Source organism: Festucalex cinctus, chromosome 13, assembly GCF_051991245.1.
Source record: "Festucalex cinctus isolate MCC-2025b chromosome 13, RoL_Fcin_1.0, whole genome shotgun sequence".
NCBI classification, from domain to species: domain Eukaryota; kingdom Metazoa; phylum Chordata; class Actinopteri; order Syngnathiformes; family Syngnathidae; genus Festucalex; species Festucalex cinctus.
In genome coordinates, this window is record NC_135423.1 from 15297064 (window position 1) to 15369152 (window position 72089).

Sequence of the window (72089 nt, forward strand, 5' to 3'; positions counted from 1 at the left end):
CGGCTGATTTATTTGTCCGACATTACAATTTCTTTTTTTAACTTTACAAAATCGTCTCGCGGGCTGGATTAAACCCCTTTGCGGGCCTGATCCAGCTCGCGGGCCGTATGTTTGATATCACTGAGTTACAGCCATACTATCCTGGCGTCCACTATAACAAATAAAAACATGAGATAACCCCAACATTTTTTCCCGTGTTGTTCTTTTGCGGGAAGAACAAAAAAATGCCCATGAGCAAAAAAAATGCAGGTCTGAAGGGGTTAAGCATTAATGGCAGTGTGTTGACCAATTTTGAGGATACAGTAAATTGTAATTGTAAACAGTATACACAATGACATTAATTCAATTTGTCCCATCTTTTTTTTCTTTTTTTTTAAATAAATCAAGAACTGACAAGAATGTGTTTTGGGCCCAAAGTGAGAAACAACAGGTAGTTAAGCCCGTTTATGCCTAATTCTTGCATTAAAAGCATACTGATAATTCAACAGTTTAACTTGAAGAATCAATTTTAGTTCCTGAGCTATAGATTCACTTCAATTTAGAATTCCACCTTTGATATACTGTTGTGCTTGGAAAGTGTGACATTGCGTGTCCGAAATCAAATCACGTGCACAAATTGACACTTGTCATAAGTCCCATAATCCTCTGGGGGAACCAGACATGATGTCATTGTCTATTATTCCCAATAGGAGGTCAGAGGTGTGAGTATGTGTGTTTGTTTGTGCATGTGGGAGAGAGAGAGAGAGAGAGAGAGAGAGAGAGAGAGAGAGAGAGAGAGAGAGAGAGAGAGAGAGAGAGAGAGAGAGAGAGAGAGAGAGAGAGAGAGAGAGAGAGAGAACAAACAGAGCAGAGTGGAGGCTTCCCCCATGATATTTTGTGGTTCACTTCATTACAAAAACATTGCCCCCAGACAGTGTGCGCAAATCTGCAGAACATGCTGTTGGCTGCGTGTGTGCTTGCGTGTGTATGAGTGTTATCATAGTGTGTAGAAAGAGGCGGAAAAAGAGGAGAAATGTAAAAAAGGAAGAAAACAGGCGTAGATAAAAGGAATAATGTGGATTGAGGGTGTGAATAAGTGTAAATAATAACACCTTCAAGAATTCCAGATGGGGCATCTGAAAATGTGAGTAAAAAAAAAACGCTGGAGGAGATCGAGAGTAAGTGAATGAGAGGGAATGCTGGGACACAAAAGGGGGATGATGGAGGAGGAAGTGGGGGAGAGAAGGATGGAGAGCGATAGAAAGAAGCAAACAAAACAGAGAGAGGGGCGAGAACGAAAAAGAGAGGGAGGGAGAGAGGGTGGAAAAACTGTCCCAGATTCCCAGACCGTTTAATAGGGAGCAAAACCAAAGTGTGCTTCTAATGCAGACTGGCTGTGCAGGGGGCAAAGTGATAGTGTGTGTGTGCGTGTTGGGCGTGAAAGAGAGCAGAGAGATAGAGTGCATGTATGTGTTGCTCTCTTCATCTGCATGTGCACACTCAACATATGTGACAGCCCTCTTGCAGGAGCACATGTGACTTCATTATGGACTTTTTCCACATTTTTCGGCGTCTCTTCTTTTGATTTACGAGGATATATCTATGGTGGGAATTCATCCCGAGACACATCACTCACTTTGCTTTGAGCTTTCCTCACATGCCCACCCACCGCTGTGTGGGCGACGGGCCTTACCTGGATTATCCCGAGCGCGCGTTTGTTAGGCAGCAAACTTGGCTGAAGGAGTGGATCAAGTGAGAAGATGTACCTGTACAAAGCCACATGCCCGGATATCCCCAACCCCAAGCAGAAAGCGTCCAGGAGGCAGAGCGCGGTCCAGGCCCAGAGCCTGGCTCAGGGGAGGCTGCTGGGTCAGACGTGCGCCGGGTCGGGCCCCCGAGCGTGCGTGCCTCTCATGCTGTGGGGCGCCAACAGAGCGCACCATGCGAGGGAGCTCAAACAGCTGGAGGAGTTTCTTAACTTCCACACGCTGTCGCTGCACGACTCCATCAAGAGCCAGACTGGGATGGCGTACAGGTAACGTATGATTGCTATTTGAAATACATCCCAGTTGCAACAGATGGTTGTTGGCGCATCCGCCTCACAGAAGTTTGGGGTTGGAATTTAGGCTCTGGCCTTTTTGCGTGTTTTGACTGTGCACCATTGGTGTGAATAGTCAGCAGGGGCCCACCAAGCGCTGTAGAAAATTCATTGATAATTGATCCTTGCACCTCTTTGATTATGCAATGACCACAGCACTCCAGCACTATTGATTGATTCTCATGTAAAACCCAGATTGGTCAATACAAAAGCCTGTCGAAGTTGCACAAGTTCTTTGTTGTGGAATATGTGTGCTTCATTCTTTGGAAGGAAGTTGGAGCTTGTTTTTGACATGGGACTTGTTCTTAATATTTCAGATTTATTTAAGTTGATTTCACTCATACTGCATCATCGTAATGACTCCATGCAAATGAGCCAGTTTATGGCCATGGCCTGGGAATGAAACATCAGGACATGTGAAGGGGGAGCAGAGGAGCCACAGGTGCCTTTGCAGCTTGCATTGTACTTAAAAAAACCAAACAAAAAACAAAACAAAAAAACTAGCAGTCTTTGAAGTTAATTGACTTCAATTAGTGCAGGTGCAGGAGGAATGTGAGGGAGTCATTGAGCGAGGCATGAGTGCCTTAGCTTACATTGTACTTGCCGGTAGTTAAAAAACAAAGTGTACGTGTGAATTCTGTTCTAAAAATAGCTCACCAGGGATTGGATACAGTGTCTTGCTAAGAAAAATTAAAACAGAGGAAGAATATCAACATTTACTTATAAACTTAACATGGTACATGTTTCTCAATTTTCCTACATTATTTTTAAAAAACAAAATAGAATGTGTTACATGAAAAAAAATGCTTTTATTTCCCCAAATATTTCAAATAAGCAAATTTTATAGCTGTAATTTTAATACTTTGATATTTTTGCTCATATCAGCACATGCCTAAGTTTCAGAGTGTGTCTGTGAAAGCTGCTCCTTGCTCTGCAGTGCTTGCATATGTAGACCAGGCATGACGCTTGGTGGTAAACCAGAAGAGCTGCTGACAAAAACATTTTTGCCGTCCAGCATAATGAACATATTTTTTTAGGTGTGCATATGACTGTTATAATAAAATGCAAGTAAATTCATGTAAAATATCGGGACGTATTGCCTTGAAGATCATGTAATGGGATGCATATGTATTGTGATACGTATCGTACCGTACCGTACCGTACCGTACCGTATCGTATCGTATCGTATCGTATCGTGCAATACCCAGCCAATATATACACAATTTCAGAACGTCTAAAATGAAGCCCACTGAAACCATTTTTTTATTCAATGTAATCCAACCTATGAAGCAAACAATCCACACGAGGCTTAGCCTTTTTCACAAGCATCACGTTCGCCCTTTCAATTGTTGCTCGGTATTTTCTTCAAACATATTTGACCAACTATCAATGAGGGCAAAAATAACATGACCTTAACAGAGGCCATTGTTGTGTTGGTGCAGAAGAAATGAGAATATGAGACCGGAAAGCCCTCCATCACAGAGGGGGCGGGCTGTGCTGGCAAACTGGATCCCTTTTGGGTCGACCTGGCTTGAAGAGATCATATGGCAGCGCGCTGTTCGCACTTCGCCCTGGGATCTTGGCATATGTGTGTTCAAGAGTGAGTGAGTGTGTGCGTGTGTTTGTGTGTGCTGGAAAGCTTGTGTTCACTTCCTTGGTAGCAATGTAGGTACAGCATATAGCAAAGCAGCTGGATGCCCCAAATGCTTGTTTGTTATTTAATGCACAGAAACTTTACGGAACTACAGAAGATGTTTGTCGACTTGTTCTTTTCATGTCGTTATGGCAAATCTGGGTATGACTAGAAGAACATTTATTCCTTCTGTTATCCACAATGCTTAGTAAATATCGTATGCTGATCATTGTGAAGGAACTGATTGTTTTACTTATGTGTTTCCACCATGGTTTTCTTGTAATTTCATTTTTATTATCATAATTTTAGTTCAAGTACCACTCAGCATTCAGGCTTACTTTGTGTCACTGTAGTTGTATTGACCAAAAAGGGATGTGAATTAATTAAACAGCCGCACAAAAATAGTACATCCGCTTTTGACCAAAATGCTAATAGATGCTCAAATGAATGCCTGCGGCTTAACTTTAATCACACATACCAAATTAAAGTGGACACCAATTCAATCCAGTCGCTGACATGGCTTGATCACACGCACATGATATTATTGGAAAAAGGAGCTTCATGTTAGTAAAGGCAGTGACATTGAGGGGATATTCAGACCTCCAGGGTGCACTGGGTGACATTATCAAGCATATGTCATGTGTACACGTGCGTGTGCGTGTGTGTAGTGGCAGTCTGGATGTTTGTCAATCCATCAGATTAAATTAACTGTGCTGACAGACCAGAGTGTGAAGGTGACAGTATTAGTGCCACTGCAGTTGATCTGTCTGTTACTTTCATTTCTGTTAACTATCATCTTCACATTCATAGCTCAATTCATAAGTTAGACAAATGAACCCACGAGATCTGGGCTGTAGAGAAACAACTCAATTCATAAAATGAACAAATTAATAAAATTTACAAAACACAAATTAACACTGTTTTGCAGATAGCATGCATAGTTTCCAACTGTATGACCACAATAACTTGGTGTGGTGTTGCCTCTATTCCAAACATCCCATAGCTAAAGTATCATAAATAAAATATGAGTGTCTGATGGTTGATCCAACAAGATCCTCTGAAATATTTGGCTCTCAAGCAGCGTCGTGACAAATTACTTTGACAGCAAGAACGAGAGCACCTGATGGGGAAATCTCCTTCGAGTTTTATGGCATGCTCTGATTAATTACTTTCCCTAATCTCCTCTTTGGCGAGTCCAAGAGGGGCCAGCGCTAATACAACACCTCACTCAAATTTCGAATGGGGAAGTCAAAGCTACTCACGTTATTCAGACTCACTTTAATGATGACTAATTAAAGAACCTGTTGTTGCCTCATTAGCGTTGTTTCTAAGTGGGTTTAACTTTGTGTACAGTATAGCCACACCCACATTCCAACACAGTGCATATAATCCAAAATCCTGTTAATTAAGCACTATATGACCGTCTTGCTCTGTCAGTATCTTTTTGTTATGGTTGGGCTGTTTACTCACTTTCCTTCAGTTGTCGCTGCCAGTTTTATGCTAATGCAGATCCAAGCTAAATTGTTAGCATGGCTGCCGAATGTGAGGAAGTTAATGGATTTGTTTGGTTCAGTTTAATAGTATTCGGGTCATTCCAGAATTGGAGGATGTTTGGGCTTCAAAGTTCTTGAAAAATAATTTGCTTCGTGATTTTCTGCTACATATAATAGATAATAAACTATCAAAACAAATTATTCTAAAAATATGAAAAATAGAAGGGACGGCATAGCTTTGCTCTACCCATTCTTTTTGAAAACTGTTTGATAATGTCAAGTCTAGCGTATCACGTGACTCACTGCTTTCTTCTTATACACGTTCCATGAATAATCATTATTATTTGAAATATTATTTTTTTATTAAAACAAAAATTTCCACAGTTGCAATAGACAGCAATGAAACAAATACAACCCCCCAAAACATTTCAACCGTTTTATTTGAGATTCAATTAGTAGTAGTGATTATTAGTAATCAGTTAGTAGGGGTGTGGAACAAGACAAAAATGGTATTATTTTATTTTTTATTTTATTTTAGATTTGTTCTCAGGACAAGTAAATTTACCCACACAATGCTTCAAACCTTCTTCAAACAAGCCATTTTTTGGAAGAACTACATAAAAAATTGCTGGTACACCTCAGGTAATGAAAGACAAATAATAATAATAATAATAATAATAATAATAATAATAATAATAATAATAATAATAATAATAATTGTAATGATACATTTAAAAAAATAATGGCTGGCTGGCTGGCTGGCTGGCTGGCTGGCTGGCTGGCTGGCTGGATGGATGGATGGCTGGATGGATGGATGGATGGATGGATGGCTGGATGGATGGATGGATAGTTGCAGGTTGTGGGTTTAAAAGCATTATATTTTGATATAGCGACATAGAGCAACTATATGTCTGTGGCAAGTTATATCATAAAAATTGGATGAATGGATCAAATTAAGCTATCACTTTATCAGCCCTCATCTCATTGTTCATATCTATAAAAGAAAACTCATCATATATATTACTGAAGGAGCAGAATCCCTCAGTGGTTGCCTGAGGATAACATCTCACTCCCTTACACCGCCTTGAGCAAAAAGGAAGGCATTGTGCCGAAGTAAAACTTGCGCACACTTTCTTTAATTGAAATCTTTCAGCTCATGTTCAAGGTGACACTGTATCAAGCAGGATTTGGCAAATAACGCCTGCGGCTCTCTGCCAATAAGTGCGCATAAGATCAATATGATAAGGGCAGATGTCTCATTTTGAGTGATAAAGCAGAACACAAGTGGTGCCATTAAGAGTCTCATAAAGGGCAAATGGAAGAGATGTGTTCAGTGGGCTGATGTCCACATTACATGGAAAACATGAATGAATATCTTTAATCAGTCAAAGCTGCAGACTCAAATGGCTGCCTGTTGCGAGATTTGCCATTAGGGGGAGCCGTGGTCTTGCGGCAGACTCGTTTTCATGCCTGAGTGTGTGTGCATGAGCAGATGAGTGTGTGCTGTCAAGAGATTGAACCGCACTTCTGGACACTTTCACTATATGATTCATTTTAAAGGTGGATCTAAAATTAACACTGCGACAAATACAAGCTCTGATGTCCACAGATCCTCTCTTTATTCTCATAGACTTTATACAGGATTGTAGATTTCCAAGCACTGCTTTGTCAGTACTCCTATTGATTGCCAGTCATCAAATGTCAACTCATGATGATGCATTGCATCGGTCCTCCGGCATGTGTTTGCTGAGAGGAGGAATTGTTTGAAAGTGAAATATTTAAAGGGTGCCGGTGTGCTCCGCTGGAGTGTGACCCACTTCGGATTGAAGGAAACTCATTGAGGTCATGGTTCAAGAAAAGAAATTGCAATATCCAGCCAGACTCCTACGTGGAATAAAAAAACAAAAAACGGCTACATCCTTTTTATTCTCGACTACTGAACACATTTTGTGCTCCCTGTAGCTACAGTGTGGCTATTTATTTTCCACTAGCAAAGTTTTGCTTTTGAGTCATCTTCTCATTTTGCTGTGCTTGTTTCCTCCCTGTTTCTGTCTTCTTCCCCTTTGGACTTTCCACTAGTTATATGGTCATACATTACGTTGAATGGGTCACTGTGTGGACTTACACGACTGCAAAGTTTAGACTTACTTGTATCAGCACTTTTCTTCTGTGTATTTCCAGACTGCAGTAAAAATAGAATATGCCTGTATGTGTGCGTCAGTGTTTGTGTTTGATTGGATTGTTCTGGGTTATGGTCTTATAACTTGTAAGCAAACGCTCCATTGTTTTCCCTTCAGGCCTATTTGGAGAAGAGAGGGACAGTGTGGCATGTCACCTCCACAAACCTCCTGTATAGCAGCTACACATATATTGTATCCATTATATAGCAGCAGTCTCTCCCTGCACTTGCACTGCAGTGCAGTGCCGATGCAGCAGTTCGGGGCTCCTCACTCCAGTCTTTAAAAAGCAAAGTAAAATGTCAGAAAACTATAGATAACTTGAAACTGCTTTCCAAGATGATCACTGAATAGTTTAGAATCGTGTTCAAATGAGCCGGCGGGGCAGATCCTTTAGATATTTACTAATTTTCTCAAATTCTGCATTTGTAAATGTGTACAACTTTCTAACTACTTTGTGTTATAAAGTGGTAAAATAACATTTTAAACATTTGTGGTGACATGTTTTCTGTGGTAGGCTGTCAACCTGACATTTTTAAGCAATGAGGCACTAAAGAGAGAGTGTGTAGAATTATTTGATTTTTCAATTTTCATTCATTTAAAAAAAAAAATCACTATTAATTTCAATCATATGCAGAAAGATATGTTCTATCAATTACATCAATGCACTTAATATATATATATATATATAATCACAAGTCTAATAATCGTAATTATATTACATGTGTTGCACCTCACCTTACAAGAAGCCTGACATGTTTCTCCGCCATATTTCTTTTTCAGATAGCCAAAGGAGAAGAATTTAGCGACCGTAGTAAGTGGTGGTAGGCTTTTGAAGTGTGGTCTCTCTGAGGCACCGCCGTGTGCAAAAATGCACGAGCTTTGGACTTTGGTGGCTGCATTCTATTAGCTCCCCACTAGATAGCAATAAACTCTACGCGCTGTTACTTTAAGGTTAGCAAATTTGAAGGTCATTCCCCACTCAGTGTGATGTTTATATTGGGGAATATGTTCCACATCATTCTGCTAGAGCCCTCCTGGTTCGATTTCAGTTTTGTGTGATAGAACATCTCAATATGGAAGAAACACATTTTTATCCGAGAGGAGATGGAAAATTGACCTATGCAGTAAATGTTGAGCATTTCTGGGTCTAATTATACATGTGATGATGTACCTTTATGGTTTATTTGCTTTCTGCTTGCAAGTTTACTGAGTACTGATGCATACACACAAACACATATGGACAATGCAATTCAGTCAGCTGAAGATTCCTTTGTTGTGTGGAGCCATGGCACAAATCACCATGCACTTCCTAGTGTTTAAAATCAGATGCATCCAAGTGCCATCGTCTTCATTTCCAAGCACACACTTCTTCCCCCTTCCCTTGTTGATAATTAACAGAGCTAATGTCAAGCACCTGTAAGTGACGTCAGAGCTCTCCTTCAAACTCACTCGTCAGCCTGCCATTAGCTTGGCGTGGGTTTTATTTTCTACTCTCTCATGATTGAAATCCCAATGCATTCAGCTTCGAGTTCATTTCAACTACTGTGTATTTCATCAAATAATTTCAAATGTCTTTTTAACATACAATATTTATTTTCTTTGAAAAACTAAATGAATGGAAAGGTAATTTTGATTAAATTCACGCTTAAATTGTAGGTCGTGTTAAACGAACATATTACCCCTTTTGAAAAATGTGGAATATTATTGAAGTCACACGGCCCACTGAAATTTGTGTCAATCCAAACGGCCAAAAGTCAGTTCACTCGTTTATATTTCTGTAGTTTTAATGATTTTTCAATTATGACTCGCCACACGGCTATTACCTAAACGACCTATTTTTAAAATATAAAATTTATTTCACTCATTCACTGCAATTAATATGTTTACTGTCAACAAATAATTAGCATGAAAGACTTGTGGCTATATTTCATCGATTTGCTAATTCTATGCTAAAATACTATGACTACTACTACTACTACTACTACTACTACTACTACTACTACTACTAATAATAATAATAATAATAATCATAATAATAAATCCCGGGTTTCAGTAAAATAAATCTATGACATAAAAAAATTATATAGGGCGGCACGGTAGTCGAGTGGTTAGCACGTCCGCTTCCCAGTTCTGAGGCCTCCGGTTCGAGTCCAGGCTCGGACCTTCCTGGGTGGAGTTTGCATGTTCTCCCCGTGCCTGCGTGGGTCTTCTCCGGGTACTCCGGTCTCCTCCCACATTCCAAAGACATGCATGACAGGTTAATTGGGTGCTCCGAATTGTCCCTAGGTGTGCGTGTGAGTGTGGATGGTTGTTTGTCTCTGTGTGCCCTGCGATTGGCTGGCAACCAGTCCAGGGTGTCCCCCGCCTACTGCCCAGAGCCAGCTGAGATAGGCGCCAGCAGCCCCCGCGACCCTTGTGAGGAATAAGCGGTCAAGAAAATGGATGGATGGATGGAAAAAAATTATATTGCCTGAGATCGGCCAATACACATTAAGTTAAAAAAAAACATTAAAAAATAATTGTGTATGCTGTAAATTCCTATATAAAAAAACAATCGCTTCTATAACATAGTGAGGCCATAACAATGAGCCAATATAGTGTAGAAAAACAGTAAATGTTGATCCAGTCTTTTGTTAAGTGTATTTTTGAGATCAAATACAGATCAGGCAGATTTCAAATAATATAAGCTAGGTTGTACTTTGTTGGATACTCACACATAATAGTGCTGTTCGGTTGTCAGATGCAGTGGCATTCAATATTTTACCTTAGACTTGCAGTTAAGGCATGTCTATGCGTGTGTGTCATATGCAGCAGTGTATGGCAATAATAAAAGTAGTTGAGCGGAAAAGTGTTGGAAAGATTTAAAGTATGATATAAAAAAAACGATTAAAGCCAAGTGGGGTTTCTGCCAGCGAGTACAAATGCATTTGCCAGTATGTGATTTTATTTGCTATGAATCTTCTGCTCTGTTAAAAAGAACTGCAACTGTGTATACACACATACACATACACGCACACACTTCCATACTGTTTCCATAGCAATGCTATTACCGATTTGATGGCTTTCTGTGGTTGTTGCCACTCTTCAGTGTCAAGTGTCCATATCTGAAGACTCTTAAGCTGTAGCGTGGGAGTACATTCTCATTAGGTCCAAGTTGGATAAGAATTATTATGTCAGACATTTAGTCCCAAAGTTTCGTTTTAGAGAAATTGTACTATGCAAATGTTGATTTGTTAAAATCCACAACACAAGGTCATTTAGTCATTTTTGTATAGTGCGTAGCTTGTAGCAGGTATGAGAGATCACCGATTGAGTTTGCAGAAAAAATAAAACAATAACTGATTCAATCAGAAAGTGGAGCAATTGATCAAAAAACTTTTATATATACTATACAGCCGACAGCCGCCATTCCCAGGGGATAGGGACTGCCCGGCCTGTGAAAAGCCACCTGTAAATGTTGACGCCAGTAAAAATGCATGGGGAAAAAAAATCTTCAAAAAATGCTGATAGACATTAAATATAACATGTAATGTCTTATTTCTTTATCAATGATATCTTGAATTATTCATTGATATATGAATAAACTGTAATGACAGTATGTCGTCTCCCCCCCAGGATATTAGAGCACATTGCATTTAGGGCACAAGTTTAATGATACTTTTTGGGGGAATTTTTCTTACTGTAACACGGGCCACCGGTCAACCACTGAAGATTAAAAACTTCAATTTCATGCTGAGGTGTACATTTTTCCCCTTGCTTTCTTTCCACTCAAGAGAGTAGCCTACAGTACCTACAATTTATTTTAAAAGCTTTGCTTTCTCCAACTAGTATGTATTAACTTCTCAATTTGCTGCCTCTATATGAAACGAGCCACAATTACAGTCTATTAAACCCAATTATGCAGCTCAGTGAATGGTCACTTTACAATTTACAATCATTCGTAGGCTCGCAGCGCTCTGCCTGACGAACATACTGAGTTGGTAGATGGAGCAGGAAATGACTGATGCTCACTACAGACGCATGGTGGGATCGTGGCAGTTTAGCTTCCCGAGACCCATTACTGTAATATGCTTTTGGCTTTGGCATCTTGCCACATGGTGTCGCGGCATTCGGTAATACGGCATTCAAATATGAGTAACCTTAGGAAGCAGTCCCTGAATAGTTTTATATTACAATAAATAATTTTCCCTTGAAACACTACATCAGTGTCCACTCTGAATGCCAAACATCCCCCCCTCACTCATACAACTGCTTCTGTCCATAGCAGTGTGACAACAGTTCAGCCCTTTGGGCAGTTTGCCGTCACATGACAGACGGCTGACGGTATGATGTTGCCCTGTCTGCTTGTGTCATAAATGTTAGAGAAGAGCCTGAGACAAAGGCACAAGCATTAAAGGCAATGTATAGGCTCATAAATGTTTGCATGTCAGGGGGACCCTGATCCGACAGTTAACTGGTTGTCAGGAGAAAAACTAATTTATTGAATTTTAAATATATTCTTCCCATGTTGTTCAAAATAATACAGTATTTCAAAAGTAGTAGTTAGTAGTAGTACATCATTGCCACTTTAGTGGGCAATGCTGTAATGTTGTGATGGATGGATAGATAGATAGATAGATAGATAGATAGATAGATAGATAGATAGATAGATAGATAGATGGATAGATAGATAGATAGATAGATAGATAGATAGATAGATAGATAGATAGATAGATAGATAGATAGATAGATAGATAGATAGATAGATAGATAGATAGATAGATAGATAGATAGATAGATAGATAGTGAAGGAATAAGGTGTGCAGACAACAAGTAGTAATAAATAAAAATAATTGTCACACAATAGAACACGGACACTCATCAAAGACAAACATTCTCAAACGTTAAAAAAAAAAAACATTATGAAGTAGTACTCTTACGAGTTAGTTTGTTAGCATGCTGCTTCCTGGTTCATTGATGGCAAAGTCATTCAAACCTTTGTCATTTTTTGAGTTATTATTTGACCAATGAGACAGCGCTCCACAAAGTTTTACAAAGTCACAGTTCTATGTGCGACAGCATGTATGACTGGTAGCGGTGAAGTGGAACAGCATAGATGAATAAATGACATACAAACTGTATTTAGATGAGCTGGTTCATTGGCTATAATGTAGCGAATTACTTCTGCAGATAAAAATGAGGTTTTGAGGGTAATGAGTACACGACTGTGGAATAATTCCCACTAACTCATGTCATCGGACAGTGGAATTATGCTGTAGTGTGTGTCGGGTGTGCCAGATTTGCAGTGTTATAAACCAGCCTGACCTCAATGTGTTGCTGTTTTGCTTTGTTAGCTCTGTGTACACATATTCCACACACTCCAGTGCTGTAAGTCGGTCCACGTACCACTCAGCACTTTTCTGCTTCCTATTTGGCGGGAGAGGAAAGCATAACCAAAGCGGCCTATGTTGGTGTTCCGTGCAATGAATGTGGGTTGTAGAGAATCCATATTAAATAGAAGGGATTTGATCTCAGAAGTTTTAGTTCCAAAGAACCAACACTGTGTGCAGCAAAAAAAAAAATAAAATAAAAAATCTCTTTTCCAGCTCACTCATCACCAAAATGTGACAAGGGGGGGGGGACATCCTTGACTAGTTGCCAGTCAGTCGCCGCTGGTGGTTGTGAATGAGACGTTCAATGGGAATTGAGTGCATGCCGGCAACACTACCAATGGCCCATTTCTATCAGATGAAATTTGTTGCTTTTAGACCTGACGCGACTTGTCATTCCTTTACATCATGTCAACACCCGAAAGTCAACACTGTGTATTGACTATATTTGCAGATTTGAATCCTCACAAACACACACAGACCATACATTTTAAAAAAGAAAAAAAAAGCCCTCAACACTGCTGTACATGCTACAAGGCATGCATAGATAGCTGCGATTGGCTTCAGCCTGATTTTGTAGGTGTTTTAAGTCATTTTCAATGTTCACATACTGAAAACTCGACACCTCCCCCATTTCAAACATCCAACTCTCGCCAGTTCACTTTGATTTTTGGCCGCCTGTGGGAGTTGATGTGGAGTGAGTGAATCGGGAGTGAAAATGAACAAACATATTTGCTCTTGCGCACATTGTGGCTTTTCCAGTCAAATCCTGGCTTGTGCATTATTTGAGCTTTTTTTTTTTTTTTTAATAAAGGATGATGCAGTCCATTTCTGCTCCACTCCAAAGGAAAGTGCCCACATTGCTCTTTGTACTTTAAAAACATTCAAAAAGAGGAGATGCTAAGTGTTGCTTAGAGCGATTATTAGACTCCATCAATGAGAAAACAAGATATAAAAATGGACAAACAAAAACACAAATACGATAAAAAGAATGTGAGTGGTTGTTGAAAAGCTGTAGGACAGCTGAGCAACGTTTCCCAGCCTCGCGAGCGAGACAGGTGCAGTGGGAGCTGAGAGAGAGGAGTGGGAGGTGCTCTCTGTAACACAAACCTCTCGTGTGCTGCCGATGGAGCTGCTGTGGGAAAACAAGAAGCAGAGGACCAGCTGGAAGTGCAACATCCGACTCAGGTGCATGTTGTAGGGACAATGGGAAGTGATTTGAAGATCCCGAATCGGTAACCAGAAGAAGTCGAAGTGAGTCGGGAAAAGTGCTGACGACACCTATGTAACTGTGCACCCTGGCAGGACCTCGGCGTGACTCCCCCACCCCCATCTTGTTTCCTCCTCCACTCTCACACAAACCGCTCACCAGCGCAGCATCTCTCCCTCTCTCTCCCTCTCTTCTGCTTCCATCGCTCCCTCCAGCTCCTCTGATTGTCATTCTGCAGCTGGAAGCAGCATTAGAGACATCACATTGGCGACGAGAAAGTCCGGCAGGGAATAACTTGCAGATTGCTCACTAAGCAACTAAGAAATGCCAACTCTTCAAGACTTTTGATGGCTGACCTTTTCTTTCCTGTTCCTCTTATAAGAAAGACTTGATAAGAGAGCATCAAGAAAAGTGATGCACATGGAGACAAAGCAACCAAAGTCTCCAGCTGCCATCTGCAAAACTTAAGCTTGAACATAGACTTTCTCCAAAACAAGACGGGATTGAAGCGACTGGTCTCAACTTTCGGTACTTGACCCCCAGCTGAGTCATGCAGGTGTCCATCGCCTGCACGGACCACAACCTGAAGAGGGGCAATGGGGACCACAGCAAGCAGAGCGCCACCAGCCCCAGCGTGGTCAACCAAGCCAGGGCCAAGTTCCGCACGGTGGCCATCATCGCTCGCAGTTTTGGCTCCTTCACTCCGCGCCACATCTCACTCAAGGAGTCCACCGGGAAACACACAGGGATGAAGTACAGGTGTGTATGTGGACATGTTTGCTTTTACCTACCTACAAATACTTTGACATGCTCCTTTGTTGTTTATTTGTGATTTCACAAGGAATAAACTTTCACAGAGAGTTGGAACCATTTTTGTCATTAATTTTCATAGCTCTTAAAACTCATTCACTGCCTTTGACAAGTATACTTGTCAATTGTATTTTTTAGAGCGGTGCTAAATGGGGGCGAATCTGAGCATGCTCCACTGTAAATATCAAACTTGGAAACAACTTTACTGATGCCCAACCACCGGTAGATGACATCATAGCCCCATTTTATAGGAAATAAACACAGTTTCAGAGTCCATGGGAGAAATGGCTGTATTTTGGCAAACCTACATTTTTCTACTGTCAATTATAAAAGAACGGGACGGGACAAAAAGTAGGGAGTCTATTCTGTTATTTGGTAGATTCGGTTTATATATAATTATTGAATGTAATATCACGTGAGTATTGGAAATGTAAAAATTTTCTATAATGACTGGCAGTGAATGAGTTAAAGTGCTCAGCGTATGAGTACACCACCTTTGACAAATTTAAAGATTTTATTCAATATCTCATAACAATTTCAAAAATTTTGACAAAATGTTTTCTGTAAAGTATGTGCTTAACTCACAACATGAAAGCAGGGTTAATAATTGAATGCATAAATTACAAAATCCTTTGTAAAATTAAATTAACTAATGAGAAAAATGAATGCATTCCACAACAAAAACGACTAGATCGACTATTTTCTATGACCTCCATTACTTTTATGGTTGCAGAACAACCCTACTTATTTGTGCAAAATTTTCTTGAATAAATTTGTTAAGAAAACTATTTTTTTTGTGTGTGTACTAATTAATTCATCTTGTTTGCAATAAATGGCCCACATTTACGCGAGTATTTTGCAGTATAGTATTCCATCTTCATTCTGAAAGGTGTTCTTACAACCACATTGGGGTGTAATCATTTTTGCTGAGCACTGTAAATGGATAACAGAAATGATCTTCAACAGTTTAGTACTGACTGTTGTGCTAGTTTGAGCTACTGCCACACTTAGAGTATTTATTTATTTTTCCTTAATATGTTAAGTGTTAGGAATCACATTTATCCTTACTAAGAGAAAGCAAAGCAGTAGAGATAAGTATACACTTATTTGGCAAGCACAAGGTCACACAAGTTGTTTATCCAACAACTTTATTGACACAAAACAAAAAGTTGGGAACTTTGTGTTGTGTTTCATTGTAGTGAAAATCTGGTGTACAGTCTTCCCTCGCTATAACGCGGTTCACTTTTCGCGGTCTCGCTGTATCGCAGATTTTTTTTTAAGTGCAATTTTGCATTTTTTTTTTACAGTAATATACCCATTTTATAAAATTTATGAAGGTTTGAACATTATCAATGTTTGAACAAGAGAGAAATGTGAGAACATGTAAATGCCTCAATGAGAAAAGTGGATAAATTGTGTGGTCGGGGATTTTAGAGCCTTAAAACATTTATAAGAGTTGTAAAACATAAAGCTAACTACTTCGCGGATTTCATGTATTGCGGGTATTTTTTGGAACCTAACCCCAGCGGAAAACGAGGGAACACTGTATTTACTTTCTAAATGATCCCTTATTTGTAAAAACAATACGAGTTGAGTGTGTGAAGTGCCCATATTATGTTCCAATGCTACGCTATGCTATGCTAATGATGTTGCTATTAACTCTCGTTTGGTGTTCTTTGGTGGATGTGATAAACAAGAAGAAGAAACAATGGGATTATTTTCTGTATTCTTTTAAGACCAGGAGCCTCCGTAGTAGCTTATATGGACGAGCTACACAAAGTGACTGGTGGGCTCGCATTCCACTGGTCAAGCTGTTGGTCACTCTTGTACAAACACTACAACCAAGCTGAAGGATTCAGTTGGTTAGCGTGTAGTGTGATAAACACCGCTCTGTAAGGGCGAACAAATGCAAATAATATCTTTTAAAAACATTAACAGGATAGGCGTTCGGTATAAAATTAGCAAGCATTGTCACACCTTAAGACAAACACAATTTTTGACATACATGACATTTTCCGATGTAAAATTGGTTTCAACAACAAACGGAGGAGACTTCACTAGGAAGTTACTTTTTCCTCTTTCCTTCTGCATGTCACCATCTTTCCTCGCCAAACACTCTAATGTTCCACCTGTTTTCAAGGGCCATGAATGGAATACAGCTTATATGCTTCTGCTTCTCTCCCACGCGTCAAAAACACACCTCCGTGCCTTTTGCTGAGGTTTGATGACACAGATCTGCAGTGTGGGCAGAACGTCTGAATCCAATTTGACCTCTGCCAACTTGTGTGTTTAACTCGCTTGGTCTCAAACTAAGAATGCTGCGTAGAATGCCGCTATCGTCTTTTTAAGCTCTACACAGTGTATGTGTGTGGGTGTATAACAGATCGCAGGTGGAAAAAAGGTGCTATTAAGTGCTTGTATGCTTGATGGTGGCCTTCAATGTAACTCTGCAAGGCATGGAAGGTAAAGTTCCATTTTCTGTACAGCTTGTCCTTATCATTAGGTTGACGGGTAACCTATCCAAACGGACTTTTTACAAGACTTTGGCCACTTATACCCATGCTCCACTGGACATTACCTTCTTGGTTGGACATAGCTCTATTCACTATTAACACTTTTTGATGGGCAAAATCAGGGTCTATGTTTTTTTGTTTTTTACGCATTGACATGAGATTGACTAGTGACAAGTCAACTCTCATCGAACGTTAGCTGCTATAGATTTGCCCATGACTCTGAGCATGATAAATGGTTTACATGCGTTTTTTTTTTTTTTTCTATCACCAAGCGAGAGCCTGATGACTATTATGCAACATTCAAGCTCGGTAAGTGATAGTTTTGGAATGCGGGTCATTTTGAGAACCAGTATTACACTGTTCACTCCTTTTGGAAGCCTACTCAAGTTACTCACTGTGTGGACAATATGTAATCCAAGTGGGCTGTGGTGCAGCTGGACTAGTAATGAGAGCGTTGAGACAGGTGCCCAGTCTATGAGTTTGATACCACACTTCCTTGTATGATAATACAAGGAAGTACAATAATGGTACAGTGAAGAAAACACGCAGGAATCGAGACAATAAATTGTTTCATGGTAGATTAGACATGCAAAGACATTAATGGAATGGTCAATCTGTATATTTAAAAAAAATAGTGGCTCACTCTGGATATGGATGTGAGTGACAGATGGGTGAGTGTAACTGAGAAATTACATGACATTTCCTGACAGAGTGTGACTAAAGGGTGTATTGACCAGTCAGCCTTGACAGCAAATATGATTGACATCTATTTATATGGCTGCTGGTGTTCAACCTGTCTCAGATCTCAATCACATTTGTTTTCTTATATATGAAATTATGAATTTGCAAAAATGTACACAAATGTGGCTGTGTACCGTCCTGCTAACTGAGTTTACCATATCATACCGTACCATACCATATCATACCATACTATACTATACTATACTATACTATACTATACTATACTATACTATACTATACTATACTATACTATACTATACTATACTATACCATACTGTACCATACGTTGTCCTGTGTTGTTTTGTGCAGGTAGTGATACTGCAGCATCTAAATCTGCCTTCATCTCCATCAGTAAGTGAAGTAGGGCTTGTGCACACCACCTGCTTCCAGAGGTCGAGATACAAATGTGCACATGCCGTTTTGTACAAATAACAGTGGTGCTTGAAATAGTTCATGCTGAACTAAAGCACAAGTGAAATTTTGCACATTTTAATAGAGTTGTAAAATACCATATATGTTGACTGTACGCCTATTCCTAAGGTAGATTCACATACTGCCCATTTCCAATCTGGGAAACAACATTGATGCTGTTGCTCAGATAAACAGGAAAGGGGAAGTAGATTTACTCGGCTTTTAATCTTTGGGTTTATCTATTGGCTGTATCTAAAATGAGTGGGATGGACAGTGTTGTCGTAATGCTAACTTTACGGTAAGCATATTTAATTCTCAGGAAGAGAGAACATGGTACGTGAAGTAAAAAAAGGTTGAGGATTAGAATAAGTAAAAACATAGTTCATGGAGGTAAACTCTAAATTATTCCTGTAGTGTCTCCCTCTGTTGGTCAATGCTGTTTATTTATTTATTTGTCAGTGAACATCAAAGAATGTTTGACATTATAAACAGTAGCACTTGCAAAGGAGGCCGCCGTCAGACTTTGGATGACATCCGTTTGGTTGTTTGTCGGGTTGATTTTGTGCGACTTACCTGTGGGCCTTGTAGGCGGAGTTGTCCGAACAGTTCCTTTGCTATTTTAATGCTATTTCAAGGATTTCTGTTCAATAATATATCACATTCCGAGTCGTTTCCCCCTTTCTGCTATGACCAAAAGCCTGTTAGAAGGGTCAGTCAGCTGACAAGACTTCACTTGGAATAAGTGCCCCTTTCCTCTCAGTCCAGTGAGTAGACAGTGTAGCAGCTTGATGCTATTTAACAAGTTGCACTACAAGTTTATGGGATTGAGGGCTGCACAATCCATCTCAATACAATCAGACAAAGCCTCGAGGTGCTAAACTGCTAATCTGGTAAGTATTGACTGCTGTGTATTCTTGTAACTCCATGTTCCCAATGAACATCCATAAAAGGTGGGTATCATGGAATAACAATAGGCTACAACATTATCACAAAGTTTTGCTAATGCCAATGGTTGTAATAATGTAGTCAGTGTGAATGGAGCAGCACTGTCCATTGAATTGTATTTAAAAAAAAAAAAAAAAAAAAAACTGTGCCCAAAACTGTTCAATTTCTTTGCATTCCATTTAATTAATTCATTACTTTGTGCTTTTATGGAAGAAAAAAATAAATAAATACAGAGTGCTATTTTTACTATTAAAATAATGACAAACAAACGTTTTTGTTGTTTTTTGGACGGGGAGGCTGTAACGGATTAAAGGCGTTTCCGTTCATTTCGAAGGGCAAATGGTGATTTGTTGTGACCACGATCATTGAACAAATTTATAAATAAATGAATATAATAAATAATTGAATAATAATAATTTAAAAAAAAATTCTCATTACACCATAAAATATTGTCAGTAATAAGTCCCTCTTTTGTAACTGGTATTTTCATAGATGCATGGCGCTAGTGTCAATGGTTCATTGCTAGGTATTCATCAACAATCAATATAATGCCTAACTACTCCTCAGAGGAAAGTCAACAAATGAATCAAGGTTTAAATACTCTAATATTCACATTACATTTATTTTCATTGCTATCACTTTCCACAATAGATAGAAAAGTAGACGAAACATGAAACATGGAATCAGAAATTCCATACAACTAAAATTTGCATGCATTTACATACATTTCAATGAGTAGTCACTTATTTTTCCCACCATCAGTACATGATCGACTCAGCGTCTTCACATACAGCTCATTTTGCAAAAGAGGCTTGGTGACACGTCCGCTGCTGAGATATTTGCACTGCATAGTAATGCGAGAGGCCACATTACTGATGCATGTAAACGAGTTTATGCTTGATATCATTAGCAAAGCAATTAAGCAGCAGTAAAAAAAAAGTTATCCATAATGGAACCTCCTGAACCTTTTCGACACTGATGTAGCAAATACTGTAATATTGAAGTAGTCAAATGTGGGGGACGCAATTCTTCATGCGTGCTGGTCATGTTTCAAATTACCGCAGGACTAACCAACGCTCTGTTCTTGTTGCCATGGAAATCATATCCTTGACTCTTTTAGTTCCACGATTTACCTCAGAACACGTGAACATGACCTCAAAAGTCACATACTGTAAGTATTACTTGAAAATGGTTTGAATACTTAAATGATGCAGAGAATACAAAAATGAGAGCGACTAATAGTAATTTAAAAAGACACCGTACTGATGGAATAGAAGTGTGTCTACGAAACATGTACAAATTGAAATAAATATTTTAACATATGCTCATAAATGAATGTAACTCAAGTTGGGCAAATCTCGTGTGGTGGATGGAGTCTTTGTTGGAGTTAACGTGCTGATCAAAACTGTAGAAGTGAAAGATCACAAAGCAGGCAGACAGTCAGTCACAATGTGATTTTTTAAATATACTGAAGGAATTTTTCCATTCTAAACTCTTAATTAAACATACAGGATGCTGAAATCTCACGCGACATATTTTGCTTTTACAACATCTGGGGCATTTGGAGGTTTCCTCTGTACTGGCACATCTGACATTTAAACAGTATTATACTGCTATATCTTCTATTTGTCATTTGTCCTCTGCGGATTTGTTCTCGATATTAACGTTAAGACTTCATTACCAGTGTCGGGTTTATCTTATTTTCTGGGCTTGAACTGCTGTCATCATTTCATTCTTTTATTGGCACTATGTATTATTAAAAAACAAAGACCTTAGTCAGAGTTTGTGTGAGGGAGAACTGAGCGCCAAACCGGTATCATGTAGTTTTTACAAATCGTTTGGCACGGGTCACAAGTGACCCTTAAATTAGGAAGAATACGATTGGCTGGCAACCAGTTCAGAGTGTACCCCGCCTATTGTCCGAAGACAGCTGGGATAGGCTCCAGCACGCCCGCTGAGGATAAGCGGTTCAGATAATTGATGGATGAATTGAAAGAAATAATAGCTTGGACAATTCTATGCTTGTAGGGACAGTCTTTTTATTCCAACATGATGGATTCATAATATTGTGAACTCAATCCACTTAAACCTCTGGATGAATTGCAGAATGAGAGACATCAACGATTCTTAGAACCGTGGCATCTTTGTGGGGGTTTGATGTAACGCAACGTGAGTCGACTTTGATCTTCTGGCAAATATAATCCTGAAGGGAGGAGACAATGTGCATGCCAACCTTGTATCTATTTCCGTCCACCTTTTGCTGCTTGTCTTCATTATTTTCCAGGGTTGTCATTCTACAGATGATGTGATGCACAATTACAGGAAATTAAGTGTTTGTGATGAAGCGATCCAAACCTGGGAGTTTTAGTGCTGCTGCATGCATGTGTGCACGTGCAAGTCAGTGAAATGAAAAAAAAATCACTGTTGACAAAAAGCTCTTATAGATAGCCTATAATTGAAGACAAATTACCCATGTGAATCGTTCTTCAATGCTGACATCTCGTTCTTTTCCTTCCTTCCTTCCTTCCTTCCTTCCTTCCTTCCTTCCTTCCTTCCTTCCTTCCTTCCTTCCTTCCTTCCACTTTCACTTCCACTTTCCTTCCTTTCCACTTCCTTCAACTTTCTTCTTCTTCTTTGCCAAAAGCTATTGTTTTGATCATGGCTTGTTACATTAATTAGCAGGATAGTGCAAAAAAAATGATTTCCATAAAACAGTAAGAGTAGTGGCACTTTCTAGGGAAGATTATGGTTTAAGTCTAGATTAAAAAAAAAAAAAAAAAAAAAAAAAAAAACCTTCATATTATTTTAATCATGATGGAATTTTAATTAAATGCAAATGGTCCTGGGCATCAAAATCAAACTTTCAAATTTGAGGCTAACAAAATGACTGACAAAAGCACAAATAATAATATGCTATGATTTGTAATTTTCTTTTCTTTTAGAACATTGACACACTCATTAACATATGTGACATCCACCCATATTCTGCTTTAGTTCACTTTTTCATGTTCTCACTACAAATGGTGGTGATATGATGAGTTATAGGCACAGTTGTGTATGTCTTCCTTTGTGCTGTGATTGTGAAAATCACTTAACCAAGCCTTTGAGGCTCTCTGTTGACAATTGTGTCAACAGGGAATGATTTATTCTTAATTTATACATGCGGTAAAGGACAAATGTTTTGTTTTTGAAATCCACAGTTCTGGTCAAAATTGTCACAGAATGACATGCACATTGTAGGCCCAATTTTTTTTTATCCCCAGTCCAAGTCTAGTGCAAAAGTGCAGTGCAATTGTGCACAATGGGTGGAGTTTTCTTTTTGTATTTTGCTTGACCAAATTGAATGTGGTGTTGTGGGATGTAACACAGTTAACTCCCAGCCAATCAAAGAGGCTCCTCAAATTCCTATTATAATGATAGGGCGATTTCCTTCTTATACTGACATGAGCATTATCTATGGATAGTATAGAAGCAAACAGGATCACTTATTTATTGCTAAAACCAAACTTTGAACTACAGCGTCCATAAAGGGTTAAAAAAAAAAAAAAAAAAAGGCTCAACACTGGACCTTCGGAACTATTTCACTGACTTGCACGTGCACACATATTTGATTCAATAGTTAATTTAGGCACAATGACCTCTTTCCCTCCAACACGGAAACCACATCAGGGTTTAGAATTCGGTTAAAGTACCATTGCGGACTGGACCGTGTCATGTGAAACGTGACTCGAGATAATTGAGCAACTCTATTTTCCTGCTATTCCACATTGCAATCCATCTTTCTATCCATTTTCTTTACCAGTTACCCTCATTCCGTCACAGCTGAGCTGGAGTCCAGCTCAACTGACTTTGGGTCACCATGGACTGGTTGCCAGCCAGTCACAGTGTACAGGGAAGGCGTGGCTCAGTGGTGGAGTGGTCATCTCCCATCTGTGAGGTTTGGGTTTCCATCCTCAACCCTTGTGAGTTGTGACCATGTCAAAGTGTCTTTGAGCAAGACACTGGATCCTGATTTGCTCCCAGCAGTGACAGCAGCAGTGAATGGGTGAATGTGAGGATTTGTAAAGCGCTTTGGGTAACATATGGTGTAGATAAAGCACAGCACTATATAAAAAGGAGTTTGACAATTTTATCACTTATGACAAGTATGAATTTTCCATTTATTGATGTCCTTGTGAGCAGCTCGACATTATCTTCACACGAGGAGTCGCAAATTGATGCGATGGGGTATGAGATATAAAATGATTCATAAGTTGCATATTGCAAGCTCCACATGAAGAAGTCAGTAAACTAAAAAAAAAAAAAAAAAAGAATCCTTTTAAAATATGCATGTAGATGATGTGTTTGTGTATCGTTTCCCAGGCTACATTACAGGAAAAGAGGCTGGGTGGGTTTTTTGTATCTATATGAAGGCCGTTTAATTGACTTTCTGTCTCCATGGAGATGCAAATGACAGAAAAAGCTGCGAGCGAGCGAGGAGGCTCTCTGTTGTGTGGGTTTTCTCAAATGTGTGTTTGTGTGTCTTAGTCGAGGTTTTGCGGTGGTGTTTTTATACATTGCATATTTGAGCTTCAGTCTTTACAAAAGTGGTGCTGAAAAAAAAAAAAAAAACGGGTGAGAATGTTATTTTGTTTTCAGACTGGCGAGGTGATCATGCCATCTTTTAGAAGCTGCTTTTGTGTCTGAACATCCACACACAAACACACATAAATCCCACATCTGAAATTAAAAGGACATTGAAAAGTGTGTGATTGTACAGTATGTGTGGCATTAGAGTCAGTGAGTGAAACAAGATGAGAGGACGTGATTGAGAGCTGGGATGAGATCTACGGACAGCTATTCAATCAAACCGTGTGCCAGGGACCCGCTCAGCTAATTGTCAAATTCCACCAAGATTGATTCGCTCTGCCTCCTCTCCACTTTCTTCCCATCCGGTTACGTTCCAGCTCCAAAGTAAATCTTTCTAAGGAGAGCTTTGACCTCTGCGTGAATTCAGCTGCGCCTTTATGAATAGACTTCCAAAGGTAATAATACACATCTCATGCTTTGGTGTGGTTCTTTGAGGAGAACCTGGGATCGCTGTTTGGTGTGCATGTTAATATTAATAAAAGGTTTAACACTGCTCGAGAGTCAACAAAATACTACAGTGTCAATTTTAACTTTTAACTCATTTACTCCCCAAAACATATAAATACGTTCTATTTTAAATATTGCCATATTCCCAAAGATGTAATTATATGTTTTGGCTTTGATGCAACCTCTGAACTGAAGAGAATGCTTGACGCAATGGTAGTTATTACAAAAACGGCCAGCAGATGGCAGCAGAGTATAAGAGATCAAAAATCTCTTTTCCCCACTATTTTAAACAGATTTGTGAATAATGATGAAACTTAGCCATGTTCTAATGCTAATTGATGCAAAATGGAAACAGCTAGAAATACACTTTTTTTTCCTGATGAAAGAAGAGACTTTAATCTTTCTTTTGGTAGGTTCCATGTTTTTATAGCAATAGGACACAATATGCTATGGGCCTTGCAAAATCAGTCAAAATCCAGTAAAACAACGAATATGTCCTGGGAGTGAATGAGTTAATTGTTTCCCATATGTCCATATAGAGATGTCAGCCTGACCCACGGAAGTCAGGTGAATGAACCATTTGATCGTCAGTGACCAAAGTATCATCATCAGTATAGAATGAATGAAGAATTCATTTTGAAGAATGAAATGATTGCTCTCTAGGCAACAATCACCTCAACTTTGGTCAGTGTAGACCTTAATTGGGCAGATCCCTCAATCGCAGCACAACAATGTTGCCTCTTTTTACGTGGAATTAATCCGGAGGGATACTTGACTCACTAAGCCATTTTCAGCAGTAAAAGGTTACTATTTTGTCCAGAATTAATATGGTAATGAAATTAATATTGGTGATGCGCGATAATATCAGTGGCCGATAATTATCAGCACTTATCGACCAGTTTGACGTCAAACAGATAAAACAGATAATAAAGAAATCCAGCAATAATTATAGACATGCCACGTTGGTCCATCTGTTGTGGTTGTGGCTCATATCAATAAAATTCAGCCTCATGGTGCTTTACATACATTGAAACATTGTGCAAAGTTTAGACAATGTTTCAATGTATTTGTTAGACATATAGTAGTTAATTTTGCAAACAATTATCGGCTTACTTATCGGTTATCGACATCGGCACTTCTAAATTATTGGTTTATCGGTATCGGTTGAAAATAGCATTATCATGCATCCCTAATTAAAATGCCACTTGATGTCGGTTGAAGATGGCATCACCAGGAAATTCTGGGTTTGGTCAGCAAACTGAGCCATGATTGGTCATCACATGTAGGTGATGTCATCTTCAGTCAAAATCAAGTGACAGATTTAGTTTTTTAAGGCTTTAATTCATGAAAAATAATAGTTATCATATTAATTACTGTTGAAAATGGCTCAATGAGTCAAGTGTCTCTTTAAGCAACTCAATTGCCATTCACCGGTAATTACTAGATGTTAACCTGCATTCTTTTTCTTTGCCATCTACCATGTCACAAATGGTGACACTAATACTGAATATCGTGCAGGGTATGGTTATTTGTATAACGCTGTGATATTGGGCTATTAAATGAAAAGAAAAGCTGTAAAAGACTGTAGACATCACAAGGAATTCTACATCAGTTTTGTTTGAAATTAAACCCTCCACATTTGATCTTTCTACTTGTGCCTGTCCCACTATTTTTCTCTTTCTTTCCCTGAGGACAAAACATGTGATTAAGGCCGTATACATCTGCATGACAACATAGTTCTCACGTTACTAATTGTAGCTTTATTGAACAACCCCCTTCCTATTTCCAGCCCCTTTACTTGGCCTATAATTACAGCTCTTTTCCTTGCTTCACGCCTTTTCCTGCCTTGATCTTCGGCCCCACAACAATGAGACGATGTCGGTTGACAGACTTTTGGGATAAAAGAGCAAGAAAGGTGCGGAAAGACAAAGGAGATAAAGAGGTCACTGGAGATCGCGCTTATTTACTTGAAAACTGGGCTTCATTAAGTTGTCAGCACATTATTAAAGTGTATTATAAGACAATCTAATGAGCACATTAGGCCAACACCTGTAAATCGCATAAGAGCGGAATTAAGTCTTTTTACCATGCTCACTTTTTTACTGTTTTTAACATAAGCATACTGAAGTTCTTATTACATTTAAAGTATGGTTTCTTTTCTGCAATGCATTTCTCAGCTAGTTTTATTCTAACACAGGTGTAACTAATGCTGTGGCTGACGAGCGTACATAAGTTCAAATGGTCAAATCTAAAAGGCTGCAGTTGTTCTATGCTATAATAATGGCTGCTGCAGTGAGTTCACGGCTGAGTGATCTGGAAAGCGATGCAGTGAATAATGCAGTGGTGAAGCTTCGCGTGGTCCGAGTCTATATGAACTCATTAGCGGTTTGCGTTCATTGCATGGTGGAATCTTTAAAGGGATCATGGTGAGAGGTCAAGATTGACACAAGTTTTTTTTTAGATGGGCCAAAGTATTATAAGTTTGGGATAGCATGTGTGCTGGTAAGAGTATGTAAGTATAATTTTCCAAAATGGCCCATTTCAGAATTACGTCGCAGGGTCCACTCTAGGATTTAGCTTTAACCCCCAGGGACGGTTTTTGATTAACTCATTTGCTCCCAATAACGTGTAAATCCGTTTTCTTTTTAATGTCCTAAGTGTCCCAAAGACGTATTTATACATTTTTTTTTTTTTAATGCTAGAGCATACAGAAGGCTTTGATTCAGCTTCTCAACTGCAAAGAACGGTTGCAGAAATGGTAGTTATTACACAAAAGGCCAGCAGGTGGCAGCAGAGCAAAGGAGATCAACCAGGGCCATGTAGAAAAAAAGCTCAATTACTTACAATTTTAAATAGATTTGTGAAAACTGATGAAACTTAGCTCTCTTCTAATGCTAATTGCTGCAAAACGGAAACAGATAGAAACATACTTTTTTTTCCTGATGAAAGAAGAGACTTTAATCTTTCTTTTGATAGGTTCCATGCTTTTATAGCCATAAAACACAATATTCTGTGGGCGTTGCAAAATCAGTCAAAATCCAGTAAAACAGCCGGGAGCGAACGGGATTGCTTCTGTGAAAATGGTTGGGAGTGAATGAGTTAATTGATAATAGGATGTATGTCCCATATTTTTTCATTAAAGTGCATTATTTTCTCCTCCGACCAAATGAAACCCATGCAGACGGATATAAAAAATAAAAGGTCAACTCTTCCCATTTTTCGCTTTAAAAAGTACATCTTTTTAATACAGATGTGTTTATCCCTAAGGGGTCTTTTGTTGCCAGCAAGATTATATTTGGTTTTGTTGTGATTACTGTGGAGTGTACACAAAATGTCAAATGCTTGCCACATTATTGTGAATTCCAATGTTTTAGTAGAAGGTCGCTAGCTGTTACAAAAGCCAAAAAATACATATATAGAATAAAGTGGCTTGCTTCATGCGTGATATACATTTTAATATGCATTATGCAATCAGAAAATGAGGCCAAACACTTGTGGGGAAATATGGGAGATGACAAGAGTATGTTTACTTTTTGCACATGATTGTCATGTATAGTCAGAAAAAAAATGATCTAATTGTTTCCCTGTAGAATACTGCTTGTTTCATCACTGTGTATTCATCTACTCTAAAAAAAAAAAAATCATTTCAATGGCACTAATGACTTTACAGATTAATAGTTTATTCATGCTGTGAGAGAAACAATATACGTGAGACACTCTTGTAGCGATATCCACTTTTTTCTCTCATAGACAACTGTTTGTGTGTGAAATTGTGCAGTATATAAATGATATAAGGAGTAAAGTAATGAAAATCCATGAGCAATTCTGCTGTGCTGCTTTGTGGGACTTATTGATTGTATCCTCATCATCCACACTAATGGCCACAAAATGTGCTGGCTCTGACTTTTCTCCGATTCCCATGTGAGTAAATGTTGTCTTCTACATCAATGCCCATGTGAGAGAAGGAACGTGTTCTTGTGAATGCATTTCTCTTGCTAGATTCAACACGGTTTATTAATCTGTCTTTATTTGAAAACCATAACGTGAATTTTCATTTGGCTTGGGACAAAATATCAATACCACCATGTATAGCATTGGCATTAGATATCAATCTTAGAGTTTGTTATGTTATGTCACCTTTACAGAGGTGCTCCGTAGGATGTTGTTTTCCTTTGTATCCCTTTTGTCTTTAATATAACTGAATGTTAATTGTGTCATATTTTTCTTTTCTATTATTTATTGAGCAAATAATGGCCTGCACAGTTTGAAATGTAATCTGTCATTCAGGACCCAAAAGATGAAAGAAATGCTCAACAGTTTGAATAATTGATCAGAAGACAGGTGTCACTTTTTGAGAGGAACTTGAATCAAAATTGGTTCTCCACCTACTATAAAAACTGAATTAATTAATCTACGTGAATGGTGGATGATGTCAGGTGCTTTTCACATAACTGTTTCTCTCAAATTCACTGAGTAAAATGCAAATGAATTCCTATGTATTGGCACAATTTACTGTAAATGTTGGATTGTGTAGAAGGGCATGATCAACATAATTCCACAAGAATGTAGTAAATTAATTATAGAAGAATAAGAAGTCATAAATAATTACATTCAAACTGAGCAGAATTTTGTAGTGTCACAACCGTGGAAATGTTGCATTATTTTGCCAGAGGTTTCTTGTAGTTGGAAATGTAATGTTTTTCAAGTGACCTCGTCGGCTTTCAAAGATGTCAAGTGGAGTGCAAGGAGGCTTGCTTTCTTCAAATGAATGTGAAGAATGAAGAATGTGTGAATGCTGCAATAGAGGATTCATGGTAAACCATTGTGAGGTGGTTATAATGTTTAAATGCAAAATCCAGAAGAGCCAGATGATGTGATTAGACTTATTTGGATCTGACTTTGGAAGTAATATTACATGATATTTTATGTCATCCAGCAGATTATCACATAAGTGCAATCACAAACCTGATTGAGTTTTGCAAAATGAGGACTAGTGGATGGTGGGTGAGAAAGTAAAGACAACAATGCAGAAACAACAATTGTTAATCTTGCTAGACTTGCTTTCTTAAGAAAAAAAAAAATCATGTGTATATATGTATATTCAAGCATCTACGGTAATAATAAGTTCTACAGGGTTGACTAATAGTTTTTTTTTCTTTTGTGATGCTGGTGTTGATGACCATAGAACCCCAAAATGGAACTTAGTATAACATTAAAGAATGCTTCTATGTTTTTTTGTTTGTTTGTTTTTTTACTAGCCCAGAGGAAAAAGTGAGCATTAATTTGAAACCCAATTGTGTTTTCACTTGTGGAATCATCACCTCATCACTGAGTTAACCAATTTCATTTGTTTGTTCATGTGGAGGATCTGAACCTGTGGTGCATGTAGTGGATACAGCAGACAATCATACAAGTATTTTTTTCCATAGTATCACTCCTTATTTTGAGCCTTATTTAATTTTACTGTTTAGCTACTTGGCAGCACAAAGATATTGACTTTGCAATATTTCCTATGGGGACATTTGTTTTGAAATGGCAACAACTTGGAAGTCCATCAGCAAGTGTACTCGACTCATAGATTTCACTGTAAAATGGAAAAATCAGTTGCCAAAATTTTTCTATTATGCCTACTTGCGGAAGACATCTTTTGGCCAAAAATTACAATAAAAACTTATATTCATTTCATTGGTTAGCTGACATGTCTATTGTTTCCATCAGGACACTACTGAGTGGAATTTGATTTGAACTGAACTTCAAAACTTTAAAATTTATACACTTATGTGACAGTCAGAAATGACATCGGAGATGATGGATATGATTCATATGAAAATTAATTGAGAAAAAAAGTGAATCTGTCAGGGAGCTAATGTGCAATCAAATGTCGGAGCATTATTTTTCTTGGCTGGCATTTGTTGTTTTTTAAAGTGCAAAATTTCTATAACATTTTGGCCTAGGTTGACCTCACAATAGCTCAGTAAATATGCCTTGAAAATGTCACTTGTGAGAATATAAATTATATGGTAATTTGGAATACATAGTGTGTGTATATATTTCATATGCCGCCACTTTGTTCTGACACATTGAAAGTTACAAGCATTATTACTGGTGGTGGTGCAGTTTTTCAACTGTGGAATTTTAAATAATGTGAGAGTGATTTATTACATTCTTACAGCTTTATAGCCATTGTCTCTGTTCTGCATCCCTTAGTTCCTACTCATATTACTCTCACTTTGCATTTCCAGTTGAGGCACTCAACACACAGTCAAAAACCAAACAAACAAACAAAAAAACCCCAATAAATTCTATTTTTCTTATGTAAATATCCACAGGTTACTAAGAAAGCTCATTTGGCTATTAATAATAAGAAAAGTGTTGAAATGAGATTGGGTGAGGATCACTATTTTTTTTTTCAGCGATCACACACTAACCCACATCTGATTTTTATCATTAACCGTCAACTGAGCATTAACTCAGATCAATCACTCATGTAATTTATGTTCTGTACATGTGTAAACATTTAGCCTTTTTATCACAAGTGTCAAAATATCCAAATCGAGGTTGAAGATTGGTAAATTCCTTTTTTGGCTGAGAAGGAAAATGGAACAAAAATAGAAAGGAAACCAATAACAGCTCTTAAAATTATCTAGGTGGGAAAAGGGCAGTAAATTCATGAGGTTTCCTAGAAAGAAAAAAGTAATGGCTGGTACGTGCTGGATTTATTCCAAATCCAAAGACAGACCGAAAAGTAATATGTTAAGCAGATTAGTGAACTCTGGTGTGGATCACTGAGAGGTATGCATCCTGGCGTGTTGTAAAAAGGATATTTTATTTAAGCCTTGGTGACGGCAAGGCTGTGCTGAGCTCGAGGGAAGCAGCAGTCGAGCTGAGCAAACTCGATAATGAAACCATAGGGAGACACCGAGCCGAAAGGAAATCCAGAGCTGTGGAGAGATGAGGGCAAGGACACGTTCAGGTGTTAAGTAAGGAAAGAAAAGTTTACAAGGCCAGTTCAATGACCCTGAAGGGAGGAAGTGGAAGGTTATTTGAAGGGTTTTAATAATTGGATAATATGCAGCTGGTGGGGACCTGCTCTGCGTTCAAGCGCTATAGCACATAATACTCATCACAAGCAACCCCCTCTAATTCTGCAGGCGGATTTTCCATCCAGCACAAGTTACATAAGCAAGAAACTGTGTAAATGGGTGAATGAGAGACATTAACTTAACTGTCAAGCTAACCTAGCTAGCTAGCTTAGCTTCACAGCTCACACAGCTAGCTTATGCGTCTGATGAATGTAAACGTAGCAGATGTTGTCTGTTAGTCCTAGTATGTTGTCTTTCATCAAATGAAACGATAATGCTTGAATCCATGCCATGGTTGCTATATTGATGGCACACACAGCACAAAAAACAAAAAAACAAACAAAAAACAAACAAACAAAAAAAGCAAAAAGGTGCACTGTATTAAAAAAATACAAATATAGCAATATAAACGTAAACAGTTACTTAACAAGTCACGGAGTTCAAGTCAAAGTCAAGTCCAGTCTTTCGTAAGTCATAAATTAGTGACTCAAGTCCAAGTCATGAGACTCAAGTCCCCCAACTCTGGCAACTGGAACAGGTAGTGAGTAGTTAGTAGTGTGCTGTCCATCTCCTGTTTCACCTGCACTTAAAAACACTACTGATTGTAGTGCGGATCCAGTGTGTGTAGAGGGCTCAACAAACAAACAAACAAACAAACAAACAAACAAACAAACAAACAAACAAACAAACAAACAAACAAACAAACAAACAAACAAATTGTGGTTTATTGTGGTTCATTCATCAATAAATGATGAACACGGTGTGTTGTAAATGACCGCTTGTAAAATGTTGCCTCAGAAGTACAAGTTTGTGATTATTCAAGACAGTAAATTGTTGAGTATGGATTCTTGTATTCTATTCAAGGTTTTAATAGCACTTTCGGGCACCACAGTATTTTTCGGTTGTGCAATATGATGTGAGGTCATTCATCCTAAGCATAGAACTATAGTTTGGGAGTCAAATAAATTAATCGTGAAAATGGTTTTCCAATTAATGGTTATCTTGCTGGTGTGGCCTCACTATTTGAGTTCAAGGTAATCATGACAGTGTTCAGAATTGCTCTGTTTCAAAAGACACACAAAATGCTCAAATATAAATGACGGTGCTTCAGCAGCACAGGCAGCACCCTCATCCAATAGTTGCCAAACTTGCCACATCTGCATCACAGTTCCAAAGTTCAGGGTTCAAAACGAGATTCTGGAGTGTGCAAGTTCTTGCCATCCATTTTCTTTAGGTATTCCGACTACATCCTACATGTTCATAAAATTAATGAGTTTGTTAATTAAAATCTCTCAATTGTGCATAACTGTGAATGTGAGGGTTAATGGCTTTTTTCCAGTCGGTGCCCTGTGATTTGCTGGCCACCAGTCCCAGGTGTACCGTGCCTTCCGCCCAAAGTCAGATGGGATGTGCTCCAGCTCGCTCACGACCCTAATTGAGGACAAGAAACATAAAAAATGGATGGATAGATGGATGTCTCAGGAGCAGAATACAAGTATACATTCATGTATAGTTGGGACTTTAAATATTTTGGCATTTACTATGTCTTTGTTGGGATTGGTTTGCTTCCACAAATATTTGTTAATAATGAACCAATGAGACCTTTTTATGAGCCTCAAAATACAATTTGTTCAGTATGAATGGTACATTATGACTTAACTGCATCTGTGGCTCACAGCTCTGTAATGCCACTGAGACTTACTGAACAACTGGGTCACAAAACAGCTGAACACAGTCATTTTCACAAAGTGTTTATTTATTGGGGACTAATCCCAGGATGCATATGGAGCTGACTCAACATGGATTTGAATGAGGGCCAATTCATTGTTTGGCTGAAGTATGTTGCCTACTTTGATTTTTGGTCAGTTCAATGGAAGTAGTGGACTGTTGACAAAGTCTTTTCAGCGTCTTTTCATATCTGGTCTGTCAACTTCTTGAGTTGTTATAGTATGATTAATGGTTCCTTTCTTTTCTGTCACAGGAAAAAAGCAACCAATTTACCGCTGCATCACTGCTTCTTTTAATTTCTGAATGATGCCTGTTGTCAGACTCTTGCATGCTTTATTTCATCTGTGGCTAGTGTAGTTTATCATTGTCACAAACACTTTTCCTTTTGTCACCCGTGTATTTCCTTCTATATCTAATTGCAAGTTACATCAAGCTTGTGCAATACAGGCTGTATGGCAGAAAGGACTTTGCCAAAGTTAGATGTTTAAATGTCTCTGAAATGCACTTAATATAAATGAATGATAGTTGATTTTGTTTTTAGCAACTATTACGCAGTCAGTATGAAAAATAGCGCAATGACATTCCTAATCAGTATAGTATTGCAATTTACCATAGATGTCTCTTTGTCAGTGTCATGTTCTGAGGTTGGATCCCAAAACGCAGACACAAATAAGAGTTTTAACACTTTATTCGTTAGACCTCAAAAGGCGTGGAACTAACTTGACTTGACCAGAAACAACAAGAAGGCATCGAGGAAGAGAGAAGCAGGTGGCCAGCTGGACAGAGGAATAATTCGACAAAAAACACATTTCTCAGACAGCTTATATAGACAGTGAATCGATCTGATTGGTTGTGGCTAGACATGTAGGGTATTACCAGTTGAAACTAGATGCCGATTGCTTTGAACTGATGTAATCGGCATCTAGTTTCAACTAGTAATACCCTAAATTTATCTGTAAGCTAATGATTCACAAAAAAATACCCAATATTATATAATAATAACCACGGTGACTGTTTCATCAGAAAGAAAAAGGGAGAGAATTTTATTTATTTTACTTATATGAAGGAAGTCATTACTGTCCGTCATGTGGCAAATGAAGACGTCTTTAGGTAAAGATGAATCGCTTCATTGACAGGGAAAGCTTGTTATGCTAGATCTATTTGGAAAAGCGATTACAGGGGCTTTAAATTTCAATAAATATTTGATGTGCCAGGACGGCTGCATACTGTGAGTTGAAGTGGTGATGCTGTGTGCCAATGAGGGAGCTGATGACTTTCTCAATGTATCCACATAGGGGAAAATATTATTTATCTTCCTCTGTCTTATAGTGTCCCCTTTTGCTCCTCCAATCATCGCTACAATTTTCCAGTTATAAGCTCTTTTTTTTTTTTTTTTTAGCAGCACCTCTTGTCATACTTTTAAAATTTTGAGGTTGCTTTATGGTTCATGAAATAAAAGCAGGAACTATAGACATAAATGGTGTAATGGAGGACGGCTTCTGTTCATCTCAGCTCAGTCACAATCATTCAACTATTATGGGAGTCAAACAACCAATAAATACGAAAAATATTTGGCAACCACTGGAGTCTATACGAAGTGTCATCATGTTGTTCTTAACCACAAGAGATGTGTTGAGCTGTCATGATGCAAATCCACCCGTATGCGTGTCAGGATATGATGGGATTAACTTCGCAAACAGTTTTGCTGCTGGTGTGTCTTGTGGGAATTAAAAAAATTGATGACCTTTGGGTGCTTTATTTTGGATGTCCAATTAACCATCCAGATATGGAAAGACACTGAAGTCAAGTCAGCAATAAATCACGTCAGTGATTTGGACAGGCGGGTGAAACGGGGAGATTGGCGACAATTACAATTACTATGCCGTCAAGTAAATATTCGCACATTGGAGATGTGATGTTGTCTGACGGCGTGAGCTTAATGGAAATCTCTGAACATTGTATTGACAGGCAATAAACTGCATTATTTTATTGTGATGCAGTTTATATGCAAAAAAAAGTTAGTGCATATGTGTTTTGATGAATTATCGATGTAAGTAGTTTTCCTCTGTTTCTACAGGAACCTTGGAAAATCAGGACTACGAGTGTCTTGCCTAGGACTTGGTAAGTACATTTCACTTTTTCTTGTCTCAGTGAGTGACAACATTTTTACTGTTAACAAAAAAGCAAATCCCTTGGCCATTATAAGTGTGCTAGCTGTCTTGCTGTTGGCTTTTGTGCTTCACATTAGTCTAAGTGGTCTCCTTTAATTTGACGGCGCTGTGCAGTTCAGAAAAGGTCAGCCGAATGAATGCCAGTTATCTGCCACACTTTGTGCCTACGGTGGAAACAATACTGACAAAGCGAGTGCGGCTAAGGAGAAAAACTGAAGAGATGTTGCCAAGATCAATCCGATTTTTTTGGGTGTGTGTACTTTTAGCATAAAAATAGAAATTGAGACTTGTCGCTAGCAGGATAGCCGATCCGTTTTCTGGCTACTGTCAGGTTGCCCTTGTACAAGGCACTAAACAACCCCAAAATGCTTCGGGGGCCAACACAGTTGAACTACCCCTCATTCTGACATCTCTCCCTTGAGTGAATGCCTGCTGGATGTGTTTGTGCATACTCCATGAATTGGATCTTATGTCATGTTTTCAACAACAACAACAACAACAAAATATTAATAAATCCTCCACGTTTGCTCTCGCGTCGATGAGCGCCGTCGATCACATGATCTACGGCGCTCATGAATTTTAAGTGCCGCGTCGCTCGTGGCCGGCTGCGGTGCACACGTCGCCAATCCTTGAACGCCGTAGATGGCGGGGCGTCGCTCACTTCTGATTGGTCAGTTTAGTCACATGCTGTGACGGCATTTCCCCCGGAGTTTCCGCAAGACCGCCATTTTTAAAACAGAAAACATGGATGCGGTCGAAGAGAGTCTTTGTGAAGAGGTGCGCAAATACATACATTTGCACGACTTTCATTTAGTGGCCGTACACACCACCTACGCCGCTGCCTTCCTGATAGAATTAAACGAATGATCTGCTCATCAAGTTCTAGAAGTTGTAGCAAACCATGCTCCACGCTCGCCATGTTTTCGCTTCTGTTCTGGAAACGAAAGACGACTTCCGGAATTTGGAATCTCTACTCTTTGGCGTCCTAGCCAGTACCAGCCGTAGCGACACCCCCGACTTGGAGTGAAACTACAGCCCATTGTCAAAACAATGTGATGTGTATTGTGCACAAGTCGGAAGGCAAACGCACGAGCGGAGCAACGCCGTAACCCCCCCGTGCGAGCCCGTCGCAGAAGCATACTGAGGCCTTAAGAGATTGCAGGGATAAAACAGTTTTACACCTTACTGTGAAAGGGGCTAAGAAAGAAAGAAAGAAAGAAAGAAAGAAAGAAAGAAAGAAAGAAAGAAAGAAAAGAAAGAAAAACGAGGGAAAGAAATTTCTCTCTCTCTCTCTATACATATATATATATATATATATATATATATATATACTGCCCAGAGCCAGCTGAGATAGGCGCCAGCATCCGCCGCGACCCTTGTGAGGATTAAGCGGTCAAGTCCCGTTGTCATTCTGTCACTTTAATTTCCCCTCATTACGTTTTAATCTGTTGTTTATTGTGCATAATGTGAGCCATTGACAGCCATTAAAAGTTTCCTGGACAATGAAAGAAAATGATTGCACATCCAGCTGAGCAGAATTTATGAATTCATTTGTCAAATATTTTGAAGCAACTTCTCTAGTCTAAATTAGGTCTCTCCCAATTTAGTTGAAATTGAAGTTATTATTTTCAATATACGATTCAGCTTGGACAGTCAGATGGTGTTGTTAACATAATGAGGTGATTTGTGTGATCAATCCGAACTTTCTGTGCACCCCTTCATCCCACTGCAAATTAGAATGGCCACCAGCTTTATTGCTGCACAGTGCTAATTGGTTGGGGGGAGGGGGTGGGGTGGGGGGCTGTGCGGCCACACACATACTTACAAGTTTATAATCAGCATTATCAGGACCCATCAGTGCTTGTACACCAGCTCATTATTTTTGTCCAATAATTATATCTACAGTATTTTCTGCACTATAAGGCGCACATAAAAGCCTTTAATCTTCTCAAAAACCAACAGTGCGCCTTATAATCAGGTGCGCCTTATAAGTGGCTCAATATTGGTTAAGTACGGCTACCATAGTCAGGGGGTGTCAACGAAGTAACAGCAGTTAGAACGGTAGTACCACACCTGAACAAGGCTGGGAAATATTGTAGATATGGATAGTAACATTAGGACAATATTGAGTTATTGTTATATTGTTAATACGGAACCATATTGTGACTGCACAACCGGTAACTTGTTTTGGGAGTGACTAAAGTTGTCAGAATGCCGGTTTGTATTCAATTACCGATCATAAATATTGACTGACTCACTTCAGATTCCCTTTAGCACAGCTCCATCTATTTTACGCTTAATGCAACCCCAGCCACTGCAGTAGCTTCTACTCTTTGCGCCTTATAATGCGGTGCGCCTTATATATGGGAAAAGTTTTAAAATGTGTCATTCATTGAAGGTGCGCCTTCTGATGCGGTGCGCCTTATAGTGCGGAAAATACGGTACTTGTCACAGATTGTGCAAGGCTTTGATTCATGTGTGCCATCGATTGACACATTTTTATAATATTTTTTCCCTGGATGCAAACTCCTGCAGTGCAAAAAAAGCAGTGAGAAGATGGACCTGTGCTGTGGAGGGCGAGTTACTGCAGTGTCTTTGCATCTAATGGACCCTCTCAATCACTGGACTTGTCAATTGTTCACCTCCACAAATTCTTTCCTCCTTTCACACTATTTTTTCTTCTACAAAATCGAATGAGATTTCCCTGTCGCAAAACCTTTATTAACTGTACGAGCAATAGCTTAAGGAAACATCCCTAATATATACAACTTTAATTCAAATTACCCACAGTATAGTACAACAAAAGAAAAGCTACCCTTTGAAGACATCTGACAGACGCATAATGGTATTGGACTTTCAGGTCCTTTGAATGTATAACAAGCAAAAAGGCCACAATGAATTCCTATGTATGCAAATAATCTCTAATTTATGGTGTCAGTGAGGGCAGGTGAGGTGAATCATAAAGTTGCATTGTCAGCGTATGGAGGGGTTGGGGGTGCGAGGTAGTCTAACGTTATTTTTAACCTGTGTTGTACTGTTTATGTTGCTCTCTCCGCCTACTGAAGCAGCAGTGGAAAGTAGACAAAACAGAAATAGAAATCACAGTAGTCAAAGGTGATTCAAGTGTTGTTCTGAAAAAGTCAATAATATAAAAAATTGAGGAGGCAGTGCAGTAGACAGGCCATGCAACACACCCGAAAATAGATCCAAAGGTTGTTGTGTGTTTGTGGTAGACAGAGTGCTGATGACTTTGCAATATTAGCTACCATTAACCAGGGTGACTATATTTTCATTTCCAAAAACAGAAGTCAATCGGGATATTTCAATGATATTCAAAGTTTACTCAAAAAATGCTACAAATTATACATATTTTAGCGTATGCCTCCTCTGTATGGATAGAACATAAAACAAAAACAAACAAACAAACAGGAATTTAGTCTTATTTCACAAAATAACTAAATTAAAATTTTGCTCCTGCGGTCAACCCCTTTTTTTTTTTTTTTTTTTTAAATGTCATTTTATTTTATTTTATTTGGTAGTTCAGGCAGTTTTTTTTTTTTTAAGAGTATAGCACATTAAGAATACATTGAAAACCGGACATTTTCATACATTTATTAACAGACATCAATTAATTGAACACATTTATTATATGTTTTTAAAATCCCCAACGTTGGGTGACACGGGCACGAAGAATCAGTTTGGAAGGCGGTCTCCACGTGCCCACTTCACAGTGGTGATCTGTGATCTGGACAATTTTATGCCATCTGCCCATGATGTACTTTGTGTGCTCAGATCTCCTGTGAGTCAGTCCCTGCTTTTTCCTTGTCATGGACCATGTGTGCTTCTCTTTCCTCGGGAGACTTGTGAGTGGGCTACCCTATAGTTTGAAAGCAGCCTTTGCTCTCCTTTCCAGAGACCCTCAAATAAATCCTTCCATCGTTTATTATTTCTCCCATTGAGATCTGAGGCTTCCATCCGCTCTGTAAAACAGTACGGACAGGGAACCGCTTCCCCTTCCTGAGTTGTGAAGACAGCTTGCTAAAACCGGACATCAAATTTGAGCCTGACGTTTGACTTTAAATGCCTCTCAGCTTCAGGAACAAGCCTCACAAAGTTATCACATTTATAACTGTTGCATAGCAACCTTCCGTACATCCACCTGCACTTTCCACTTGCAGTTGCCAGAGAAAAAGAAATGTTTGACGTTCACGGGGATTCAATTTCCATCAAAGAGCAAAAACTCTGTTGATCCCACATGTGCTGTGGCCTTGACACTCGAGCTCTGCTGGGTTTTCATCCCAAACTGAGCCTCCCACTCAGACACAAAGCTGCTACTGGACATCCGCAGCAGTGATTACAATTTTGCCGCACTGGAAACGGCTTAATGGGTTGACAGAACACACATATTCGCACGTGCCTGCAGAGAGAGCACACATTTAAAAGGTATTGTAAAATGTAGATAAGAAATATACAGCATATAATGGAAAAACACACTCTACTGAAAATCACATAATGGCTGTGGACTTAGCTGAGACTTATGAAGTTGCCATGGTTACTGATTTCAAAAAAATTCTCAAATCAATCCCCATTGCCTGTGATGATAGGGATGCAAATGTGATGCAGCTGGACTCATTTGCTTCGTACTACCACAACATATCCAAGGGCATCATCTGTAAGTTACACTCAAGCGGACCTCCGAGGAGCTGTTACAACTGACGTGTGGACTAATGGCTTATGTTGTCATAAAGCTGAGCATGTGGTTAATTGCCTTTTTATTACGCCTTGTCATCCCTCGATGACAATGGAGCAACACAAGTCAACAGTGGACATATAAGAATTATTATGTGTGGGAGTGGAAAAGGAAACATGGTGAGATTGTGTTGCTACTGTATTTTCTATCGCGTTTGTCCTCATTAGGGTCACAGGTGGGCTGGAAACTTTTCCAGCTGACTTTGGGTGAGAAGTGGGTCAGATGGCGGGACATGTTTTTTGCCATTAGTCATGATTGAGCCTAATGGATTCTGCTATAGAAACAAGTGCCAGGACCAGGAGGAATATAAAATGAAAACAGTTTGCTAAAATGTAGCACTGCTAATGTGGATTAGCTAAAAGCGTAGCACTGCTAATGTGGATTAAACATGATATTTCACCGGCAAATACATATATTTCCAAATATTTTTAAAATGAGCATATTTGCCAGCCAAAAATGTTTACTCCACATTCTCAGTTCTACTCTTAACATCATTCTATAATGAATCACAATCTATGTGGTTTGCATGTAAATCAATAAAACATAAAAGGTTCAAAGAAAGAAGAACCAGAGGTTGGTGCACCTTTTTTTCTGAAAGTAAACATAAAGGGAGAAAAGTGGTGGCAGGTCACCTCTCCAAGAAATAGCAGGCTTGCGTCCTCATCTCTTGTCAAGCAGCCCTGACAATCCCCCGAGTAACACTAAAGCCGTGCAGCATTTTAAGGTTGGAAGCAAACAGATTTGGTGTTCCTGTCACAGACCTTTTTTGTGGCACTGTAAATTCCTAGATTACTTCAACGGTTATGAATGGGAAGTGTTTTCTCTTCTCAACAGAGCTATATTAATAATTCAATGATGGTATTTGCGGAGGAATTTGTCTCTTTGCTTGTGGTGGCTTCAACTTTTGCATTCCTGTAGCATTGCTTACCTGCTAATCAGCAGCATCATTATGCACACTCGGGACACTCGGTCACACACTCAACATTTTCCATCCATCCATCCATCCATTTTCTTTGACTGCTTATTCCTCACAAGGGTTGTGGGGGGTGCTGGAGCCTATCTCACCAGGCTATGGGCAGTAGGCAGGGTACACCCTGAACTGGTTGCCAGCACACAGAGACAAACAACCATCCACTCAACATTTTATGCTATCACTATTTTTATACAGCATTAACAGGCATTCTCACATAATAATCATTCATCAGAGGGTAATTTGTTTCTGTTGGAAACACGACAGCCTCTTTAGGTTAATCCCATATGTCAGTGTTTTTTAAAGTCGAAATGAAATGGTCACTTTCTGTTTTCTCTGCAGGTACATGGGTGACGTTTGGGGGTCAGATAACAGATGAGGTATGATTCATTTTCTTTTTTGTGTGTTTTTATTTATTTATTTAAGAAAAATGTTTGACAGACACTTTGCATTTCTCATGATTGATAAAATTACAGAAACACATTTTTGGAAATGCTTGTACAGTGCAGCACAATTCTTAATGGCTAAAAATGACTCTTATTTGATGGTAATATTAATGTCAACGTGGCATTCAAAACTGAATATTGTTATTGTTATAAAGATTTTTTTATACAGGTCTTGTATTGTGATCTCGTTGATGTTAAATTAAAATAATGTTAAAATTGATTATTAATTTATGAATTAATTAATGCATATGAGGGGAGATTCCCAAATCCTGTCGTGTCTTAGCGGTGTCTAATGGGATTTCCACTTCTGTCGTTGATACGGACCAATAATAGCCGTCTCTTGGGGCCCCCTACAAGCCACCAGCCACCTAGTAAGGGGCCCTACGTGGGGTATACTTCACACGTTGCAGTTGCAGTGTCTTAAATATCATTTTGTCATTTGTTATGGGGTCAATGTCATCAGTCTCTTAGTGCAGCCGTCAGCTGGGGACCTTAGGCCACTGCCTCGATTGCATCGCCTTGTTGCGTTATCTCTTTTCGCACGCAAGCACACAACACAGAATGCACAATCCAAGGGACACACAGACAGTAAGCTTATGTAACTGTATTATTTGTCTTACCCTAAAGACTTTCTGCTATGGAGCAACACGACATTATTCTGCAGTTCAATGTCACTGGTGACATCCTGTCCCTTTCACAGTTTTAGTTCTGACCAGGAGATACGGTTGAAAGCCCTTGAAAATTTGCCTTGATTACCATTATGTGTGTCCCCAGCTCATCAACATCAACCGATCGACAAAATGCCTCAAGTCTGATTAGGATTAAGGAGGGACATAGCTTTATTAGACAATACCTGCTGGCGATGAGACACTTTTTTATTGTGATAGATGATCATTGGCTCAACATGGTGGACTTTACTCTTGCCCTTTAATTAAAGATTTGTTTCTCTGTTTACATCAGAGCACTTGGTCAGCAGGTACACGAACAGGATTGAGCCCTTCAGTAATCCATCAAGGGGCATATCTGCAAGCCGAAGGCTTGTCTAACACATGCCTTACTGAAACAGCATTGAAACATTTCAAATTGCCATGGGTGTGTTCCTACTCTTAATAATACTAAGAAGAGTGATGAGTTGGAATTTGTTAACACTGACACAGACAGAGACGAGTGCGTGTGTGGATGCTGCATGTGGTAGCCATGAAGCCAGCGTTGTGTGGGTTGCATGTGGGAGGTTTGATAGCCTTGTTTCTTGAGTTAACCAAGAAAATATATTCGGTTTTTCCTCACTGGATGATACGTGTGTCCGCATAAAATGGTCCCACACCACCAAAGAAAAACAGAAGCAACAACCTAAACACAAAGCTTTTCTGCAAGTATCTCTGCAAACTCACAATGACGTCATAGTTCTCTAGTGTTGAGGTGTCATAAAAGTTTCAAGATTGGTGTCACAGAAGATATATTTCAAAACCAAACTAGAGACTACAAGTTCTTCTTTTTTTGAATAACCCCCCTCCAGCTCCATCTTAATGTCATCTATAAGTCTTCAGACTGGGTGCCCGCATTGTCATGATGAAGCAGTCGCAATTTTCACCTCTTCTCACGCACTAAACAAATTGACTATTATAGGATGTGCGGGTTTATCGGCTTTATGGGAATTAAAACGAATTAATTGGAATTTGGGCGAAATGATTTGATGACTTCCAACATTAGATTGGTTATGAGGAAGTTCGATTTATTCTATGGATGGTTGGCTTTCGTTTTTTTCTTATTGCAATTGTGCATTTGTTTTGAAATTGTCTGCAAGTTGGCCAATGGGAAGCTTCACCTAGCTTGTGTCCATTTATTAAAAAAAAAAAGAAAAAAAAAAAAGTGCAACTTATCAGGTCTTCTGAGTCTTAATAACAGTTCAGAACATTAACAATTCTTCAGAACATGAACAACATTGGTGACCTGGTCGTCTCTCTAATCTCCCTCGTACTCCGTATTCTTGTCAACATGTCTACTTGAGTAATGGTGTCTGATTTCTTGAACACCACAACTTTATCTGTGCATTCATGATATGTCGGGTACTTGACAAAAAAACATGCTGTCCCCTGTTTTTCTTGAAATTGGCCGTTCGTATGGCCAACCCTTTTCTGCATGTTTTTGAGGAAGACATGACTGCGACTGGGTGACAGAATATCTTTTTCTTAAACTCGTGTCATGAAAATTGCATTTCACACAAAGCTGTCATGAGCCTAATCTATGGTTATCAATGTGTTTATTAAAAAAATAACACACACAAAATGTGCAGGGCTATGGAGAAGCAGATGCCGCGCTATTACGTTACTATATACATTACTTTGATGCAAATGGTTTGAGACCACTGACTTAGCGTCTCCAGTAATCCTAACAATACAATATAAAAGCTGATCTTACTGATATTTTGTAGGACCACAACGGTTTGTTACTAAATTTAGCCTTTGCTTAACTTCTGGACAAGTTATGTTGGTGCATTACTAAAACTCAGATGTTTTTTATTTTTTATTTTTTTTATTGATTTGGTCTGAAAAGAAAAGAGACATCAGCTCTAACACCGCTCACCAACCCAGATTCCCCCCAAGAAGGAGATGTACTCTTTCAACATCTGTGTATTGTTGCTCCCTGCTTACTGGGCGTCTTTGAGGGTTTTGAAGAGAAGATAAAAGTGAGGACCGGAGTTGAGGTGGAGGCTGCAAGATTTATCATTTGCTCACTAAAATTGATTTTTCAAGCTGAGCTTGTGCAGCTCCAACATCACACAGGAGCGGTTTGGCTGTGATAATAACTTTATAAAATCACTTTTTAGTACCCATTTTTATGAACTTGTCATGTTTTCATCTTTCACCGTGACCACATTTAATGGGAAGCTGTTGAATTTTAGGGCTGAGCCATCTGACTTGAGGTAAAAACACACTGCACATATAAATACACACAAAAGAACATAAATCTTTAGAGGAAGCCTTTATATTACGTGTTGTGATCATAATATTGGACTTATCAAATAAAATAGTGTTTGCTGCATTTGGAAATATTTTACTCATTACTGTAGAATACTTGAGACACTTATTATATGGAAATGCATCAAAATTGGCACTAAACATGGACATATTTATGAACTAATTGTGGAGTAAAAAGTGGAAGTTGTGCTTGCTTTATTGTTTGTTTAATTAGATCACTGGTTCATAATACCAAACATGCTGTATTTTGATACACTCATATTTGGGGTCATATTGGGTCATGCCAAGGAGGCATGACTCAGTAGTAGAGTGGTCGCCTCCCATTCATGAGGTTGTGGGTTTGATTCTCACCCCTGGTGACCATGTCAAAGTCTCCTTGAGCAAGATGCTGAACCCCGATTTGCTACCAGTGGACCTGCTGCATGGCAGCAGTTGACCACTGCTGTGTGAATGGGTGAATGTGAGGCATTGTAAAGTGCTTTGGGCACCATATAGTGAAGTAAAACATGCTATATAAAAAGCAGTCCCTTTACCAAAATAACAACAGCAAAATCCCTGGACATTCAAGCATGTTGTTTAGCTTTCAGTCCTCATGGTTGTATGTATGTTGGCAGGTTGCAGAGCAGCTGATGACCATTGCCTACGAGAGCGGGGTCAACCTGTTTGACACAGCTGAAGTTTATGCGGGTGGCAGGTTAGTCTTGTTCGAGCTTCTCAGGTTTTCCACACTTTCGCTCCAACTCACAGCAACATGCATTATATTTGGATATTCTCAACTGAAATTGAGGTTTTCTCCAGACTGTGTGCTGCAATCACATACCCATGATTATATGTGTGGACAACCAAAACCAAATTAATGTTTCTTTTATTGTGTGTTGCCCATTAAAGTACATTTATTGCATCAAAATGTGATTGTAGTCATTTTCATTCTGCCTTGCAGGGCCGAAGTGATTCTTGGAAGCATTATCAAGAAGAAGTGCTGGAGGTAATAACAGTAATACTGTATAAGCTCAATCCATCTTGTCGCCATAAAAGAGACTCAAAGAGAAACAAATCAACATCAAACAGCCTGTGATTGAAATAGTGATGACATGAAAGCCAAAGAAACTGAACTTAAATAGTTACTGTAGACAGCAAAAGTCTGATTTGAAGACTACAATAATAAATAAGACAAACAGATGCTGTATTGACCCTGAAGGTAATTCACTACTGACTCTGAGCATATAATCAATACAGCAACCATTTTTCAAGGCTCCTTTCATTCTCTCTTTTGCTTTTTTGTAGGAGATCCAGCTTGGTCATCACAACCAAACTTTACTGGGGAGGAAAGTAAGTGACAAGTTCTACAGTCCAACAAGTGTTTTTATTTGTATATATTTTTTCCAATATAACTTATGCTGGTTCCTTACACTGTTATATCTGCACTGACAACCTGACAAAGAAAAAAAAATGCACGTAATTTATTTTTGTGCCATCAGAGCAGAGACCGAGAGAGGCCTGTCTAGAAAGCACATTATTGAAGGTATGGCTAAAACGCTACAGCTTGTTGGACTCGTAAGTTAATGGATTAAGTACGAAGGTTTTGTCCATCTAAATGTGTGCCCCTCAGGGTTGAAAGGCTCTCTACAGAGAATGCAGTTGGAGTACGTCGATGTGGTTTTTGCCAACCGCCCGGACAGCAACACTCCAATGGAAGGTGAGGCGTGTCCACAACTCCACAATAATACTTAGGCCTATTCATCTTGTCCATATAATTTACCTTACCCTTTCGTTTACACTCAAAACTGCACCAGAAACGTTCCAAAAGTTTGTTTGTTTGTTTGGAGTAAGTAATGTTCCAGTTGGCTGGACCATTTAAGTTTAACTGCCTGGTTGTGGTGGAACAAAGATGTCTGAGTCAAATGACAGATGGATTCAGGCAGCTGGTGGCAGATTGTAATTAATATTTATTTGGTGCATTTGCATGCCGCTGGTCAACCTTCTCACATTATATTGTGATTATGTCTCAACTGCTTAGCGAGGTTTGTGGTGTCACCAGAGTGCCTTGCACACCTCCCACACACCACTCACAATGTTGTCGCTTTCCCAGCAACTGGAGGGTATGAGGACCACGATTGCAGTTAGTTATACTAACTGGGTATCATTTTATAACCCCCCTTTGTGGTTTATGTCATGAATTCACAGGTTACTGGAAGTTCATCAACTGTTTTTATTAACCGATTAAGTGACCAAAGGCTGCCGTAAAACGTGGCCACTGGCTACTACCAACAAGGCTACTAGCACCTCCTAGTGGAGATCGTTAGAATAGTCATTTTTAAATCACCCCATTTTTAGATTTTGGGTTCTGTATGGTGCGGCAGTAGCTCATTTGTAAGTTCTAGAGCTTAACCTCCAGTCAATTTACTATCGTTCTCCATGTTTTACTCTGTCTTTTTGCTTCCGTCCTACCCTGTTCTTAACCTTCGCACTACATCGCTTCACCTGAAGCAGGAAAATAAAGTGTCACGCTATTACGGAGGGAGATTGTAGTGTAATTAGAGTTCTGGGCCAGGGTGATGACGAATGGCCCTAATGACAGTCCCAAGTCTGAGTTTTTGTTGGCTCCTGCTGTCAGCACTGTTTGAGGCTAATTGCATCATTAGAGCTGTGGTAGGATAGAACATAAGCTTCACTATGTGAGATTGTTAGGTTGGTGGATTGGGATCAGTAATGAGTTGTCAGATTACTGCATTCAAAAAATGTAGCTGTGTGCTATCCTTCTGTATTCATTTGTTGTTTATTTGACATTTTTGGATAGAAGGTCAATTTGTGGACAATTTACTCAGTCCCAGTCTCAACTACTTCTGGGAGGCCAAGATTAGACTGGAGCATAAATTATGGCATACATAAAACACATACAGCATAAAAAAAAATACACTAAAAACATCAGAGCAAAAAACAAAACAAAACAAAACACGTTGGGTATATTTTAAAACACATCAGTGATTATATATATATATATATATATATATATATATATATGTATCCATCCATCCATTTTCTTGGTCATTTTTCTTGGTCGCGGGGGGTGCTGGCGCCTATCTCAGCAGGCTCTGGGCAGTAGGCGGGGGACACCCTGGACTGGTTGCCACAGAGACGAACAACCATCCACACTATATAAACTGACCCAATTTTGGGGGTCAATTTTCCGTTGGGTCAAATTGACCCAAGTGGTGGATTGGTCCAATATTGATAAATTTTTATTTTATTTGATTTTTTTACCCAACTGTTTTTAGAGTAGATCACTCCCCCCTCACAATTTAACAAAAGCTATCAACTTCTTTTTTTTTTTTAACAAGGTAATAAAAGAATAATAATCTTGCTATGGCAGTGTTCCTTTTTTCTTGAGTGTGTTTAAAAGCGTGATAAATACAGCTACAATATTTACATTTAAAATACATGCACACCCCAAAAAATAAATAAATAAATAAATCAAACATCAAAATATTATTCCAACCACCTCAACTAACTGGTTTGTGTTTATCTGACAGAGATCGTCCGGGCCATGACCTATGTGATCAACCAAGGCATGGCAATGTACTGGGGAACGTCTCGGTGGACGGCCATGGAGATCATGGTAAGCATAATAATAAATAAATAAATAATGATAATTTTGGAACTCAATGGAATATTGATTTGCTGACCTTAATTAACTGAGTGCTTGATTGCCACCATTTGATTAAATCTCTCTCATCTAAATCTCATCTTTTTAAGTTTGTCCCATCAGTGTCTGCCCTCCTTCAGTTCTTTTCCCTTTTCCTATTTTTTGTAGTGACAAAGAAGCAGACTAATGAATCCATCTGGCCAATTCTTGGTCCGTCTTTGTTCTCGCAGGAGGCGTACTCAGTGGCAAGACAGTTTAATCTGATCCCTCCGGTGTGTGAGCAGGCGGAGTACCATCTCTTCCAGAGGGAGAAAGTGGAAGTGCAACTGCCTGAACTTTATCACAAGATAGGCAAGGAGTCTTTGCTGTCATATCTTCGACTTTGCACAGTTTTTTTTTCTGTTGACGCGTGTCGCCCGGTTGCAGGAGTTGGAGCGATGACGTGGTCACCGCTGGCATGCGGCATCATCACAGGGAAATATGAGAATGGCATTCCTGAATCTTCCAGGGCTTCCATGAAGGTATGCGCACTATTTGGATTTTTGAAGGGGTTTTCTCAAGGGCTTCCTCTCACATTCCAAAATATTAACTTAACTCATTCACTCCCAGCAATTTTTCAAGTGTTTTCCTGGATTTTGACTGATTTTGCAAGGCCCACAGAATATTGTGTTCTATTGCTCTAAAAACATCAAACCTCCCAAAAGAAAGATTAGAGTCTCTTCTTTCATCAGGAAAAAAAAAAAGTATATTTCTACCTGTTTCCGTTTTGCAGCAATTAGCATTAGAATATATCTAAGTTTAATCATTATTCACAAATCTGCTTAGAGCTGTGAGGAAATCAGCTTGTTTTAACGTGGCCCTGGTTGATCTCTTATACTCTGCTGCCACCTGATGGCCGTTTTTGTAGTTAATACAATTGCTTCAACCGTTCTCTGCAGTAGAGAGGCTGCATCAAAGCCTTCTCTATGCACTTGCATTAAAAAAAAAAAACAAAAAAAAACGTATAAATACATCTTTGGGACACTTAAAACATTTACAGTAGAACATATTACGTCTTTGGGAGCTAATGAGTTAATTGAAGACTTTAAATTAGTCGTCTGGTGTACTTGTGGTATGCTGCATACTCCAATAAATTTAACATACCCAATAATGAGTTCACATTTAAAACCCGTCTTTTCACTTTCACGCTTTCTCATTGTTGTAGTCGTATCAGTGGCTTAAAGAAAAAATAGTGAGCGAAGACGGACGAAAGCAGCAAGCTAAGCTGAAAGAGCTCAACCACATTGCAGAGAAGCTGGGCTGCACGTTACCTCAACTGGCTGTGGGTAAGACAAGACTTCAAGCCTGTTGGCTGCACTCATGCTTGCCAACTTGACTGTACTAAAGGCTCCAAGCAGAACCAGAACAGCACATGCAAATATACTCCTGTGGATACAGTCAAAAAGATCAAGTGTTACCTTGAATTGCAAACTAACTACCTGACTTTTTTTTATTATTATTATTTTTTTTTTATTTTTTTTTTAAGAGATGAGCTGTCTGTCATTTGGACTCCCCCCTTTTACTTCTGAGCGAATATTTGAGATTCGAACACTAGATGATGGTAGTGAACTCAAACACACTTCACTACACTTCTGGGCAACTTCACTTATTTAGCCCATTATAGCAATAAAAAGTTAATATTTTGTCTATAATTAATTTGATACTTTCATTATTTTTCACGTACAATTAGTAGCTTTAAAAACACATTTGGCAACTTGCTGTCGACTGAAAATGACATCACAAGGGCTCAGTTAACCAATCACAACTCACCTGTTTTCTAGGTTTGGACATGTGACATTCACAAGCTGAGCTGTGATTGGTTACCTGAGCCCTTGTGATGTCATTTTCAGTCGACAGCAAGTTGCAAAAAGTGTTTCTAAAGGTACTAATTGTACATTAAAAATAATGAAAATATAAAATTTATTATAGGCAAAATATTCATGTTTGACTGCCAAAAATGGCTAAATAAGTAAAGTATCCCTTTAAGCAGTAGTTTGGCATATATTAAACGATTATCCAAAAAAAAAAAAAAGAGGTCAAGTGATTACCACTCACAGTTGAAGTTTATTGTCAAAATAAACATAAAGCAAAGAGAATTACACATTGTATATTTACTTTGTAAACAAGCCACATAGCTTTGCCTGATACGTTAGCTTATACAAAATCCTAAGCACCAGACACGTAATTAGCCTCTGTAGTGCATTGCTATACATCTCTAACAAAGGCTATTTATACAAACTGTGCAGCAACACATGGAGATCGATCATATAAAAATAGCCACGGTCATATATTCTTTATCCTCTGTGGAAAAATGACAAATATCTCCTTCATTTGTACTCAAAATGTGTAAATTATACTGCTTCATGGCGGTCAAGGCGCACACACCAGACGGAGCTGCATGATGAAGTGATGCAAAAATTATACAATTATTTTTTTCCCATTTATTTCTACTATATATTTTCATAAAGTACATTACAATACTGTAAGGATTTTTTTTTTTTATTGGCATTGTATTGGGGGGCTGGAACAGCTTTATAGTGTTACCATTCACTGAGATGCAAGTGCTTTCTTTGACTTATGACTGTGGTCATGGAACAAATTAAACTCGTAAGTCAAGGCACCACAGGCAGGCCATCCTCAAGATACTAATATGTCACCTAAAAAAAAAAAATCAATAACTTCCTTACTTTAGAAAAAAATCTCAAACAAGTACTGTAATTGCATACAAATAGTTAAAAACAAAACAACAACATATACTGTAGTTAAATCAAAAGGCAATCTGTCCAGTTCAAGACAGTTAAAAGTAAATGGGCGCCACCTAGTGGTAAGCAAACACTGTTTCTGCAGCAGCTCACGCTTCCACCTCGTCCTCCTGTGTCTGCAGCATGGTGTTTAAGGAATGAAGGTGTGAGTTCAGTCCTGTTGGGAACATCCAATCCCGAGCAGCTCACAGAGAACCTTGGGGCCATACAGGTGAGAACACGGACACATACATGTTCAAGTTGCATTTACTCGCCTGATTTAAAAAATAAATAAATAAAATAAAATACATGAAAATTGTTCTTTTCAGTTTTTGGACTCGGATGACGACATGGTCAAAATCAAACATTTGAATCAAACTTTATTTCTGTATATTTCTGACATCCTCCCTCCCGGTTTCAATGATCGTACCATCCAGGTCCTTCCCAAGATGACGTCTCACGTGGTGTCTGAAATCGACCACATTCTGGGCAACAGGCCGTACAGTAAGAAGGACTACCGCTCCTAGACCTTGCTTGTCGGACCACCAAGACAGACTAACTTGTCATACCGCCACCACGGACCTGCTGTGGCCTGCCTCAGACTGGAACTGGAACAGTCCCCGCATTGCATGACCTGGTCTGTGTGAGCCGACCTGGAACAGGGGAACTCGATAAGCCTCTCTTTGACGCTTCTAGTTTTGCTTAGTCAGCGTAGCCTGTTAATTTCTAGAGCAGAGGTGGGCAAAACTTTGTGTGCAAGGAATAGGCCTACATTCTTTCTTTCTTTTTTTTTTTAAGCCCGACGTACACAAAGCGACTTTGCCAATCGCGACAGAATTGGACAATCGCACACCAACTCGCTGAAATGGAGAAATTGCGACACCTGGGGGTCTTATCGGAAATGATTATTTTAGGCTCCACCGGTATGCAGTATTGAACTACAAGCAATGACGCTCCATAATTTGCTTTTTAGCCATAAGTACATATGAAATTGAATAGTTTGAGAACCCAACACAGCTGCAGTTGCATTCATCTGTGTCTCAGGTGGACAAATGGGTCTCGTCATTAGTAGATGGTGAAGATACAATGTGAATGTAAAATTGTGTAAAATAAAAGTTTATTTTAATAATAATAATAATAATAATAATAATAATAATAACAATAATACTCAACCACTGCCAGTCCCAAGGTGGCATAAAAAATGGTGTGTCATATTAGTGAGGTCATCTGGCCTAAAAACTGTGCCAAACAAATCATGTGAGTGACTCACTGTGGCAACCGCACTTGAAGACAAAAGTACCAACATAATTAATTTAATTATAGATGAACTAATGTGTGATTCCCATACAAAAATAACGTATATGAATAAAAGATTTTTTTTTGTACATGCATTTGTTATTTACGATAAATTTAAAGCATTACTCAATACATTTTTTATTTTTTTTTTAATGGGAAAACAGCTAAATTAGTGCATGAAATATTACAGGACTCATTCATATAAATGCTCAGTGGTTTGGATTAAAGAAAAACATGGATTGGACAGTACTTGCCATACTTTGCCCACCCCTGCTCTCGAGCGACTTCTCTACGTATATATATAGCAAGTGGCACATCAGGAGCGTTTGAAGAAAAAGTGCCTTGCGTGATAGCAACTTGTATGTACAGCAGGTGAGCAAGGTTTCACTTGACAAAAAAATGGCATTTGACTTATGAAGACTTTTTTGGGGATGGGGGCGGGGGTGTCTACTGTATGTGAGTCAAAGCAATTACCGTACTTTCAACACAACACGGCAGTAAAAGTCAGTGCTGAGTGTCAAGCTTCACTCCTATGTGGCTTTTCCTCTCATTTCTGGCTCTGTTGCAAGTTTCAAAGTGGAACATTCGTGGAACACCTTTGTGCACTTTGACTTTTGTGGAGGAGTGACTTTTTTATTTGAGGGTTACACTTGTATGCTCCCAAATAACTCAAACCTGCTTGGCTCATTTCACATTCATACATTTTAGCAAAAGTCAATATTGCTTAGAATGCAAAACACATACACGCACACATAAACATGAGTGGCAATGTCTCAGGAATTATGGAGACAACAAATGTGCTGAACAAAAAAGTCCCAATTGTTTACTACCTAGCAAGTAGCTTGGGTGCAGAGGCCTATATAAAAAAGGCTATGTAGGTTTAATCTGATAAATAGAAATTAATTGGTGCATGTTTTCTCTGCTGCTTGCAACAAAGCACACAATTAATTAAAACAAGTGCTGCTTAGTTAATTTCCTCCCTCAGGGAAAAGATGTCGCATTTCCGTTGGCCAGATATGGAAAGATGTCGCTCACATGTGGCCAATGAAGGAAGTGAATACAGGTGAAGAAAGCGCTCCTTTCATGCATTTCCCCCATCTTAGTTCTGCATATTATTGAAACCTTGCATTACTGAGTGGATGCAGCAAACACGGCTATTTGCATTATAATTCTTACTGATTTCATGTAAACATGTTCTACTGTAAAAGTATTCCTTCTAGGGTACTGTAGTGGCAATCGGAGCTGTAGTTTTACAAGTTTATTTTCATGTATATTATGTAGAATGTTAGGGTATGCCTCGTAACATATCAACAAAAACATCCAGAAGATTTCAAAATTGTACACTACTGTATATGGTTATTGATATGATGTAAATAGTTATTTTGAAGTTGCAATGTTGAGTCACTCATTCTCAAAGTGTATTCTTAATTTTCAACAATAAAACAGCTCACTGGGGCATTTCATTTATCAGAAGAAATTATTTGTCAAGTTCCAAATGACTCCTTTTGTTAACATATTAGTCTCTAAACCAGTAGTCCTCAAACTGGTGAGTGAACACCCGGGGTTCAAAAAAAATATTTGCACATTACTGTGTATGTCACAATTTTTGGCCAATTGCAATATTTAACCATGTAGCAACCAGGAAATGAAGATGATCCATTCAGAGGATGCGTGACGCTGTGATGTGCAATGGCCATGTCAGTTGCTGCGGAGGGAAACATGTCGTACCCTACGTAAGTACACTGTAAAGATAACTTAAGTGTTTGTGTTAAGGTTTTACCACTCAGCTGTGTGCCTTGATAAGAGCCCCCTCACCACAGGATGAGTTTCATTTTGGTACGTGTGAAGGGGACACAAGTCTGAAGTTCATAAGTTATGATAGCCGGATGGTTATAACGGTTCTAATATCAGTAACAAGTATGACTTCATTTAAAACTGAACTACAAATTTCCATTCTTGTTTAAACTGAAAATCAATCATCGCGAGTTGTGGGTGGGAAACCATTTTGAGTTGAGGCCACATGCCAACCATAAATGTTTTAATTCCCCTGCCTCACGTTTACCTGTACCAGATCCTGAATAAATGTTTTGCCAAAAGGAAGCAGTCTTGTCATTTGTTTTTTTTGTAGTTATACAATAGTTGAGGATTTATGATCAAAACAAGAAATCACCAATGACCAATGAGCAAATATCATGGGGTATTTTCTTTTATTCTTACAAAAGATACACCTAGAGTATGAGCCTCCAGATTTTTGAATGAACTTCATGAATTTCATGAAGTTGAAATGCGACATTGTTCCCCATTCCCAACTTTCGTGAAAAGTTCTCCTCCCAAAAATCCCACCCTTCCTCGTTCCATCATCATAATCGTCATCATCATCTACTTGGATCCGGTGGACAGCAGAGCGATGAGCCCAGAGGAAGCGCCGATTGACAAGATGTAGTTGCTGTGAAAAACGGTGTGTTAAGGCAAAAGCTACCCTGTTTTTTTTTGTTTTTTTTTTCCCCCTCACATTAAGCACTTTCTACTGAATTGCTTGTGCGGGAAGGTAAGAAAGGATACACGGCGGGGTTGAAGTTCTTCAGCAGGAAGAAGGAGGCGATGATGACGAGCACCAGGAAGAGAGTGTTGTTGTAGAAGATGGAGAAGGTGGTGGCCTCGTAGTCGGCGACCTCATTCTTCTTCCACAGGATTCTAGGTGAACAGAAAAAAGCAACTTAAATATTGTGCTAAAGGCCAATAGATGTATTATACTGTTTATTAAAAAAAAGATTGGAGGTCATTCTCAACAGCATGTTTCACCTCTCGTCTTTCTCCTTGCGGGACATCTTGCGATTGTCAGCCTCGGACAGCTTCCTGGTCACCTCTTTGGAAACGGCATCCTCGCGTTTTTGAGCAACTCTGGAAGCAACGGGAAATTAAATTTGACAAGAATTGGTGAGGAGTGGCAGTGAAATACTGTGCCATCAAAACAACCCAAAATAATTGCAACAAAGCACGTTTGAGAACTTTTAATGAGATAATGTATTTTCTAAAATAATCACAAAGTGCCTCATACAATTAAAGAAAACAATACAGTACTACAACGGAATAATGTGTTCCGTCTGTCCATCTTACTTGTGTTTGAGAACAAACTTGACGTTCTTGTAGGCGAAAGCCACCAGGTAGGTGCTAGCCAGCGTCATCACCGTGTATAGGAACGCAGACTGGACCAAGTCCATGTGCCAAATCCTCCAGAACAACCCTACAGAGGCACAGGAACCAAATAAAACATGACAGTATAGTGATTACGTCTCATTGGTTACATTGAGCTTTTATTGCAAAAAGCCTACCTGTAGCAATGCAGTTATGCTAACGTTAGCTGATCACCATTTTGTATCTCATTTGGAGATAATTGAAAATTATATTTATTTAAATTTTAGCATCGAATGCAACGTCCTTTCATGAATTGTTGATGTTTGACAGAGTTGCGGTTAGCAACTAGCAGCGGCTAAGTACTCACAGATGGGGATGGCAGAAACAATGAGAGCATTCGCGTAGAACAGCGCGGTGGACTTCGTCGAGAGGTTTCTGCTGAAGTCCTGGAGGAGAAGGTCTTCCTCTGACTGCTGTTTGTTGTTCACTTTAGGTGCCATAACTGCGAGGAGTGAGTGAGCGTCCTGGTTGACTGCTCGGCTACGGACACAAGAGGACTGACACGTCGCTAGGAGAGCACAAGAGGGACGCGTCAGCATTAATCCGGAAGTACACGGCTTGCTTTCTTCTTCGGATTCTTCACTCAGAAACAAGATACAACGTTCAATTACAATATCGCCCTCCACAGGCAAAACATGAGTACTGCAAATGAACAGCTATAAAGTGTCAAGACAAAAATAGAATCTATCTTGTTAATTAAGTACCTGAAAACGATACTTGAGTAAAAGAATCTTAACAGAAAATAAGAAGTTAGAGCATTTGACTATAAAATTGTAGAATTTAGATTGACAGTATTTATTTATTTTCATTCCATTTTTATTATGGATTCATATTATTTACATTTGTGGTTTCCACTTACAGTCAGTGGCAGTACATACATTGAATTATAAAATATAAGAATTCTGCTACAGCAAAGTTTTATAACAATCAAAAAAGTCAAATAGCCTACTAAGTACAGAGTGAAAATTCTAAATACTGTCAGTACATTAACAAAGTGTTTGTACTCTGTTACATTACAATACTAAAAAATTCCTTGTCTTACAGGTTTATTTCATTCCGTGACCAAGCTCATACGCCATATCAATTTCCCACATTTACATGATTTTAAACTTTAATAATCTGTTCTATCCCCCTCAAAAAACGCAACCATTTGGTGTGTGTTCGTGTGTCATTACTCCGTGATTTCATGGCTTGGAATGGAAATGACCTCCCTCTATAAAGCGGTACCCAACTTTCTATTTTTTGGCTTGAAACAGTGACACAAAATGAAACATTAAAATAGCACAGCAATGTGTTAACATGACACAGCAGATGGTTTGTTTCTCTTCTCGGCAGAAATGTTACTTCACCATGACTCATGCTTATTTTCCTGCTACATCAACTTGTGTTACTGCAACATCAGCATCTTTGGATGTGCACTGCCTACCCATTATTTTTTACTTGGATACAATAAATGCTTTGAGAGCAGAACATAAACCTGATGCTTGCATGACTCAGTTCATTTCATCAGCCAGCCATTCATCAGTTTCTTCCCTCTCTTCTTCCTTTTTAAAACATACTGTAAACTGTACTTGTCTTTATGGAGAAGCGTGCCTTTGCTACTCACATTGCACTAACTATAAGTTCTTAGAAACAAGAAACAGCATGCTGGGTGACATCAAATAGTCTTATAGTCATACTACTGAGTAACAAAGAAAACCTACTAGCTTTTATATCACTTAATTACCCTGCCAAACGCAAGTGTCAGGAGGATGCAACGTATGTATGTATCTTATTGGTCTGTTTCTTTGCTGGTTTGTTTATACGAAGAATGGAGGAAAAATTTGTGTGATCCGCTGACATCCATGACATTTTTACTTTGCCTTCAGTGTTTGGCAGTTGTCAACCAACTAATACTTCCCTCTTGTGGTCGTTTTATGATCAGGGACTAGAAATTAGAAATACGAAGAATAGAAAATTGTCATTAATTTTATGCATTTTTAAGAGAAAATGCTATATAATATATAGATCTCTCTTTAAAATTATCTGTCATTGTTTTTTGTGGTGAGAATGTATCAAAAGTATCGGCGACTACTCAAGACTTGAGTACTCGAACTTACATCGATCTGAGTAAAAGTGGTGTTGAACATCCCTAATACAGTATAAATGGATATAATGGAATAGCCCGTTACTACCCATCTTTGCTAGGTGACACCTTAATGAGATAGTCAGCCATTTTTGCAATTTAATTTCCTCTAGAACGCTTCAAGGTCTGACCTTTTAATCACCAAGTGGGGGATATCCTGCTTTTCAATTTCCCTTACATGCATTACATACATTATTACAATAGCTACTGATCTAAGTGGGAGGTGTCCATTACGATGTGGCTATATTAATTAAGCTGCGTGCAGAATAATATACTCCTATTTTTATTTTTTAAGGAACAAAGTGTTTTGAGCAGTATATTTGCTATGTATATATGTACAGTACTGCTAAAAAAAATCTAAACATTTAAGGGAAACCTTTGTTCCTTTATTTTTTTCATTATTATAATTTTTGCAGTGTATGCAAATAGATTAAATGTTTACATATGTATGACCTCCATTAATAGGTAAATCCAAGTCTTGAATGTCAAAATGACTCACAAACATTCCAAAAACAATTTGCACGAGGTGATCATGCAGCTGCACACGAGTTCTTTCTCGTCCCTATGTCGTCATCCACAGCTTGCCACGGACATGTTTGCTGCTGGAGACCAATTGAAAATAAGCAGACAGATATTTGACCTGCCGCTGCCCCCACATCATAGCTTAGCCCCCCGCTGCGCTGCTCTCTTTCTTAACTCTGTTTGCAGCAAGCTGTGTGCGTGTGAGCGAGCGTGATGCATCCAGGCAGGTTTGCGTGATGTCCCTGTCTTTAAATGGGGGGTGGGGGTGGGCTTAAGGATTAACTGTGCACTTCAGGGGTGCAAGGAGGAGGAAACTAGGAGGAGCAGGACGAGATCCCAAATGGCCTGCCAACACAATGCCAGGTTCACTCACTCTCCCTCATGCTGATTACTTTGGCTTTGGTGATACCGCTGGCACACTGACCAACGCACGCACTCACGCACCCACACATACATGCACAAATGCTAGACACCCTCAGGATGGTGTGCCTGGCAATACTCTGACTGTAGCCTGCAGTGTGTGCATGGCAGATCATGTAAAGTAAAGCCCTTGTCTTCCTTTTCAATGACTTTGTGACACTCGCCGAAAGCTAAGCTGCAGGAGTCCTACTTTACATCTGCATGCCACTACACTATTTGTGTGTGACTGTGTTAGTGTACGTGTGCTGTGTAAACATATAGTGGTGGTGTGATTAGCCTTCTCAGTCCCCATAGTAGTGATGTAAAGAATTTTTGGGGAGTTGATTTCTCCTTTCAGTCCTTATTTTGGATAAGTGATGCAAAAAAAGGAATATAAAGTCAAAGAACAAGCAAAACCCTTACGTAAAGTTCATCCTTGGGCGCTCACTCAACTGTACCAAACTGAACTAGACTAGACCATGATGTCACAAATGAGAGCGGTTCAAACCGTTTTTCCATCTGAAATGTTGGTCAACTTCCAAATTGTACGTCCCTCGTTGCATTAAACCTAAAAGTAATATTTGTTAGCAACTATAGTAAATACAATATACATGCCTCATGTCATTTATTGTCATCCCAGAGATGTGTTGAGTGGACCGCAACGCCTTCCTTCAGAAGCAGAACTAATGAGTGACATGCCAGCACTCATTTAAAATGACATTTGACTCCGAACAAATAATTTGGAAGTACAAGCAAGCAGACAAGTGGTCACATGCTTCCTTTGAAGCAAAATAGCATTTTATGAATGTTTTATCGCTGACATGTGGCATGTGCTCCAAAGTGAAAGGGTTCACAGAGAGAGAGAGAGAGAGAGAGAGAGAGAGAGAGAGAGAGAGAGAGAGAGAGAGAGAGAGAGAGAGAGAGAGAGAGAGAGAGAGAGAGAGAGAGAGAGAGAGAGAGAGAGAGAGCGAGCTCATGGACATGTCTTTTGTTTTTCTTAATTTCCTCCACAAGAATGGGAGCATTCCACAGCGCACAGCTTTCTTCTCCTTATTAAAGCTGCAAAGGCGCTAATGGAGCCCATGACTGTGACTTTCCTCATGAAATGAGACTATAACTAGATCAGAACAAGCAGCACCTAAAATTACTTTATATTGCACAATAACGCTGCACATTTGCACAGCTTTGCACGCTTTTATGTAGAACGCAGTTGTGCAGTCATTTCTCCCAGACGTGTCACAAGGTTTTTTACAGAGTGGGCACAGATGGAAAAGATGCGGAATGTTTGTTGTTTAAGTATATTACATCTGTGTGTGTTTGCATAAAGACTGACATTTTTCAGCTTGACATTTCTGTCACTTCGTAGTGTACCTCATTTGTCTTGTATGTATTTGATGTATGAAATCTGTGAATTGTGTACATGCTTCCAAGGTGTGCGTCTATTTTGGCTTCTTATCACATTCCCAAAACATGCATGTTTGGTTAATATTAAATCAATTATAAATATTGAACCATAAACTATTTTTTTTTCATTTTTTTTTTTTCAATTTTGTGAATAAAAACATTTTTTGGAGAGAAACAAAAAGAGATCCCAAATCAAAGGAGGCTTGAAATGGAGTGTTGCTGGGTGGCGCTGCGCAGCTGTCAGATGTCTGCCATTAACACAAGTAGTTTTAGTAGTAGTGCTACAGCAACACAAAATTGTAGCTCTTAGCCTCTGAGTGGTTGGGCACCCCGGTTTAGTGTACCAGTCCTAGCCTAGACAGTATCGAGGGGTTTTATAAATAAATAAATAAATAAATAAATAAATAAATAAAAATCACTGATTTATAGGATATTTTCATACAATGCATATAACTCGTATCACTCATTATGCTTCAAATTCATAAATGCAGATTTAAAATCAAAGTAAACAAATACAAAATAGATTTCTGAAACATGGTTTTAAAATAGTTGTGAAAGACCTTTATCAAAGGACAAAAGCATACTTTTTAACCTATTTTTCTGACATTGTATTGTTTGTCATGATATTCACTGATAGGATACCAGCAAATTGGGCAATCGTGTTATATACAAGTTCAGCGAAAGAGAGAGAGAGAGAGAGAAAAAAGCTTTTTAAAGGTGATGTTGGGGGAGCGCATTATACACGGTGTTCTTCACAGGATTTTACGGTATGTGCAATATGAGGTGTGAAATTAAAAGCTAAACGTGGCAGATGTCTCCACATCCTTAAACAATGACACAATGCCGCAAATGGCCAACCAATCTAATAATTAACATGTGCCAAAGTACCTACCCACCTTTATAGAAGTCAAGTTTAGCCTAAATGTTTGCATGTTGAAAAAAGCATGTGCATATATATCCTACCTGCGTGTCCTGTGATTAATGACCACTTTCTGTTGGCTCAAAGGGAAGAGTACGTGATCTGCTGGACTTGAGGGTGTTGGTGGGGGTTCTTTTAGTGAGATGAAGGGGAGAAAAGGGAGTGAAATACGTGTCCTTTAAAAGACATGTGTTTACACTTTGTGCCCACTTTTGCCATAAAACGTTTCCTCAGCCTCAAGCTGTGTGCGTGCACGCCAGCACACTGCACACACATGTGCTTGTACACGTGTGGCCAAGGAGAACAAAACTGATGTCTCCAGCCCCACCCTTTCTTTCTCTCACGCACACACAAACGCGCACAAATGTATTGCTAATTAATCTTAAAACATTTCTGGAGAAGTTCTTGAAAGCCTATTGTACTTCTCCGGAGGCATTTATAACAAAGCAAAAGCTGGGTCTGATTTTTTTCCCCCTCTTTTCTTTTTCCCCGTGTATGTGTTTCAGAGGTGTGACTCATACTGTACATGTGGAGGTGTAGAGATTATTTATTGGGTCAGCCAGACCTGGGCGCTGAGATACATAACTATCCGGACTGCGATGACACAGGCTCAGCTTCCCGCAAAGTTATGGTGACCCTCCAGGCAGAGCGCAGTCCCAAAACAAACTCTCACGTGGTTCCATTCCTTCGTTCCGATAAACCTCAGATTTCACTGTGTGCTCATACAACAAGTAGATAAGAACGGGCTGCTCTGTTTTTGTTTGTGTGAACGCAGACCAATCAATTTGCGCAGTCCTTTGCGCTTCAGTAAATATGTGACAAATGATAGCCTCCAACAATTAGAGGAGACCTCCGTCCCGTTCTTTTTCGCTCCAGTCCCTTCTAGATCTGGTTGGTCACTGCACTACTCAACTATAAAACAAATGGGCTGTTGAGACATGTGCTGGGATACATTTCCACTGTATGGTTCAAATGACAACTGATTTTTTTTGGCACAGGCATGGGCCTACTTAATATTGGTCAGTATTTCAATACTTTGACAGACAAGTATCTTTTGAGGTGGTATAGGTGTAAAAACTTAAACAACCACTGAAATAGACAGTCACATAATAGGTTATAGGTATTAAATCAGAATATGAATTTTGAACTTTTTTTGTGGTGTAAATCCAGCATTTGAATATTGGCCATGATTTGAGGAAACGCTCAAACTTTTGTTTATCAGTTCTTCACCAAAAATGAAAAGGTTCTTAATCGACACATGTTCCACAAACATTCATGTAAACTCATGTAAACTCAAAGGCACAAATTATATTTTGTCTTTGCAGAGCAGTTTTTGTGAATCAATGACTTCATTTGTGGAGCAACATTTTAACTTTGTGGAGCTTTTTTATTTTTTTTATTTATTTTTTTTATTTATTTATATTTTTTTTGCATGTTAATCCCAGGGAAAAATGACAAAATAATGAATAAACAATTGTTTTTCTTTTTTATATTATCAATATTTTTTTATTTCTTAATTCACATTCCATATAGCCTATACGAAATTGTACCGGTATATAATTGTCTAGTAGCAAAGATAAATTGATTTAAACAAAAAAACAAAAAAAAAGATCTGCTGTAATGTAATTTTAGAACATTTATTGTACAATCCACAGAACTCAAAATCAAAACTCATGACTCTTTTGTGAAAACAAATATTACTGATATTACAAACATTTTATTCTACTTGTATATCATTTATTCCTTCATTTTCCAAATTGCTCATTAATATACTTTAAGTTTAAATGCCACACATTTACGGCATAGCGTAGCGTAACTCATTTCCGTTTCAGGTTCTGGTTAGCTAGTACTTTCTCTCCAGAGTTCAAATACTTGTTAATTTGCCTGCAATTTTGTTCAGAGTTCTCTGCTGTAACACGGTTCCAGCCAAACGTCCGTTGAAAGTTGAGTTGATCACTGCAAGCACTTAATTCTGGTGTTAAATGCACTAGTGATGTCAGTCTTAAGTTAGCTTAGCAATTAGCATGGCCGCTCCGTCTTTCCTAGTCATTCTTCTTGAGAACGATACTCAGATGTGTAGCTTATTCGCCACCATGGAGGTGATGATTGTGACTCAGGAGCAAGTCTGCAACGTGTTATGCCACACTAGTAGCCAGCAAAACTTGTTGCTAGCTAGCTGGTTGTGACATAAGCAGCACCGAGCTTGTCTCAATGACCGTCCGCCTATGTCTCGTGCGTAGGTAACGTAAGAGTGTTGTGGCAAGTTCCGGCAGGCTTAACATCCGTGTGTCCGGCCCTGCGAAGTTTCTTTGGGAACATTTCAGCAGTCAGTTCATACAAATGACAAAATCTGTGATTTCAGTTTTGCTATTCGATGTGTTTTAATGAGGTGCAAAATCCAGAATATGACCAGCAGACTGCGATGCGAAACCACTTATTTCAAGCCTTGAAACTGTTTTTGTAACAAACAGCGATCCAAACAATACTTCGAGTCACTGCGCTTTCACGCTCCACACAGAATGTGTTGTGTGTATGTCAACAATGTGTAGTGACATGAGGGCTAACCTGCTGCCAGCTCAGTTTGCATCAGAAGCAAAGAGGCAGCAAAAGATGTTGACATTTTGGCAGTGGAGCATTTGGCAACTGAAAGGTCACCACAGTAGGATTTGGAATTGTGTGCGTGTATGTGTGTGTGTTTGTGACCACTTGCCTGCCAAAGGCATTTAATATGTGTGCCTTTCTTATCAATTCTGTGTGAAAAGAGCAGCAGAGGGATATAAACAAAGATGCAGGAAGTGCTGGTCACAGCACAAACAAAGTAGTAGGGATCCCTGCCAAAAGCACCCCCCCCCCCCCCCACACACACACACACACACACACACCCACACACCCCCACCCACACACACACACAAAGGAAGTTGTATACACTTGCCTTGTGTTTGTGTCTTTCCTAAAACTGAAGGGTATACTGCTACGGCTATACAATATGCTTATAAATATAATACGGCATATTACGTATATATACGTCAAATGATATAAATCAACTATAACGGAGAATTTAAAAACTTCCAATATACGGCACACTAAGTTATAATAGCACAACTGTCTAAGGTTGGGGGTTCGAATCCAGTCTCTGGCCTTCCTGTGAGGAATTTATATGTTCTCCCCGTGCTTGTGTGGTTTTTCTGCAGTCATCAGCTTCATCATCCATCCATCCATCCATCCATGCATCCATCCATGCATCCATCCATGCATCCATCCATCCACCCATCCATCCATCTTCTTGACCGCTTATTCCTCACAAGGGTCGCGCGGGGTGCTGGAGCCTATCTCAGCTGGCTTTGGGTAGTAGGCGCGGTACACCCTGAACTGGTTGCCAGCCAATCGAAGGGCACACAGAAACGAACAACTATCCACACTCACAAGCACACCTAGGGACAATTCAGAGCGCCCAATCAACCTGCTATGCATGTTTTTGGAATGTGGGAGGAGACCGGAGTACCCGGAGAAGACCCACGCAAGCACGGGTAGAACATGCAAACTCCACCCAGGAAGACCGGAGCCTGGACTCGAAGATAGGTTCCAGCTCACACATGACCTTCAACAGGATGGTTGGATTGGCTTCCGGTGTGAAAATGAAACCTGGAAGTCAATAATATTCAACAATTCGTTCATTATTCGGGCTTTTAGACTTAAATCACTGGAAGCCTCCAAGTGGAGACCATACAAATACTCACCAATGACAATGATAATTATCCTTTGTTTTTCTTTCTCTTGTTAGAAGCGTATTCATTTGCAATATTGTGGTAGTGTGGTATTTAGCTACTCACATGATAAGTAGCAAAATTGAAGGAATTCAATCAAGTAGTGTTTCACACCATTGCAATCTCCAACCAAAATAATGATTATATTGCCAAATGATTACCTCTCTGGCTGTGCCGGCCAAAGTCACATTATTATCTCATCAAACATCATTACCCTTTACAACAGTGCGCACTATTTCAGTGGCGATATCTTTCACTTGCTGCCCCATTCCATCCCATGATCACTGAGAAAAACAAGAACAGCTGATTTCGAACAATGTTGCGCGATGACCAGATTTATGGACTTTATGTAAATGATTTGCTCTGGCTGTGAATACACAAAATACAACTGCAAGGGCAGTCATGAGAGTTTTTGTGAGAATATCTCGAATGTGATCATTTCAGACGTAATGTATCTCAGCTGTCAGAGACTTTCATGTGATCCAAGAACATTTTGGAGACACACTTTGGCCGTTGGTCGACTGCCATGGAAGAAGTTGTGTGAATGTTCTGGACAAAAATGTATTCAATGCCTGTCATAGTAGTGGCTTATAGTAGGTTCATTATGATGGATGGTATGATAAGTTAAACTTAACTAGGAACTGAAATACGCCCACTTTTCTGGGTCCCATAAATATCCGTTTCAAAATCATGTGTGATGTCATCGATTTAGTCTGCATGCATTCTTCCGGTGTCTGCAACTTGCTGATACTTGCTGAATTTTCCTGCCTGATCCCACTATAGCATAATTTCCCTCCTTTTCAAATACTGTTCATCAATGGTCGGAAATAACTAGCAGTGGGCATCTGTCCAATTAAAGACTATTCAATACTTATGGGGTACGTACGATACGGTTCAATAATGGTACATTTTTTCAGTGGGATTGCAATATGATCCAATACGATCTGTTTAATGTAACAGCATCTAAAAGCTCTCCAAAGTATTCAAATTCATTGAATTCAAAGAAACAACAAATCAACAATGTCAGACCAATTTAATGAAATTTGTATTTAGTAAAGAGTCAAGGCTCAAGGTTTTTCTACACCAAACGTATTCAACCACAACTTATGTGTCCATTCCATAGGTACAGAGGGCCCAAAGGGCTCAGAGGTTTGTCCTCAAGACTTTCTGCATTTTGTTAAATGCTACCAGATTAAAGGATTTTAATGGCATGTGTGTTTGTTTGCAGCTGCGCTGTTGGCTATAATTTCTGGCGAATCTACCAAAATGCCTGTGATGTGTTGAGCTCTGATGTGTGCAGCACACCATATGGGAAGCTTCTCATGTGCTCTGATGGTGTAGTTGCAGAACACGTGTGAGATAACAGAATTCTTCTTGAGTTATTCCTTAAAATCAGTCTGCATTTCTCTGTGCTATGTCAAGTACTTCAATGTGGATGCTCAACCTGGCCAAGTGAGCTGAATTTCAGATGCTCAGCAATGGAAAAGCTTGGCCACTTTTACGCAACGTTCATGCGCCAAAGCATGATGCAGAATTTATAAATACGCTTCCAGATCAGCGTTGAATAGCCAAACTAGAGCTGCCAAAATTAATCGAAAGTAATCGATTATAAAATTTAGCAAGTAATCGTCTGGAGCCATTTTTTTGTTTAAAATTGTCCAAATCCTCTGATTTCAGCTTATCAACAGTAATTGTTCACTGACTTCTGTAGTCTTTGATGAAAGAAGACTGATTATCTTCTGTGTTGAATCAAAATAAGACGTTTGCAAACATCTGTTTTTACTTTGGAAAACAATGACCGAACCGGTAACGTAGTACAACATCAATCCCCATTTTTTTAATCACTACATGAATATGAAGTACGAAATAAACACCAAAGAATAATGGTATGTATATAAATAAATAAATAAATACATAAATAGTTAATAAACAATAATTGGGGGAAAATGCTTTTGTAATACACTTTAATGCAAAATTAAAATGGAGCCGATTAGTCGATTAATTGATTGAATAATCAATAGAATAATCAATTCTAATAATATTCAATAGTGACAGCACTAAGCCAAACCCTAGTGAGATTTGTTTGTACCAATCCACACTTGCTCTGACATGTGACCAGTCAATTATGTGGAGACAAACAACCATTCACAATCACAGTCACACCTAAATCATGTTTAGCGTATTCAGTGAACCTAACATACTGGTTTTTAGACTGTACATATGGATATGCAAATTCTCAGTTGTATACACTATTAACGCCTTTCCACTTGGTCCCAGGTGTCAAACTGGCGGCCTGAGGGCCAAATCTGGCCCGCCACATCATTTTATGTGGCCCACTGAGCGGCTATTTCAAGTTTCCTGCTAAAATATGTACTGACATTATAAATTGTCTTTACTTCTAATCAAGTTGAGATATTGCATATTTTTCTTACCAATCCCCAATCTTTGTAATTCAACAATAATTTATATACTTTTTACTGTCTTCTGATTCCAAAACTTAGCCGTAAAACTTCTTGCGTACACACGTCAAGATGCAAATTATCTAGCGCTGATCCTAACAAGCGAGCAAATGAGTAAAAAAAACAATACATATTTACGTTTTTTTTTTTTTTTTTTTTTTTTTAATGCAACAGGGAAAAGGCCCAGTGATGAGACAATACAAGCCTATGACCAAGATGAAAGCGGAAGGTGCATTCCCAGACAGTAGCAGGTGACCTACTTGAAATGTGAATTTATTTTACGGTGACTCTCACGCACGAGGCCCACTCTGCGCAAAATGCGGCGAGAGGCTCTTGATTTAGCGTTTACGGTGAGTTATTTATTGACTTTGGGGCAGCGTGGCTCAATTGATAGAGTGGTTGTGTGCTCGATCCCATGCCATGGTGACCACATTGAAATATTGCTCCTGATGCTGCGTCATCAGTAGGTGAATGAGTAGCTGAATGTTAAGTGCTTTGAGGGCTTTATAAGGTGTAAGCGCTATATAAATGAAGTGCCATTTATATTTGTTCTGCGGTGCCTTATGTTGGCACAGACACTGCTAATTGTTACAGTACCCCTGCCAGTTTTTGTGTTGTTCGTATCGTGACCATAGTGACCGTCATTGTTACCTTTTTATGGTATATTTTGCTGCTAGCACAGTTACAAAAAAATACACCGCGTTTGCGTTTGTTGTTGTAGCATTTTATTAAAAAGTCAAGCTTACCCTAATAGATTGATTTTGATGTTGCAGTTTTCTACTCCAGTCACTACTTTGCTGCACTGGCCTATTTTCTTGCTGACCTCAGTCTCTTCTTGAATACAATTTCCCTCCTTACCGTGGCCAACAGCCACATGCTGAGAAGTAAACAGAAGACCCTGTTTCCAAGTGGGGAAAAAAAGACTGGCCCAACTCGAGCTGACCAAGCGGACTCGTGCCAGTGTTGTGCAGTTGAAAAATGATATTATTTGACTTTGTCGTTTATTCACCAAAGGAACGGTATGCAAGAAACACAACCAAGAGCAGATGTGTGCACAGCGGAATGAAGGACACAGTAATAAATATGAAGTTCTCTCCGCACATATTCATCAAAGACCTTGAACTGACTTTATCTGCTGGTGTGCATGCGTACCACTTAGAATGCACGATGTGTTCAAGGTGCATGCGAGAATCAAGACTTCACGTCCAATTCCACCACGAGAGGTTGACATATTTGCATGAGTGAGAGTGTGAATATGTGGTTGTTACGCTCTCATGAAATGAGTTCTGTGCATGTTTGCATGTGAGCCGTCAATGTGTGAGTGAATTGACTGCTCAATGAGGAGTGGACTAGACGGTGGTCCAAATGTGCAACTGCTTGTGTGAACGGTTGTCCTAATGAAATGTGAAAGCCCTCCAAGTCACCTCTGTCAACCCCCTACTACTGCTGCATTGAATGCTGTCTGCCGGTCTTTTATCTCACACACTCAACCACGCACGCACGCAGGGCTTGTGTTAACATGGAAGTGTTAGCGTGGAAAGAGGTGGGTCGCGGCCCCCTCTCTGTCTATCCCGCGAGGCGATGCTCTCCCTGGGCATGTTGCTCGTACAGCTGGCAGTCCCGGAGACCCCAGACACACGCACGGACACGCATGCAGACAAGCACGCTAGGCAGTTGTTCATGAAGCTGCTGACGTGAAGAATAGATGGGTCTGACATGCACGGGAGTGCATTACCAGCATAAGCATGGCGTGTTGCATTGTGACCCCAGAAGACTAAGAATAAGCCACTTTTTTTTATTTGGAAAATTATTATTTTTTGTAAAATATGCATCCCCACAAGTCTAAACATGGCATTTTGATTAATATTGTGTATGTGGAATATACGTTATGTAGCTGGATCTACCCGTTTTTCTCAATCTCAGAGTGCGGCCATTATGTCACTTACTCAACGACCAATCACGGCTCAGTTTCTGAAAACAGGTTATCTTATGCTGCATTCGAGGATGGTCGAAAGCCGGATATATCTGAGTTGGTTTTTCACAGTTCCGACCTGAAAGCGTTCGAGGCAAAAGTAAACAACCAAAATGGCAGATAGTGATACATTGTTTTGTTTTATTTTGTTTATTTTTTTATTTTGGTCCTCAAAACTCCTTTTGACCTCCAGAAAACTTTTTGCTTCATTTATTGTTTTTATCATATTTCATAACCATTCCATACAGTTCAATACAGTTACTGTATAATTTCATGCCAGGTGATCGCGGCATACTGCCACATATACGTCATACACGTCACTTGTAGTCCGTCGGTGAAGTCGGGGTCCTTCTTTTACTGACTTCGCAAGTGGGATTTCCGAGTTCAAGGGGGCGTTCCTGTACACACTTCCTGGTTTGAAGTTGGAAAAGTCCGACTCTTCTGGATGTAGCATAACGTTAACATTGCTTCATTCTTAAATCGGCTCACACAGATTGACGATTGGGACAAAAAAACTTTTTTTCTTTCTCATCTGACTGGTGGGTACCTATGTGCGGTGAACACTAACATAGCCATCTTTCCTGTTCAGCAACAATGTCATTGTGAGGAGTATTTTTAATATAGACAAACAGACCTCGCCTCCATGCAAAAGCTAAAGAATTTGAAAAGTCGCTATCAGATTCTGACCTTTTGTTCTTCACAATTTGCATACTTCCGGCATAATGAAGATGTGGTGACTCTTGCGCTTTGAATGAACAAACAGTGTCCCAAATAGAAAGCTGCTAACTATAAGCAGTTATATATAAGAAAAGTCTTTGACAAATCAGTGGACTAACTAGTTGATAAGTTTGTATATATCCTGTTCTTGTAATCTAAGCAGTATTGAGGACAGTTAGCCATTAGTTCAAACCGAGCAGATGTCAAGCTGCGGAATCATAGCCAGAAGCCACTGAGATGAGTGCCAGTAGCAGCCAGCAGGACTTGCAAGTCTGCACAGGAGAGCAGAGACGAAAATACCGGTCTTTGTTTTCAGCTCAGTTGACTAACTTGCTGCATGAGGAAGTATTTTTCGCTGCTTTTCACCTTTTGGGTATTGACCAAATGTGCCTATGTGCCTCTTTTGAAACCTTTTTTGGGTGCAACAGGATGACAAATGTCCTTTCTGGAATTTTTTTGTTGGTTGCTGTATAGAATGAATTATACAGCAGCACATTTTCGCCGAAACTCACAGAATGTATACTGAGATACATTTCTTACTGCCTGTTACGCCATTTTGGACATCCATTTACACTAGACAAGTAAAAATGAAATGAAAAAAAAAAGTATGTCTGTTTCTATGATCTTGCTGTAGAAGACGGAACAAGAGACACTCACTAATTTCTAGTAACAGAACGCTCTGACTGCAAAGTGTATGAAAAGACTTTTGAGCCCATGAATTTTTTTTTTTACTGACTTTGGCCATTATTTTAGGAAGATGACAATATATGATTTGCGAGTGCAAAGAACACATGCAATGGAGAAAAGTAAAATCGCCTCTTTCTTTCTTGTCCTCATCTTGAGGCTGAGACACTTTCCCTGACCTTGAATCTATCTATCTATCTATCTATCTATCTATCTATCTATCTATCTATCTATCTATCTATCTATCTATCTATCTATCTATCTATCTATCTATCTAGTCATGAAAATTTGATTATTGCGCTCATAAAAAAAATCATATAACATGTACATTTCATTAATATTTTCATTTCAACAGTCATAAAAGAAGTTAGCCACATATAAAACGTTTAGTAACAAGGTAAATTAGTAAAAAAAGAAAAAAAAGAAAAAAATGGATTGACGATTGACAAAAAGGTAAGGCAAACTGATTACGATACACATATTTTTCTAAATGTTCTTAATTGTGACACAAAACATCCATTCATCAATTGTCTGAAAATAAATATATAAATAAATAAATTAATAAATATTCAGTGTATATTCTGACCGTTACTTCCACTTATTGAAGCTGGTCCTTCATTTGAAACAAGTCTTAGAAGGAAAAGTTGAAGAAAAAGGGAAAATGTGGTTGTCACATGACTTGTGCCGTGGTCCTGTATGACATCATGCATGACAATGGATGAAAAGAGTTCCACTGCACATACATTATCCAAAGGGGGTCAGTCACCTTCTAGTGAATCATGGAGTTCTTTGACGAAGGCTTTGAACAAAGTCAGTAGCAGGCAACACATTTTCCACATTACCGCCTCCTTCCTTCCTATTGCTGCGTTTACTCCCACTCCTGTCTCTATTTTCGTGTCCTCCTCTCACATTTACTGCACTCTTTAGAGAGATAACTTCCTTTCTGCTGTCCATTATCTCAGCGTCCTTTGTGGTGGTTGTGGTACCTAATTTTATTTTATTTCATCTACTCTGTCATTTAACTCCTTCTAGATGTTTCATGTCTAAATGATCGAAGGCCGTTTAATTAACACATACAGTGTTTCTTGGGCAAGAAAAAAAAAAACATACATTGTTTGAAAATAACGCATGTACAATAAGAGTCAGCCATCACTGCTTGAGATTTGTGTTTTTATGTGAGGACATTATGGGAGTAACATCTGTTGAACTCGTGACAGGAAACTTCACATTCGTTACAGTCCTTATTGAATTGTATTGAATAACAGTTGTTCTATTCCAGGATACAGTCCAGTGTTGACTGCAAAACCTCCTGTTGCCATGCAGGACAGAGCGTTCGATTATTGCTTCCTCCCTCAGTCTCTTAGCAAGGCCACAGTGTACACACACACGCACACGCATTGTCCTCTTCATTGTTCTGTGTGTGTCCGTGCTTGCATGACAACCAGTGTTAGATATTAACTCAGTGTGATGGAGCAAAAGGTGAACGGTCACACGCGTTTGCACATGGTTTGGTTTTGCTTGATGACCGCTGTGTATCTGCGCACTGCTTGGGTTGTTGTACAGCTGACCCGATCAAGGTGTTGCACATGATCTTCCGCGTATGTTTGCAGTACATACTGTGTGTGAA

The 72089-nt window shown here is 39.1% G+C and overlaps 2 protein-coding genes across 5 annotated transcripts; one reads left to right on the forward strand and one right to left on the reverse strand.

Annotated features, from left to right (window-relative positions):
- The first annotated feature begins 1178 nt into the window (after positions 1 to 1178).
- kcnab1a (potassium voltage-gated channel subfamily A regulatory beta subunit 1a) lies at positions 1179 to 53779 on the forward strand. Of its 4 annotated transcripts, none has more exons than XR_013287921.1 (14): positions 1179 to 2014; positions 35346 to 35389; positions 41502 to 41539; positions 45198 to 45277; positions 45524 to 45568; positions 45868 to 45912; positions 46062 to 46105; positions 46193 to 46279; positions 48114 to 48199; positions 48457 to 48577; positions 48653 to 48747; positions 49431 to 49551; positions 51113 to 51238; positions 51444 to 53779. XR_013287921.1 is itself a non-coding variant. In XM_077541300.1 (14 exons), the coding sequence occupies exons 1-14, from the start codon at positions 1740 to 1742 to the stop codon at positions 51531 to 51533; spliced, it is 1260 nt and encodes a 419-aa protein (XP_077397426.1). In that variant the 5' UTR covers positions 1183 to 1739; the 3' UTR covers positions 51534 to 53779. The 4 variants fall into 4 exon arrangements, 3 of the variants coding, with proteins under 3 accessions (XP_077397426.1, XP_077397427.1, XP_077397428.1); XM_077541300.1 differs by having other exon boundaries at positions 1183 to 2014; positions 51150 to 51238; XM_077541301.1 differs by lacking the exon at positions 1179 to 2014 and adding an exon at positions 13863 to 14721 and having other exon boundaries at positions 51150 to 51238.
- Positions 53780 to 54492: 713 nt separating this feature from the next.
- On the reverse strand, positions 54493 to 56037 carry ssr3 (signal sequence receptor, gamma). Its single transcript, XM_077541305.1, has 5 exons — positions 55805 to 56037; positions 55420 to 55546; positions 55105 to 55203; positions 54865 to 54996; positions 54493 to 54748 (listed from the first exon to the last, which is right to left on the reverse strand). The coding sequence occupies exons 1-5, from the start codon at positions 56034 to 56036 to the stop codon at positions 54682 to 54684; spliced, it is 657 nt and encodes a 218-aa protein (XP_077397431.1). The 5' UTR covers position 56037; the 3' UTR covers positions 54493 to 54681.
- Positions 56038 to 72089: the final 16052 nt, after the last annotated feature.

What these genes read in the sequence shown, in the direction of transcription:
- kcnab1a (XM_077541300.1), top strand. Translation starts at nt 1,740, where the DNA reads ATGTACCTGTACAAAGCCACATGCCCGGATATCCCCAACCCCAAGCAG. An exon ending in TAGAAAGCACATTATTGAAG is followed by an intron (nt 46,106 to 46,192) that starts GTATGGCTAAAA and finishes TGTGCCCCTCAG; the next exon opens with GGTTGAAAGGCTCTCTACAG. An exon ending in AGAACCTTGGGGCCATACAG is followed by an intron (nt 51,239 to 51,443) that starts GTGAGAACACGG and finishes CGTACCATCCAG; the next exon opens with GTCCTTCCCAAGATGACGTC.
- ssr3 (XM_077541305.1), bottom strand. Translation starts at nt 56,036, where the DNA reads ATGCTGACGCGTCCCTCTTGTGCTCTCCTAGCGACGTGTCAGTCCTCT. An exon ending in TGTTTCTGCCATCCCCATCT is followed by an intron (nt 55,547 to 55,804) that starts GTGAGTACTTAG and finishes GTGCCTCTGTAG; the next exon opens with GGTTGTTCTGGAGGATTTGG. An exon ending in AAGAACTTCAACCCCGCCGT is followed by an intron (nt 54,749 to 54,864) that starts GTATCCTTTCTT and finishes CGTTTTTCACAG; the next exon opens with CAACTACATCTTGTCAATCG.